At 45.1% G+C, this 71,699-nt stretch overlaps 3 protein-coding genes across 4 annotated transcripts; 2 read left to right on the top strand and 1 right to left on the bottom strand.

The window, feature by feature from the left end:
• The first annotated feature begins 15,516 nt into the window (after positions 1-15,516).
• On the top strand, positions 15,517-27,273 carry LOC117856939 (chaperone protein dnaJ 15). 2 transcript variants are annotated; one of them, XM_034739391.2, is made up of 12 exons: positions 15,517-15,830; positions 15,927-16,071; positions 17,452-17,575; positions 18,915-18,997; positions 19,083-19,194; positions 19,261-19,365; positions 19,476-19,526; positions 23,969-24,058; positions 24,137-24,245; positions 24,322-24,470; positions 24,563-24,616; positions 26,885-27,273. In XM_034739391.2, the coding sequence occupies exons 2-12, from the start codon at positions 15,941-15,943 to the stop codon at positions 27,101-27,103; spliced, it is 1,227 nt and encodes a 408-aa protein (XP_034595282.1). In that variant the 5' UTR covers positions 15,517-15,830; positions 15,927-15,940; the 3' UTR covers positions 27,104-27,273. The 2 variants fall into 2 exon arrangements, with proteins under 2 accessions (XP_034595282.1, XP_034595281.1); XM_034739390.2 differs by having other exon boundaries at positions 15,518-15,835.
• Positions 27,274-45,327: 18,054 nt separating this feature from the next.
• On the top strand, positions 45,328-48,485 carry LOC117857626 (AP-3 complex subunit delta). Its single transcript, XM_034740389.2, has one exon. The coding sequence runs from the start codon at positions 45,405-45,407 to the stop codon at positions 48,249-48,251; it is 2,847 nt and encodes a 948-aa protein (XP_034596280.1). The 5' UTR covers positions 45,328-45,404; the 3' UTR covers positions 48,252-48,485.
• Positions 48,486-50,901: 2,416 nt separating this feature from the next.
• On the bottom strand, positions 50,902-63,105 carry LOC117856311 (zinc finger BED domain-containing protein RICESLEEPER 2-like). The gene is made up of 6 exons (XM_034738704.2): positions 62,909-63,105; positions 54,420-54,597; positions 53,264-53,335; positions 53,100-53,162; positions 51,040-52,990; positions 50,902-50,963 (listed from the first exon to the last, which is right to left on the bottom strand). The coding sequence occupies exons 1-6, from the start codon at positions 63,103-63,105 to the stop codon at positions 50,902-50,904; spliced, it is 2,523 nt and encodes an 840-aa protein (XP_034594595.1).
• Between the last annotated feature and the right edge of the window lie 8,594 nt (positions 63,106-71,699).

Below are 71,699 nucleotides of genomic sequence, written 5' to 3'. Positions count from 1 at the left end.
GTAAATTCAGTTTAGTGGTTCAAAACATTTTAGACTCAATTCCTTGTATCATATTAATACTATATTATTTCAAGTGGGCTTAGGGAGATACAAGTCAATACAGTGCAAAGCAAAACACCTAAAAATAAGCTTTCGCAAAACCCTAATTCAAAAGCTTACATAGTGGTATTATTGGGTTGTAATGCTCTGAGGCTATCAAATTTAAATTTTTCTTTAATAATGTGTTTGTTCAAATGACATGATTTTTTGAGTAAAATGCGTGATTTTTTTATTAAAATTTAAGAAAATACATCCTTTCTATCTTTGCTATTCACTAGATTTTTTAGAATATAAAATTTTTGTTCACTAAGTTTATTAAAAACACGTGCGTCGTGCACTCTGCTAGTACTACTAATAATAAAAAATAGAAACAATTTCTTCCCTTTTGTTTTTGAAAGTTCCCAATAATTGTTAAGTCAAAGCAGTTAAGGGAAAGCGTGAGCAACACGCTGAAGGTTAACTCGCTCTTGCAGTGCACCAAGAACATGTCCCGTCAGTCTCAAAGATGATCTTGCCAGATCTGTCCCCCATGGTCCAAAACTCTTTGAAGATTGGTTTCTTACACTCAAAACAAAGATTGTCTAGCGTACAACGGTGAGTGTGATAGCTCCTTTGCCACCAGATCAGTAGATGGTTGTACGTAGAGGTGGCTAACGAGCCCGTTATGGCTCGTTTGATAATGAGCTAGCTCGTTTGAAAATCCAGTTTGGTTTGATTTGTTAGTAAAGTTTGAGCCCGCTCAGTTGGCTAACAAGCTGAATATTGTTCAACATTAATGGTAAGATCATATGAGATATTAACCAATGAATTGCTTACGGGAACAAGTAGCACAAGTTAACAATTAGAATGACATCCACGTTTGGAGACTCAAAATAGTCTTAATTAGTACCGTATTTGACTTAAAAGTTGAATAACAAGTTTATTTTAGCTAAATAATAATATCATTGTATTAATAAAATTAAAAGATTGATATTATTATAATTATCGAGTCTAATGAGTCAATCGAACATCTCACGAGCAGTTCACAAAGTAGCTCAAAGTTTGGCTTGGTTCGTTTAAGAGGTCGAGCCGAGCTAAGCTGAGCTGAAAGTATCAACGAGCTGACTCGACTCACGAGCCTCGAGCTTTTCTGTTGGTCCTAGTTGTGCAGGGATTGTAGGTTGTGATCGCTATCTTATCTTGCATTGAAGCGTCTCTTTGTCGTTCCTCTCTCTCCATTAATTGCTTACGTATTTATGGACAACACATTATTGCATTTGTATGTATCCCTAGCCTACTATTTTAGAGTTTTCAAAGGTAAGAAAGCCAAACAATTAACATTTTATGAGGTTTTAAATTAGGAAGAAATCCATTTTGGCCATTGAACTATTGTCGAGTTCGGTTTTCTCACTCCAACTCTAAAACCAGAAATAATCGATCCTTGTACGATCAAAATCATCCTCATTTAACTAAAGATGGCAATGAGCTCCACTTATTAGATGGTCAAGTAACCTTTTTAGTTCCATCTGACGCATCGTCTCTTCTCTCTATCAGCGAATCGAGCATCTGGCGAAGCCCTGGAGCAAGAGCAGTTGAGCAGGTGACAAATAAGAGGCGCAGGGCACGGGGAGGGCAAGGGCCACTAGTCCAGGGCTAGAACAGAAATCCTTAGTTGCCGCGGCGATTCCGTCCTATTGTTGATGCTCATTATTGACACAGTTTTAGTACTTTTTAACTAATGTTTTCATGCTTATTCTTATATTAACCCACCACTTGGCACTTGAAATAATCTCATTATTGCATATGTGTTATATTTTGGAGCATATTGTATTTTGGAAGGAAATACGACATAATCAAGGGGGTTTATATATAGATCTTAACGGATATTTGGACATGGGTAGTCAGGGAAGCCAGCACGAGGAAGGAGAGGACCAGAAGGACCAGGAAGAGCTCAGGCCGATCGGCCTGGGACCCTCTAGGCCGATCGGCCTAGCCATTCTAGGACCTGGTCGACCTTCTGTTTCTTCAGCGTGAAGTCTATGATGATCTCTTGGGTTTTTTCACCGATATTGACCCGGAGCCGCCGCCTATTGGAGACTATAAATACCCCTCATGGACTTCAAGGAGAGTTGGAGAAGAGAGGAAATCACCACAAAAACACCATCCACTGCCACCACAAGTAGGACATACGAAGAGAAGGTTGGATCCAGAGGTGGCCACACGAAGAGGAGGACCAGGGGAGGAGAAAACCCTCTAAGCCGATCGGTCTGGGTCTTCCCTGTTCTTGTTCGTCATCATCTTCTATCTAGTTGATCTATAGGGCGTCCATTACCCAAAAATTCGTTAACATGCGTAAGATCATGGGGTAATACCTCTATTTGTCCTCGGGGTTGTATGGAGATCTTGATTTGTAATTGCTGAACCTTTGATTAAGATCTGTTTTGTTATCAATCATGTCTTAATGATGCTCTTTCATGTAAAGGCTGGCCAGCGCTACTATGGGTTGCTTATTTGATTACCTAGAATAATCATCTTGACGTGTTCTTATGTTCCGATAGTTGAATACCCTTGTGTAGTGACAGTATTGCGAGTGGGAAAGTGTTGGGCATGGTTCAAAACCACTCACAATAACACCTAGATCTAATTTGTTCATGCATGGCGATTGCATCTACAAGTGATCCTAGATATCTAGGATAAGCGTTTAATCTATCTTGTTCACAACCTTTACTCTCTATCCATCTTAATGTAGATTGCTTAGTTCTTTTGTTACATAATCATATCGTTTATAAAAGAGTTTTCGGTTACATCGATTAGTGTTTAGTTAAGCGTACAAATTCCTTATTCCGTGGATTGATAAACCTTGGGGGAATCACTAAGGAAAAAACTACAACTGATCCATGCGCTTGTGGTTCACAATTTGGTATGCTAACTGAAGTCAACAAGATTTTCTAGCACTGTTGTCGGGAAACAAATCAGTTTTTGAAATGGACCCAAATTCCCATTTCTGAGAATTTAAGCCCCCGCACGGTGATAGTCCTAGGAAGGCTATCACGTACGAATCCCTATCTCAGATAGTATAAATCCATACCAACACAGAAATAGAAAGAGTCTCAGAGTACAAATATTATAAATAACATGAGTACGGGTACATCTTAGCGGCACATGCCGGTACAAGTCCATCAGGACTGAATCAAGAAAGGTAAAACATCTACGCAGCGGAAACAAAAGCTATGGTGAACTCCATCTCCAAAGGCGACTCGAGTGAAGAACGATCCCTAGTCTTCCTATCCGTCGTTGTCGAAGTCGTAGTCGGGCTCTGATCTTGAAAAGCCACCATCTACCCAACAAGTGGGTAGGCCATGTCAACTCCCAAAAGTAGCAAAACCAAGAAAACGGGGGAATTATACTATATGCATGAGTAAAACCTATATATGGTTGTAGGGGTTTATGCGGCAGCAGCAGCAGCAATCAAGGAAGCAGCAATGCAACATCACCTCCGGGGTCAACACCTCAAACAAGGAAGTCAGCACAAATCACCGGATCCTTCACCCAATGGTCCAGTACCCAAATACATTAGGCGATGTGAGAGCTCCCTTCCCTCACATCTCAATGGCAAATGCTGGTCTATCTTAAAAAGGGGAAGTAGAAGCATAAGAAAAGTCTAGTCGGAAGTAGCGGTAGTCAACAACACTATCCACAACCAGTGGACACGGACTATAGCTATAGCTTTATACACTCTGCAGAGGTTGTACAAATGTACCCACACGGATGGAGCCTGAACGGTAGCTAGCCGTCCAAACCCCACCTAACAGTCGGAGCTCTAGTAAGTGGATAGCTCTCTCCTATTTCCTCGAGTCTGGAATCGTCCTCAGCTACAGGGCACGCCGTCACCAGTGAGGACCTTGAAGCTATGAAACATACCCACGCTGGGATGCAGTCTGGTCAGAGCAGGCCAATGCCTCAAACTCCTTACACGATCCTCCAATCTACCTACAGGCAGAGCACTATCCACTACTAGTCGCGGACCAAACCCCACCCATAACGTAAAAGAGCGGTAAGTATGAAAAGTAGCTGTTGTGACTGGTGGTAAATTGACTCGGTCCTTAAGCAGCTGAGAGCGAGCACTCTACCAACAAGTATGTGCTGAAGCACCTGCAACGTACAAGTATGCCACCTGCTCCTCAGTAACAAACAAGGTACCCGCCACAGGTACGGGGTATAGAGAGAGTCCAGAAAGCTCTCTCCCGACAAGGCACTCCTTAGTACCAACCATGGCTCGCTCCCGCCAAGAACACATTAAGGATTCACACTCACCCAAAACACACGCGAGAGTGTTTAAGGAATCTCATCACCAAATCCATGGCAAATGCCCATCCATAACTCAAAAGCATATATATGGATATATGAGCAGTGGACTAGCTAGGGTCTGTAGCTAGTCCATAAAAGTAGGTAAACAAGAAAAATATAATATACAATTATCAAGGCATGGCTAAAATTATCGACTATGCAATCCATCATCATCAAGCAATATAAGTAAAGCAAGTAGCAACTAAGCATGCATAGGAGCTATATGATTGGGAGTGACATGACACCTTGTCCCTAGTTGATTGGGTCCTCTTCCACGTAGTCGGGATCTTGAAGGTCTTCCTGGTCGTAACTCGGGTCTGAACAAAATGAGATACAACGAAGCGTAAATTAAATGGCATTACATCTAGGCAAAAACTCCAAAAAGACCACATTTAGAAGATCCAAATAACAACAAACTAGCTACAAACAGCACAAGCTCGATTTTATGAATTTAATGCAACTAGTTTCATATTTTTCGGAGTTACAATGAATTAGTTATGAATTTTTAAAGATTAAAAGATTTATTTAATTATATAATAATTTCGAAAAACATTTATTAAAGGGGCCCACATGTCAGCACGGGATTGGTCCACATGGCAGCCCGAGGGGGTACCACGTGTCTGCTGACATCATGCTGACATCAGCGTTGACCTGGTCAACGCTCACTCGGTCAATGATCAACATGGGCCCCACTAGTGGGCTCGGCCGGCCACGTCAGCGCCACGTGGTGCCTACGTGGCAGCCGCGCGGGCTGCGGCGGCGGCGGCGCCGCGACACAGCGCGGCGCGTGAGCGGTGGCGAGCGCGCACGCAGGCGACGACGACACACGGGCAACACGGCAGGCGACGCACGACGAGCGGCACGGCTGTGGCCAGTGCCCAGCCAAAGGCAGGGCCTTTGGTCGCGGAGAGGGTGTACGCGTGCGCGTGGGCACGGGGCTTGCCCCGACCACAGCACAGCCGCGGCAGCACGCGAGGTCCTGGTGCTCCGAGCTGGCGGCAAGGAGGCGACGGCGAAGGCCTACTGCTATTGCTACTCTACCGAGGCGAAGCAAGAGAGAGGCGATGGTGGCGAGCGGCGGGCGAACGGCTTCGGTCGGTGGCGCTCCCGCGGACGACTCCGGCTTCTCCCCCACGGACGGCCTCCCTCTTTCTCCTCTTCTCCTCTCCTTCTCTTCCTTCTCCTCCTTCCCTTCTCCTCTTCTTCCTTCCTTTCCCGTGGCCCTCTACTTCTCTTCTCACTCCAGCGGGCGGACGGGCGGCTCCCGAGCTAGAAGGGGTGGCGAGGTTGGTAGGGGCACGGCTCCTTTTATAAGGCGGAGAAGATGGTGTGGGGCATAAATTCTCCCTGCCATCCATCCTCGGTGTCTGCGCCCGAGGATGGCATGGCGTCCATCCGTCGGCCCGCCTCTAGGGTTAGGGCACGTTGGCCCGAGTGCTCCAGGGGCATGGAGGGCATTTTCACTCCACAGAAGCATTCGGAAGGGGACACGGAGGCACCTCCCAGCCGGTCGTGCGTGCCGAAGCGGCGCTCCTGCCCGCCCGTGAACGCGCATGCACGGAGTGCGTGACTCGTACGGGCAGGAGGTGGACAAAGGTGAATAGGGGTTGGCAAGCGCGGGCGCAGGCGAGCTAGGCTGGGCGCAAGCACGAGCAGGCGAGCGGCCTGCTGGGCTGGCAAGGCGCGGGCGCGCGAGCGAGCATGAGCTGGGTCGGCAGCGACCTAGTGGCTGGAGCGAGCGTGCGGGGGCAGCGGCTGCATGGTCAACGAAGCGAGCGCTAGCGGGCTAGGCGAAGGGCAAGGCGGGCGCGTGCACAGCCTCCTGGGCTGGCAAGCCCTGCTGGGCTGGCAAGCGGGTGAGGTTAGCGGGCTAGGATACAGACACATTGAGCGATTCACGATGCTTTGCAACATGCTACAACAAGAAGGAATTCTACCAACTTGGTTCAGATGGAATCTGTTCCCATTTTCACTTGCAAGCGAAGCAAAACGATGGTATACAGAAGTTTCTTTCAATGCGAAGGGGAATTGGGAGACACTAATAACAAAGTTCTTTGGGAGATTTTTTCTCTGTGAGCAAAGTTCAAAACCTTCAGAAGGAAGTGATCATGTTCGTGCAAGGAGAATATGAAGGAATAGAACAAGCTTGGAATAAATTTAACAGACTACTCGAACAAGGACCTAAGCTTGAATTCTCAGGTGATGTGTTGTTGCATACATTTTATTTCTCACTAACTGAAAAATACCGGGAGTTTGTTCAAATATGTGCAGGAGGAGATCTTATGGAGAAAACACTCAGGGAGGCCACTTAATTGTTACATAAGATCAGCAGAGGAGCAGCCATAAATAGAGAATTGGATAGTTATCAATCTGGAGAGTAGGAGCAAGAAAATCAAGAACATAAGCTTGCTGGAATTTTCATGGAGCGCAAGAGCAAGAAAATCAAGAACATAAGCTTGCTGGAATTGTCAGAAAAGAACTCCAGGAGGATGCAAAAGAAGAACCTATGGTGCAAAAGGAAGAAGAACCAGCACACATAAAAGAGGAACCCACTTGGTGCATCAAATATGACAAACAAGAAACATCAGAAGCTCGAAGCTTGGGGAATGCAAAGCCCCTGTGGGAGTTTGAACAAATGGATTGGATTCCTATTAACTTCGATGAAATATTTGATAAGCATAGACCATATCCAAATCAAAAGGGGTCGGCTAGAGCTGTTGAGACATATTTTCCACCGAAGAGAAACACTGGCTATGTACTTGATAAGGAGACAACTAGAGAGATAATTTAAAAACTCTTTAGTGAAGAAGAAGTAGACCCAAACTATGTCACCGAGGTGAAGAGAATCATGGGAGAGAAGCTCGATGCATCACCATTTGCTAGACTGGGAAAAGTATACGCGATTGGGGCTGATCAAAGTGAACGAGAATCTTTGCCTGCACCACATATCAATTGCATGATTAATGGGGGGATCATCTACAAGGCGCTTTGGGATATTGGAGCACATGTAAGTGTTATGTCTTCGAAACTTTATCATGAGATTTATAGTAAAACTTTACAACTTGCTCCAACCCTGATAAAGTTAATCATGCGAGATGGTAGAACAACCAAACCTCTAGGTGTGCTTAGAGATCTAGAGCTATCTCGGGTAAAGTTATACCAACCGACTTCTTTGTTATTGATGCTTGTCATGATGAACATGATGATATTATCCTTGATAGACCTTTTCTTAACTTGGTTAATGATATGCTTGATGCTGGAAAGGGCAAAGTAATGATTAATTTTGATGGTGCCAAATAAACTTATAATTTTCTGCCTGCTTCTCAACAAATCCTACCTCTACTTCCTAACAACGAGGAAGCAGAAAGTGTATGCTTTGCTAAAAATTTTAGGGATCCTCTACTAAGAGCGATGGAAAACAACGAGGAATTGGGGGAGCAACTGAAGCGTTATCACCGCAATATGGAACTTTAGAAGCAGAAAAATTCAAAGACATTGGAGAATTAGAGCAACAAGAGCCTGGAGCACGGATGTTGAGCAGAAATCATTACCCAAGGGATTAAAATATGAATATCTGGGGAACAACAAGATGTATCTAGTTATTGTCAGTGACGAGTTGAGCAAAGAAGAAACTGAAAAGCTGCTGAATTTATTAAGAAAACATCAGAAAGTGATTGGATATACGATCAAAGACTTGAAAGGAATCAGTCTAGCCTTCTACACTCATTGAATACAATTTGAAGATCAATACAAACCAGTTGTGGAGAACCAGAGAAGATTGAGTCATGCTATGCGCGATGTAGTAAAGAAAGAGGTGATCAAATTGCTTAACGCTAGAATAATCTATCCAGTACCACATAGTGATTGGGTGAGCCCAGTGCATTGCATGCCAAAGAAAGGAGGATTGACTGTTGTGAAAAATGAAAAGAATGAGCTAATTCCCTAGATGACAGTGACAGGATGGAGGATGTGTATTGACTATCGGAAGATGAACAAGGAAACTAGGAAGGATCACTCCCTTTGTCTTTTATTGATGAAATGCTTGAAAGGTTAGCAAAGCACTCTCACTTTTGCTATCTTGATGGATATTCTGGGTTCTTTCAAATTCTTATACATCTGGATGATCAGCATAAGACCACGTTCACCTGTCCCTATGGAACTTTCGCTTATAGAAGAATACCTTTTGGTCTATGCAATGCGCCCACATCATTTCAACGCTGCATGATGGCTATATTCTCAGATTTTATTGAAAATATTATGGAGGTATTTATGGATGACTTCTCGGTACACGACACTAATTTCGATAATTGCTTGGAGAATCTTGATAAACTTCTTAAATGATGTGGAAAGGTTGATCTAGTCTTGAACCGAGAGAAGTGTCACTTTATGGTGAAACAAGGAATAGTGCTGGGGCATGTCATCTCAAAGAGGGGGATAGAAATTAATAAAGCAAAGATTGAAACTGTGGAAAAGTTACCTCCTCCAATAGATATCAAGTCATTAAGAAGCTTTCTCAGACATGCCGGATTCTACAAAAGATTTATTAAGAATTTCTCAAAGATAACAAAACCATTAACACAACTTCTGTAGAAAGACATGAGCTTCAAATTTAATGAAGACTATCTCCATGCTTTCAGAACTTTAAAGCAATCGCTTATCAGCGTGCCCATTATTTAACCTCCGGATTGGAATCTACCTTTTGAGATAATGTGCGATGCGAGTGATTATGCTGTTGGAGTAGTTCTTGGATAAAGAAAAGAAGAAAAGGCTCATGCAATTTACTATACCAGCAAGACTTTAAATGAGGCTCAAATAAATTATGCAACTACAGAAAACGAATTGCTTGTCGTAGTACTTGCTTTTGAAAAATTCAGATCATATATTGTATAAAGTGATTGTGTACATCGACCATGCTGCAATTAAATATCTTTTATCCAAGAAAGATACTAAACCATGTTTGATTTGTTGGATATTGTTACTACAAGAGTTTGATGTGGAAATCAGAGATAAAAGGGATTAGAAAATGTGATAGCTGATCACTTGTCAAGGATGTATCAACAAGATGATGGAAAGGAGCCTATTGAAGATCGAATGAGAGATGACCATTTATACAGAATACTTGACAAGGATGATTGGATGCATGGCATTATTAGAGCAATAAAAAGAAGATGGATATGAATAAAAGAAGAAAAGTTATTGCTGAAAGTAAGAAATACTATTGGTCTTTACCTTTTCTATATAGATATGGAGTAGATGGAGTATTGAGAAGATGCATTCGTAGATAACAAAGAGATGTGGTACTTAGAAAGTGCCATTCATCGGAATATGGAGGACACTATGGATACTTCAGAACTCAAGCAAAAGTATGAGCAGGTGGATTTTATTGGGCGAAGATGCATGAAGACGCAAAGAGGTTCGTTGCTACTTGCTCAGATGCCAAAGAACAGGAAATATTTCATCTAGAAACTCTATGCCCTTAAACTATAATTTGCAAGTGGATCTATTCGATGTTTGGGGTATAGACTTCATGGGACCATTCTAAAATTCACATGGGTACGAGCACATCCTGATTATGGTTGATTATGTGTCTAAATGGGTGGAAGTTATTCCATGTCGCAAGGCACCAACAGAGGAATCAATTCACATGATCAAGTTGATGATATTTCTTAGGTATGGAGTGCCTAGGATATTGATAAGCGACGGAGGATCGTATTTCACGGGAAAATATTTTGGCAAATGTTTGAAGAAATTGGGGCTTTAACATAGAGTGTTTATAGCTTATCATCCTCAAGCAAATGGCCAAGCAGAAACTTCAAATAAGCAGCTCAAAGATATATTGAAAAAAAACCGTAGTCAAAGGAGGGAAGGATTGGTCGAAGAAACTGGACGGACCACTATAGGCATACATGACAGCTCATAAAACACCTATAGGTATGACCCTGTATCAATTCGTCTATGGAAAAAACATGTCATCTTCTCGTTGAACTTGAACATAAAGCTTATTGGGTAATAAAAGAGATGAATCTTGATGTTGATGCTGCGAGAGTAAAAAGAAGGATTAAAATAAGTGAATTGGAAGAGATGAGGCTTAAAGCTTATCACAATGCAAACATTTACAAGGAAAGAATCAAGAGATGGTTCGATAAAAGGCTTCACAAGAAGGAATTCAAAGAAGGGGATAAAGTGTTATTGTTCAACTTCGGATTTAAACTCTTCGATAAGGGAAAATTGATGAGCAAGTGGGACGGACCATATGTGGTTCATTTTGTGTCACCTACCGAAGCAGTAATAATCATGGACATCAAGGGAGATCAATATATTGTGAATGGAAAGTGGCTAAAGGTATTCTTGGAACCTGACGTCGTGCCTATCAATTATGTTGACGTCTATATCATGGAGGAAGAATGGCCACGTCAAGCCTGATGACACTAAAATAGGTACCTTGTACATACTCTATCTTAAATTCTTTTATTTTCTTTTGAATTTTGTGTGGGACTTGAAAAATTAGATATATTTTTAAACATACGTACTGCCATGAAAAATTGGGAGATAGAGGGGCTAAAAACCCCCTGGGCCGATCGGCCCAGTTGCCCCAGGCCGATCGGCAAGGGAGGTTTTTGCCTCCAATTCGGTTCCTCCTTTCCCATCTTTGGTAACGATAGAATATGGAAGTGGATTTTTGCGGGAAGGGGTGAGGAAGTTTTTGGAAATGTGTGGATCCTTGATCAAGATTTCAAGAGTATATAATGAGGCCAATTGGAGCTCGAGTTTCGCGTCTACACAAGCAATTCAAATCCACCAAACTAGAAAAAAAAGTGCAATGGCGACATGCAAGAGCTCGGGAGATGAGAGAGGGCAGCAGTCGGTGAAGGAGGAGGCCAGGCCGATCGGCCTAACCTCCCCAAGCCGATCGGCAACACCCCCTCCTTTGGCCGCCGTCTTCGCCCTTCACATGGAAGCCAAGAGGTGCAAGTGGGGTCCCAAAACTTCCCCAAGAACCGCTCGTAACGCTCGCATCAGCGTTGGAGGCAAGGCGCCATCTGGAAAGCTCGCAGATCACAAGTTCATCATGCTCTCAAGTGATGATGAAGCAACCAAGAAGAAGAAGGAGGCCATCGTAGTTCCCACAAGGCGTTCAACAAGGCTCCTTAGGATCAAGCGCAAGAGCTATGTGGAGAAGATGCCCGAGTACTCGCCGGCTGACTATGGAGGTGATAGCAATTGGGAGGATGATAGGAGCCCCGGATTGTGGGGTGCTGCAAACCGTGACGACGAAGAAGATGACACCACGTACTGGGATTGGGATGAAGACAAGAAGGAGAGTAAGGAGCAAGATGGCCACCATCAAGACAAGGGCAAAGAAAAGGATCTAGGAGACGACGGATCAGAACCGGAGGAGCATGATCGTACATGTTGCACCACTTGCAAGAAGAACATCCATTACCTCTTCGACACCGTCGACGACATCATGCAAGCCTTGCAAGCTTTGTATCAGAAGGTAGAAGACAATTATCACCGTCAGGAGGATGACTTCAAGTTCTTGCAGAGGAACATGAGGAAGCTCTTTGGGATGTGTGGCAACATGAGGAAGAATAGAGCTCAAGGCGAAGGAAGCAGCAACCGTCCCATATGCAAGCGGTGTGGGCAGCGTCACTAGTGCGTTTACGAGTGTCTTTCCCTTTGTACTTCATGTGGTTATGATGAGGACGTCGTAGATTTTAAGCGTTCGGGGGGGATCGTCGCTCGTATGAGTTTTTGGATCTAGTTTGGTCGAGTTGAGTTGAGTTGAGTCGTGTGAGAGTCTAAATTAGTATTTTTATTTCAATCAAAAGTAGATAAAGTAGTAGTCTTCTTAAGCTTCTAGGAAGACTTAGGTCTAGATCACTACTTTAGTGTGTTTGTGAGAAGAAGCATGAATAAAATTCGTGGATCGTGCGAGTGTTTTTAGTGTCTACCTTGGCTTGCTTGTCTTTTATTTTGTCTTTGCAACTTTGGATCATGAGCATTGTCTTGAATTCTAAATCTTTGTTGTGGAGTTTAGTAATCGGTTTGTTTATGCAATACACATGCTTCATGATGATCTAGTACTTTGGTTTTGATTATACTTTATGAGTAAGGCTTCAATTGGAGGTGATTTAATATCTAAAACCTCTACAAAAACAAGATTAATCAAGATCTTTCAACCAGGTTGAGAGTTATTATTTATCCTACCTAATACTTAAAAAGATTTATTCGTACCACCATAAGAAAAAATTGACTCTTTGAATTGAGTTAGGATCACTCTCTCTTGGTTTGTTTTAATTCTGAGCATTGATCATACTCTGATTGCTAGCCTCATCAATATTCAGTAATGAGAGTGCTTCACTGGAACAATCATATTTTCTACTGAATTCTTAAACCCAAATCATAAATTTTCCAATTTTTATTACCTATTCCTTGAACATAACCCAATATATGCAGATCTATTCCATTTCTGGTCGAGTTTTATGAAAAGTAAGGAAAGATACAAGATAAGGAAGCGTCACCAGAAAGAAGAGCCAGTGGGGAGGAAAGGAGAGGCCAGGCCGATCGGCCTAGGGCTTCTTTGCCTTGGTTCGCATGAGAAAAATTGTGGAGAGCATTTGGAAGGATCTAAAAACTAATTTTTATGGTGTGGTGTTCAGAGGAGGTTCGGAGAAAAAGATGAAAAACAAAAGAAAGAAAGAAAGGAAAGAAAGAGAAAAATTATTGAGAAAAAGAAACAGAAATAATAAGTGAAAAGGAAGAAAGAAATAAAGGAGGAGTTTATTATCATGAAGATCAAGAAAAGTGCAAAGAAAGATGACCTTGTTTACGGAATGGATTTTCATTCCAATCATGTGCAACCCGACGACGAGGACATCGCTTGTGCCTCAGAGTCACTATTTTATTTGCCTTTGCATATGTTCACCATTCTATATCTTCTCACCCTTGAAAACCTCACATTATGTAGATATTCTTATGATCATTGGCTAGGAAGGAAGGCAACCATTAGAGAGTTTTCTTAATTTGATAATATAAGTGTTGATTCTAGCTAGCCATACCCAAGCTCCACCATATAATTGAGTGACCTTTGAGAGATGAGAGGTTGAAAGAAAATAGGATAGCCACCTTTTATTTAGTGACATGTGAGCACCTGGAAAAGAAATCTTGTTTCAATTTTTGTTGTAGGGAGATTGTTTTACAACGAAAGAAAAACCCTCTAAAGAAAGCTAGAAAGTAAGTGTAGTTGATTCTTGAAGTTACTTGGTTCTGAATAATAGCCGTGGGGGAATCTTTGCTTAGATAAATCTTTAAACACCCATACTTTGGTTATCTTTGCTGCTCCTCTAATCTTTTGTTTGAAGGCTTTGGTTATCTTTGCTGCTCCTCTAATCTTTTGTTTGAAGGCTAGGTACTTGACTCACTTGCTCAGATTTAGTTCAAGATCTTTGTTCAACCCTGTTGGAGAAGTTTATAGTCGCCTAACTTGCTCGAGGATGAGGAAGAGCTAAACGTGGGGGGATTGTTGATGCTCGTTATTGACACACTTTTAGTGCTATTTAACTAGTGTTTTCATGCTTATTATTATACTAACCCGCTACTTGGCACCTGAAATAACCCCATTATTGCATATGTGTTGTATTTTGGAGCATGTTGTATTTTGACAGGAAATACAACATAATCAAGGGGGTTTATATAAAGAACTTAATGAATATTTGGACGTGGGTCGTCGAGGGAAGCCAGCACGAGGAAGGAGAGGACCAAAAGGGCTAGGAAGGGCCTAGGCCGATCGGTCGAGACCCTCTGAGCTGATCGATCAGGCCCATTCCAGGACCCGATCAACCTCCCGTTTCTTCAACGTGAAGTCTACGATGATCTGTAGGGTTTTTTCACCAACATTGATCCGGAGCTACCACCTATTGGAGACTATAAATACCCCCTCTTGGACTTCAAGGAAGGAGAGTTGGAGAAAAGAGGAAATTACCACGAAAACACCATCCACCACCGCTACAAGTAGGAAATACGGAGAGAAGATTGGATTCAGAGGAGGCCACGCGAAGTGGAGCATTAGGGGAGGAGAAAACCCCCTATCTTATTCACAACCTTTACTTTCTATCCATCTTAATCTAGATTGCTTAGTTCTTTTTTAGCATAATCATATCCTATATAAAGAGTTTTCGGTTACATCGATTAGTGCTTAGTTATGTGTGCAAATTTCTTGTTCTGTGGATTGATAAATCTTGGGGGAATCTCTAAAGGAAAAGCTACAACTGATCCGTGTGCTTGCAGTTTACGCGTGCTAACTGCCGTCAATACTTACCATGAATGGAGCCCTCCATGCCGCCTCTATGTGCTCTATCCGTTATTCTAGGGTGCAGATCACGTGTTGCCAAGCCTCGATGCATCTTCTTTAAGCTCATTTTGTGCTCCACTGTGCGACTACCTTGCCAGTTCTACATCTTCCCAAGTCGTCGTCATCACTGCACGCATCTGGCTAACCTACCTCACTGGTGACATCTCCCACCCTCTTATGGCCGCCCCACACCTCTACGGGGCCCTAAGCCTCGACACAATCATAATGAGATCGAGATGCTTTCGATGGACAAATATAGGGAACGAGAGGATGGATGCACGGAAGAAGAAGATGAATGAATATGGGCTCGTACATAGGAGCCACTATATTTTATCATTTATTTGCTAAATAAGAATGTATTCTTAATTATTTTTTGCTAACACAACCGAACCTTGTCAACGAGGATGGCTAACGGGTAGCCTCCACTGCCATTTGTCTTCCAAGTGAGTGAAACCACCTTTGATAATGGCGAAATCTGTCTAATTTTGATGGTTGGGTAGTCAAAACTATCTGCTTATAGAGTTGGAGGACTAAAATCGGACTCCTGCTGATGTAGAAATCTTTAACTGAACTGCTTAAGATAAATCTCTCAAAAAAATTTCCAAAACTACTTCAAAATATTTCTAAATATGATTCCATTTTTATATTTTAGTAATTTCGTTATTTTATAGATTTCGCCTAGATCCCTTTCTTAACAACCGTTGGGGGTTCGGCTCGCGCAAAAATCACTACGGAGTTCTGTTGAGGGCGTCACGGGGTTCCAGCTGAAGTTTTCATCGTAAAGAAAACGGCCCCCCAATTCCATGCTGGACGAAATCTTGGACCCCGGATCGGCAAAGAAAAAGAGTTCTTTCAAAGGAGTCCTCGCTCCTCAAAGCTGCGTGCTCGCCTCGCTCGCCTTCCCCTTCCTCGGAGGAAGAGGAGCACCGAATCCAAGGTCGAGGCGAAGGAAGGCCCAAACAAAACCAGAAAATATTTTCGAAATTCCCCCTTTGCAGCAAGTTGCGGCTCGTGCTCTTGCTCCCCCGAGGCCTCTCAGCCCTTTCTGCCCCCGTCGCCGTCTCGCCCACCCCGGGAGGAGGCGGTGAGATCTGCCCGCGCCAGCGCCGAGGTGAGGTGAGCTCATTCCTCACCCCGACCTCATGTCGATTTGGGCAGAGGCCGAGTGTTTCCGTTTGTGACGGCTTGGTATTCCATCTGTTGTTAGGGTTTTAGTCCGGGATGGCGTCGTCGGGGAAGATGGAGGGGCCATCGGCGCCGGCGGTGCGCCGGGACCCCTATGAGGTGCTCAGCGTGCCCAGGGACTCCTCCGACCAGGAGATCAAGTCCGCCTACCGCAAGCTCGCACTCAAGTCGGTGCCCCCTTCTCCTCCATGCTCTTGTTCATCCTGATATACTATTTTGATTTCTGCCGCGGAAGAGAGGAAAAACAAGATGCCACTCCCTTAGTTTAGCAGAATGCGTTATCTGAGTTTGTTTGCATTGCAGCAGGGGAACTCACGTGGCTTGTATATGCAAATACCATCGGGACACTAGATATGTCATATTAGCATATGCTGCACTTGTACTTGATTCTTGGTATCCGGAAATGGACTCTTGATCTTGAAGTCCTGAACAATGAATGAATTAGCTCAGATTTGGTAGCTGTCAACTAGGCAAGTCAATTTGTCGGCTACAATGTTGGAAAATTCTATTCTCTCATTATTCTAAATTCTTTTCATCCAGCTGTTAGCAATTCTGAAATGAAGTTACATTTCTCTGGAAATAATACTCATGTGAGGTACACTCAAATGATGATAGTGTAGCTCCCGTCTGCTTCTTGATGAGAAAGTAGTGGAAAATATAACAATGACATTCTTCCAAGTCAATACAAAGAACTTTCTTCGGGCTTCAGATGTATATGTTTCATAGCATTCAATAATGCATTTTTATTGTGTTGAATAGGTTCCATATCATTTGAAAGACCCTCCTCTAATAATCTGTGTTTGTTTCAGTTGAAAACCACCGTGTTGTTTCCAGTAAATGTTAGTATTATACTTTTATCTGTCTTTGTAAATGAATATTCCTGAAAAGTCGTGTGCACTAGTTGAGGTTTTGCTTTTCCTAAATCATTGTAGAACCTACAACATGAAAAGAATTGCAAGGAAAAAGCAATAACACTACGCACAGTTCGATAAAAATCAGTGCAAATATCTTGTTTCCATTCAAGGTCCTAAACCTTAGTAACAGCTACTCTTTTGGTATTCAAGCTGTGTTGACATTATATTGCAGTACACTTGTAACTGATGTTTTCTTATTAAATTATGGATTTATATATGTATACTCGTGTACATTGCAGACAATAGCAATCATCCTACTAACTACATAGTGACTAGAAAAAAAACTGTACGTAGCAGCAGAAATTGAGCTTCTATTTTCATATGACCTGTTTCTAGAGCAGTAACTCTATCATATTGGAGGAAGGTATTCATGTCCGTTGGAATAGTGTCTGGTCTGCATTGCCTGCAAGATTTTTAATGTTACTGTCCTTTTGTGGCAAAATGATTATTCTTTAGTTATGAGGTATTTCTACGGTAACTTAAAATATAAGATACTGTCATACGGTTGCATCCAGCTCATTATGAAATAATTTCTGCTGTTTGTGTAGATTTCATTATGCCTGTACTCTACAATGTTGATGAGATCCTGCCGTACTGTAGAATGATCATAATAAGCCTTATCATTGTTGATAGGTACCATCCTGACAAGAATGCAAGCAACCCAGAAGCGTCAGAACTCTTCAAAGAAGTTGCATATTCTTATAGCATCTTGTCGGATCCTGAGAAAAGGAGGCAATATGATACTGCTGGTTTTGAGGTGCTGTTTTATCTTGTTGAATCTACCATACCATACTACAATTATTTTTTATTCTCTCCTATGCTTCTGCATTTTCTCACATTCTGGGATCTATCTGATCAAAATTGCTAGATGCTAAACCCTTTGTTTTACTGTTGTTTTAACCCAAGTGTGTCAAAATTTCTAACATTTACTTAACAATGATTATTTTGTTTGTTAGATATACTCCTGCATCTTAGGGTGCTGGAACTCTTTAATCATCTTTTAATATATTTTTAGTTTCAGCCATGTTTTGTTAGGAGGAATATGCTTTTGTATAAAATTATGACTTTTTGTGGTTCATTAATGATTCTTTGTGTAAGTGAATCAGTTGCTCTTCTGTTGAGGCTTGTCTTTTTACGTGGCACAATGTTAGCACAGGGCGATGTGGCTATTATCTATTTAGGTGTAATTACTAGGTTCATAATGAGAAATGTTAGCTCCAATTCATGGCAATTGAACTGTTGTCTCTAATAAATCCATTTTTTCCTTGATTATGACATTCTATATTTCACTGGAGGTGTTGGAATAGTGTAAGTTGGAAGGAAAACCAAGCAGATATCGTCAGCAATTGTCATGTATAGCTGTTTGTGGGCTAGTCCGACGAGAAAGCCCTCTTGCTATTTTTCTAGCCTTGTAGTTCTCACCAAAGGGAGGATAAGAGTGAGGGCAAATTGGGCAACAGAAGAGCACCGCAGGTGCTCCACTGTTGCCATTTGGTAGATGGAAAGGAGATGGAGACAAGGTGCGGAGTAATAAATATGAAAGAAAAGGCTGAAGATTAATGGAGAGTGTAGGGAGGAGAGTAAGTAGGTACTGGTTGGGCCATGAGCTCTGTATGTCGTTCACTGTTGGGGTAAGATTTTGGAGTACTGGATTACTTGAATATGACATGTCCTGTCTTAAATATAATCCTGTTACAATATTTTTATTTAGTGGGATAATCTTTGATTGAGAGCCATCTTACTGTACCAACAATGGAAAATTGGTACTTAGGCAGCTTGGTACCATTACCTGACCAAATACCATTTACCATTTATGGATAAATTATGCATCGGTAACGATTGTTCCAAGTTGCTTGGAGACTGAATCTTTCTTAAACTAGTAATTCAGGCCATAAGCGATGCGTTAAGTTGAAATTATGGCATCTTGATGTACCACTAGACATGATAATTGACATTGGTGCTTGTTATTTTGGTGACATGTAAATTCAATATGTGATGATATGTAAATTTTCTATGTGATTCCTACGTGACATCTTGCCTAAATCTTGTTGGAAGATCAAGTTATGCATGAGATACTTTTGCTACATTTTTATCAGGCATTAGAAAATGAAGGGATGGATATGGAGATTGATTTGTCCAATCTTGGAACTGTCAACACAATGTTTGCAGCACTTTTTAGGTAACTGTAGAATCAATTAAAATTATTTCTAGAAGTAATTTAAAACCTCCATTTTCACTTTTCTAATAAATTTTATGACTTATAGCAAGCTTGGTGTTCCTATCAAGACCACAATATCTCCCACCGTGCTGGAAGAGGCTATGAATGGCACAGTTACAGTGAGACCACTCCCTGTTGGAACATCAGCTACCGGAAAGGTGAATGCTACCATCCTTGTGGTAATATTTATAATATGATTGCTAACTTATATCTTGTATCTATAGGTTGATAAGCAATGTGCTCATTTTTTTGGTGTAACAATAAGTGAAGAACAAGCTCATTCTGGAATAGTAGTCAGAGTCACTTCACCTGCACAAAGTAAATTTAAGGTATGAGGTGGATTTTTCTTTATAAAATTCATTTGCTCTGGAACTAGAGCCTTTCTATGTTGCTTTCTTTTGTGTTTCCTTCAATTTTCTCATTTGTTTAATATATACAGCTTCTATACTTCGAGCAAGAAGTTAATGGAGGTTATGGTCTCGCTTTGCAGGTAATTTCTAAGTGTGCTACTGTGTTGTTAATATGCTCTGTTGTTAATATTCATAGCCTCTTCCAGCATTTGTTTAATATATAGCTTTTTAGAGAACTTGCAATTGGTATCATTGTTAGTGTTACCCAAGTGATTTTGATATGTTTAAATGCATTAAAGAAAATGCTACATAGCCTGTCATCTTCAAGCCAGCTAAACTAATCCTGTCATTAAATTACCACTGGGCACATCATTTGTATTCCTCTAGATATGTTGTTATATGCCAACTTTCTGAATTCTAGCTGGTATTCTGTTATGATACCTGTTTTTGATACTGAGACACATGTAATCCTTAATCTAATTGACATGGATCTAGCTTAAGAACAAAAATCAACATTTTCTCTCTTGAAAGGCAACTGAATGTATAATGGATAACTATTTTACTTAGCTTATATGTCTTCATTCATGGACAGGTCATATGGTCTATTTGTTTTGCCTTTGTTTTAGAGTTTTGGGATCTTTTGTTTCATTCCATTTCCATTTCTTATGTGCTGGATGTTGCGGGGAAAGTGCGATTAGAGAAATTATTTGCTTAGTGTCGGATTTAGTGACCGGCAGTCCACTAGGGGGTTATCTAGGTGGTAGATTTGTAGGCGGGGGAGATTGTGAGACCAAGAACTCGAATGGTAACACAGGGGCGCAAGGTTTAGACAGGTTCGGGCCTCTGGAGAGTTATACCCTACATCCTGTGTTTTGGTGGATTGTATTGCTGATCGCAGGTGCGAAGAGTTGATCTGAGGTGGGATGAGTTACCCTCGGGGGGTGTCTCTAGCCGTCTTATATAGGCTGACGACCTAGGGTTACAATCAGATAGGGTCTAATCCTAGTCGGTTGTTACATGGAAAGCAATTTGAGTCGGTTTACAACAAATATCCCGTGATATCCAGGCAGAATCCGTTCACCCAACCTCCGAACTTGTGCTCCACGTATCTTTATGCCTTGGTCCGCATGGCATGGTCGGGCAGGCCCAATTGCCTGGTCGGTGGGGACCCTTGAGTACCCTTATCCCTCCAGCCCCCTGAGCGATGTGGAGTCGAACAGGAACCTGACGGATGCACAACGAAGCTTGTAATGTACTCGGCTGAAGGTGCGGTGTCGTCATAGTGATGGAGAGGCTGCATAGTGCTCAAAAAAGGAAGAAAAATTGAAGCTTCCACATGCGTATGACCAAATGCGCATGGCTATGCGACTGCCGAGCTTCGGGATGTCTGGCATCCTGTAGATCGAAGGGAAGTACATGGAGGGCGTCGCAAGGCGCACTCCATATGGAGTAGCCCCCCGAGCATTGAAGCGATTAAAGTAATCGGTCCAATGGTCAAGGATCAGTTGTATTGTTTCCGTCGTAAAAGGGATCCAAATATCGCGCCCAGCCCCCGAGCATAAGGACTGGCGGTGTCATAGAGGCACACTGATCTGAAATAGGCGCCTAGCCCCGGCACGCCGACCTGAAGTAGGCGCCCAGCCCCCGAGCGCAAGGACTGGCGGAGCCACGGAGGCACGCCGACATGAAATAGGCGCCTAGCCCTCGAGAGTGAGGACTGGCGGAGCCACGGAGTCACTGTTAGAGTATAAGTGAATTGCCCACATTTCCCTGTCAGCTTAAGCTTTTGGGATGAACTGGTTGGTGCATGCAACTCAATTTAGTATCAGAGCCAGAGGTCTCGAGTTTGAATCCTAGTGGGCGCGATTATATTGCAGCCTACTCCAATTTCCATATGCGACGTGAGGGAGCCTGCACGTGAGGGAGAGTGTTACAGTATAAGTGAATTGCCCACCTTTCCCTATCAGGTTAAGCTTTTGGGTTGAACTGGTTGGTGCATGCAACTCAATAGGCACGTCGAGTCGCCTCCCACCCCGAGCCAGAGAAGTCGGCCGGGCAATGGGAGGCACGCCGAGTCATATGTGGCACCCAGCCCTTGAGCTTGGGAGCTAGTCAAGCCACGGAAGCACGCCGAGTCGCCTCCTGCCTTGAGCCAAAGAGGTCGCCGGGCAACTGGAGGCACGCCGAGTCGTCTGTGGCACCTAGCCCCTAAGCTTGAGATCTGGACGAGCCGCGGAAGCATGCCAAGTCACCTCCCGCACCCAGCCCCCAAACCTCGGAGGTTGGCTGGGTTGCAAGAGGCACGCCGAGTAGTTTCGGAGCTGTAAAAGGACAATACAAAGATTATGTTGCATAATGTAGAACATTTAATAATTGAATAACTTAGGGTTTTATTCTGCGTAAAAGTAAGTTCTTGTGCGTTTTGCTCTTGTAGGCCATGTAATTTCCTCGAGTAGTTAGCCCGTTACGTTTAAGCACCTGACCCTGCCGGGGTGTTGCCGAGAGCGGGCTTGAGCATGCTTAGCAGGAAGCGATGCATGAGGGCCAGGCTTCACGGATTAAGGCGTGTGCTACTCGAGTACATTAGCAATCGTTAAGAGAGATGGACAAGCCACAAAGCAGTCGGAACTGTGCGGAAAAGCAAGAACGTGCGTTGGGCACTCATAGGGCACAACCCCCTGACTGCCTGTGTAGTGGACGGACCACGGTGTATGGTGTGACCAGGGTGGTTGGCGAAAGTCACAGAGACAAAGGAGCCAAGGTGTACGGAGGTATACGGAAGCCATAAAATATTTAATTGAAAATAGGACTTAGCTTGATTTGTGGCCGAGTTGGAGATCAGCCTGTCGTCCTCGCGCTTGGGCTTTAGAAGCCCCCGAGCGCCATTTGGTCGTCATGGTCAGCAGACTATTGTCGATGAGGCTGATCAATCGGAACTCACAGCTGACTATATATCTCTGGGTTAGGTCCTAGTGGGCGAAGGTGTCATCGTCGTTGATGTGTTGGCATGGCGATGCCTGGCAATGTTGCTGATTTTTGCTTTGAAGTCATTCCGTGCCATGCATGCACACGGCTCCACTACAACGGCATGAAGCGGTGAAGGGCCTAGGCCAACATCCATATTCGCTCGGTGCATATCTCGCGTTAGAGGAAAAACCGATTAAAGTAATCATGTTGACCATGGAAAACAAAGAAACATGGTCAGATATATAGAAAGAAAATTATAAAAAGAAATAACAGGATCCTTCCCGTATGCATGTAAAACATGCACGCTAATCTGCTCGGCGCACATGCCAGTGGCAACCAGGACAAGGCAGGCTCCTTCCTCCCGCGCGTAGTGGCCAGGGCCGGCGGTGTACGTGTGCCCCTTGATGTTAGCGTCGCTCGCAGGTGGAAGAGGCTCCGGCTCCTCTGCACCTTGCTTTGTGTGCAGCACGTGTACGACTAATCCGCCTTGTATGTAGGCTGCCAGTAACGATTAGATCATGACAGCGACCTAGCTTCGCGCGCGTAGTGGCCTGGTTGCAAATGGATGTCGCTAGTGATTATGCCATCAAGATCGCTAAGAGGATCTCGCGATCTGGTTGGATGGCGTGGGTGGGTGGGCGAGCGCGAGGAAGTCCTTCATACTCTCGGAGAAGATGACGCCGGGGCAAGATGCCATTGAGCTCGCTGGGGAGGATTTCACAATCACCCCTACCTGGTGCGCCAACTGTCGGATTCAGTGACTGACAGTCCACCAAGGGGTTACCCAGGTGGTAGATTTGTAGGTGGGGGATATCGTGAGACCAAGAACTCGAATGGTAACACAGGAGCGAAAGGTTTAGACAGGTTCGGGTCTCCGGAGAGTAATACCCTACGTCTTGTGTTCTGGTGGATCGTATTGCAGGTGCGAAGAGTTGATCTGAGGTGGGATGAGTTACTCTCGGGGGGTGTCCCTAGCCGCCTTATATAGGCTGACGACCTAGGGTTACAATCGGATAGGATCTAATCCTAGTCGGTTGTTACATGGAAAGCAATCTTAGTTGGTTTACAACAAGTATCCCGTGATATTTAGGCAGAATCCGTTCGCTTGGCCTCCAGACTTGTGTTCCACGTATCTTTATGCCTTGACCCGCACGGCATAGTTGGGTGGGCCCACTTGTCCGGGCCGACCAGTATCCTAGGCAGTGGGGACCCGTGGGTACCCTTATCCCTCACTTAGTGAGGTAGGTGAAGGGTGTTTTTGGCCTTCTGGGAGATCTTTTCAATGTACATTGTACTCCCTCTGGTTTTAGATGTATGACATTAGGGCAACTTCAGAACTAATTAAGTTGTCCTAACGTCACATCATTGGAAATCGGAGGCAGTACATTGTTTCTAAAGGAAGTGATGTGCTGCTCCTAATTTTGCATTAGTATTTCTAAGATCATGGTGTGGTTATGTAGTACAAATGGATAATGGAATAGCTGATATTTGCTCAGTTAGTCTCCAATTCTGCGTTCTGTGTATGCTCATGGTACATTTCAGATAAGAGTTTAGAGAAGACATGCATCCAGAGGTCTAGTTTAATATTATCTTCAGTTTTCCCTTTGACCTTCAGGAAGATAGTCAGAAGACTGGCAAGGTGACATCTGCAGGCATGTATTTCTTGCATTTCCAGGTTTACCGTATGGACTCAACAGTGAATGCGGTATGTAATTCTATTGTCCGTTGTTAGTTTTTCTGTGTATTGTAACTGATTTTGATATTTTGTTTCTTACAACTGCAGTTGGCAATGGCCAAAGATCCTGAGGCTGCCTTCTTTAAAAGATTGGAAGGTCTTCAACCTTGCGAAGTGTCGGCTCTCAAACCTGGAACTCATATATTTGCTGTATATGGTCTGCATTCTTGCCGTCTCCCTTTGTATTGTGATATCATTCCTTTTCACTGAGCCATCCTAATTGATTTGTGTAGGTGATAATTTTTTCAAGCCAGCTAGCTATATGATTGAAGCAATGTGTGCAAAAAGTTACGAAGACACAACAGAGAGGCTGAAGGAAATAGAATCTAAAATTCTAGCAAAGAGAAATGATCTGCGTCAATTTGAAACTGAGTACAGAAAAGTCAGTAACTATGTTTTCGTTTTGTTATCAGTCATATTTTTAGGCTGTTTCTCCATTTGAATAATGATTTGATTGAATAATATGGCTTTCAGGCTTTGGCACGATTTCAAGAAGTCACCAACAGATATACGCAAGAGAGAGAAGCGGTATGCATATTGCCCCCTCCTTCCTGTACAAACGGTCTGTGGACATTGTGATGAGTCGAGGACAAGTACTGCTGTCCTTAAAAAAATTGGTCTAATATAGTCACACCACCTGTGGAAGACGTCCAGACTACATCTGGTTATAAGAGTAATGTAGGTGATTATGCCATCGCTATAGCTTAGGGGTCTCGGCGATAAACTGTAGGGGTAAATCACACTAAAACATAGCTAAGCCTCTGTAGTGAGAGCACAGATAGGTAGAGCTAATATAGCTCCTTCTACAGCTCAAACTTTACTTGAAAGTGTTTAGCAAACGTGCCACCTCCTTCAGGCATTTCGACTTAATTGTGCACAGAAACTCAGAAATAATATCCCCTTGTCCTTGCTGTGATGGATAGTGTTCTACCCTTTGTGTTCTGGTTCAAACCTGTGTATATATGATTCTTGTAGGTATTATAATATTGCACTCTGATAAAAAAATATGAAAAGATATTATGCCGTTTCACTCTGATAAAATTTAGAAAACTAATTGTTCTGTATGAGATCAATTGTGTAGAATAGTTTCCATGGCATATATTTTTAATCATGATTTATAGAATGCATAAGTATAGTTACATGTACATTTCTGTTTAACAACTTGTCTGATTGAAATGAGTCTCTGGATGCAGTAACATATTGACTTAATAAACTCACAGTAAAGCCATGCGTCATTGCATTATATTATACCTATTATTGCCAGCTCTTTCAAGGGCATATCATTCTATAATGAGGTGTATAGCGTGGATGTTTGCAACAATCATGTGTTTTCCTTTCTTTTTGGATATATCTTGCCATGTGTGCTAGTTTTGTGATTTGGATGTGCACAAGAAATTGCATCATGTGCAGTGGCGGACCCAGAAACGGAGCAAATGGGGGATGGGGCTAAATAATAGCTCATGTTCAATATGAGCTCTCAAGTGACTGACTGCATTTAAAACATCTCACCACAAGATGTTGAGACGCCCAGGATTAAACCTTAGCACAAGTTGAATTAAACAATTAACTTAGTAAATAAAGCCTTGAAGCCTTCCCTTCCGAACTCATACAGGCATGTACCAAGAGTCAAGCCTCACTGCTTATTCGAACAAGTAACAGAATTCACAAGAGAAGTATGTGCTAGTTCAATCAGAAATAATTTATGGTATTGTACTATACCAGTATTGATCACAACTTAGATTAACAAGAGCAGATCACTCTAAAGTCTAAACACATTGTAGCATAACAGGAAGCATCAATTAAAAGGCTAGGCCAAAACTACAACTGCAATTTTCCAATTAACAGCTACTGGCCTTAGCAAAATTTGATGTTGTAAGCTATCTGAGGAGAATGTCAAAGTACTTAAAAAATGAACAATCATTTGAAGCTGTTAAGAAGCTGGAGCAAGGCACGGCAAGTTTGCCGCTGTCCCAGAAATCTGCTTGTGGTGTGGTCTCACTGAAGACAGAGATACGATGCCCCTCCCCTCCCATGAACCAGCCTCATCGGAAACCGGCAAGCTCACTGTTGACTCGCTGCATATGCTGGTCACCTGTGCCTGCACAGGCTGCAGCCAGAACACTGCGTACCTGCTGGACCACTGGGGGCCGCCGGCTGCCGGGCATCTCGGTGGATGGCCAGGATGGGGGCTGTGGGGCAGGTTGGGAGGATCTGCGGATGGCATTGGGAATTGGGAGGGTGCCGCAGGATGCAACTCGAAAAAGATGAAGCAGTGAGGCTGTTGTGCTGCCTATGCGCCTGGGGCTGGTGGGCTGAAATTACATAGGGGTACTCTTACTTGGGCTGGACCCGGGGTGCAGCCCCTCAGCCCGGGCCCTGGATCCGCCCCCTATTATGTGCATTTCTGTTACTTCTGTCATTCTCATTGTTGATGTACCTGCAAGGGACCTAGTCTCATGCTGTGTTCAAATCTGGCCATTCACTGGAGTTAAAATGAGGCTTGCATGGTCAATCATGCATGCTTGCACATGACTGAATAAGACCACATGAATTTCTAAATAATAATTATCGGGAGTTAATTTGTTAAATCTTATTAGATGTGCAGTTGCTTATGAACTTGTATTAATTTAGTGATACCTGAATATGAATAGACATAGACATAGACATAGACATTAGGCTGTCCGACTGACATTTTGCCAGAACATTTCACTAGACATGAGTGGCAAATTAAGCTCTTTCTGATCATTAATCTGAAGAACTGTTTGAAAATGTTGCTAAAGAGTTGCATATCTGCAGGTTGATGATATGCTGCGAGAGAGGGATAATATCCATTGCTCATTCACAACTGAACGAACTTTGGTAAACCCTGTTGGTGCTGGTAGCAGCAGCAGTAGGTATACAACAGAGCATAGCATCCCTGAGAGCCCCGAGAATGGTAGCGTAGATGGCAGAGACAAATCTGGCAAAAAAAAGTGGTTTAATCTCAACCTTAATAGATCTGACAAGAAAGCTTGAAGGGTCTTTTGCTGGAAATGGCATGTGTTTTCACTTTGTTGTACATTTCGGAAACACTATTGTATTCATGCCTTATGAGCTGTTTGGTTACCAATTCTTTGGGAGTTTTGTAGCATATAGGAGTTTTGGGTACAGCATTTTAATATCATGTATTCTCATCTTTAAGTCCATCCATTATCCCATGTCTCCCCGTTCTTTTGCAAAGTTGCATTGGTGTTAAGCGTCCGAATCTGTGTATCCGCCTGCCAAGTTACTGGCAGTTACCTCCTTCAGCATTTTCTTTTCAAATGCTACACCTTTATAACTATGTCAATAAGAAATTAAATAAAGTCTAGTAGTAAAGTTATCAGGAAAGAGACTGCTGTAGAACAAGCTGCCACTGCTTTTGTTGTGGCCACTGATCTTGTAGCTCATGGGCTGGTGCAGTGATGGCCACCGATCTTGTACTCTATCTGTCACAAATTGTAGATTATTTTTATTTTTCTATGCGCATAATTTTTGTTATGCACTAGATATAGCTCCGTCACAAATTGTAGGTTATTTTCATTTTTCTATGCGCATAATTTTTGTTATGCACTAGATATAGCATATGTTTATCTGCATAATAATATAAAATTTAGAAAAATTAAAACTATCTAAATTTGGAACGGGAGGAGTAACTCATAAGGGTTAGTGTCTCGGAAGTACCATGATGGCCATCCAACTTGTTGCAGACTTCTGTTCTTGCAGTCCGTAGCTGTAGGGTGTAAACGGTGCGAATATTTTCCACCATCTGAATTCGATTGGGAGTCATTTTTCGGATGTTAAATACCAATTCAGATAGTTTTGTCGGATGTCATTTTAATACTATTAGTATTAGATGTTAAAAGAAACGCAATATCGTTCAATCGAAAGAACTTTTGAACTGTCAAATCGACGGAAGAGGGCCACATGACGATTGGGAGCCGTATTTCGGATGTCAGGTTTGAATATAAGAATTGCAGAATCTGCATGACTATCCGAATGGATTGTAACGAACTTGGTTTAATCAACCTGGAAACCCAACAAATCGCACAAACCCAGTAAACAACAGCTCTTCTCTAGGTCCCGAAACCAGTGTTCCTTCAAAATTTTGGAGCTGCGGGAGAGCCAGAGACTGGATGGTGGACCTAAAATCAGATCCCACAGATCTCTCGAGTTAGACGCGCCAGAGCCCGCGTGCGCCCCGCTTCAGAGCTTCTCCGCCGCGTGGCTCAACCTCCCTGACGAGCGCCACCTCGCCCAGTCGCCGGCCGCGACAAGATAGATCAGCGCGCCTTCTTCCCAATCACGCGCGGAAGCCCCTGCAGCCCTTTCTGCCTCGCCTCGTCTCGCTCGCACCCTCGCCGGCCGCGCCAAGGTGCCCTGTCGCCGCTGCGACAGCGGATTTGCCGCTGCCGCGCCACACCGCCTCACCTCCTGCACCCATCATCTCGTCCAGATCCCCGCCCGCGCGCCCCGATGTCTTCCGGCTTTTTCGTCTCCCCCACAGTTGCACTGCCCACGCGCGCGCCCCACGACGTTACCGCCCTCGCCAACCCCGGCTCTGGCAGAGACAACTCCTTTTTCCACCTCACCAGTAACGTGCCCCGGCAAAGCCGCTGATCTGCGCTTGCTAGCATCGCCGCTCGCCCTGTCACCTCATCTGCAGCGACCTCACCTATCGTGCCCTTCCTTCCTTCCTGTCACACGCTAGTCGAGCCGCCGCACCCAATCCGCCGCCCAATCGCCGCCACGGCAGAGCACTCCATCCCTTTCGACCTGATCTTCGCGCTGCTCAAACTCTCTCTCTTCCGCGCAACTATAAAAGGGAGTACCAGAGCCCCTACCGGAGTTTCCTTCGCCATCGCTGCCTCGCCGCACCTTGCTCTGCTCGCACTTGAGCGCTGCCGCTTAAGCTCTTAAGGAACTTCCCCTCTCTGCTCAAAACCACTTTTCCCAACCCCCCCTAGCCACCTGTTTCCTCCGCACGGTGCTAGAGCTTTCTTGTTGTCCACAAGAAGCACTGCCGCCGCCGGAGCACCGTCGAACCTCGCCGCCGTCCAAGCCTTAGCGCCTTAGTCCTTCCACCTAAGTCTGTTCCTTCCCGACCCCAAGACTTCACCAGTAGGCCTAAAGGTAAGCTGCTGACCCCTTTCCGATTCGCCCGACCCCTTTTTCCGTCCCGCCCGACCCTGTCTGTTTCGCCGACCCTTGTCCGCTTCGCCCGAGGGCTCGGCTATATCTTTTTCTTTGACCCGAGGGTATCTGTGTAAAATTTTAGGGACTTCTCTGTGTTAAGTCTGAGGTCCCCGGTACAGTTATTCCTTAGGTCTGAGGGTCAGATCATAAGTTTCTCACAACCCGACCCTTTGTCCTGTTCTCCATCAATTGAAGCTTGGACTTCCACACCTTTTCCTGTAGCCTTGCTACAAGTTTTTGAGCGAAATCTTGCAAGTGTTGTTGAAATAACCGACTAAATGTTTAACCCCTGCATTTGCACTTCCTTGTAGAGCTGAATCTTGCCGACGGCACAAACAAGCTGTATTCAGTGCCAGAAGACGGAGCAATAGCTGAGCCGCCGACCGCAGGAACTGAAGCAGAACCCGTGGAAGACCAGTTTGCCTCCACCCCGCTCGAAGGCAAGCCCCGAAGCATGACCCCAACTTACTAAACTTGCACATGCCTTCCTTCGTATGTATGTGCATTTACATTATACGAGTTGTTTGAAACCATAGATGCATGACTTAGTTCCCTTGATCTGAACACTAGTTTGATAAGTCCGAGTAGTTGCAACGCTTAATAGGACTTGGTAAAAGTCGATTGATTTCCTATCACTCACGAGTTATAGGAGTTGATTGTTCTCCTTCTGGTTACAACTATAAGGACGGTGGACGAGGCAGGGCCTGGTGAACTCTTTTGGTAGTCGGTGGATCGCTCCGTTTGTCTACTTGAATCTGATTAAGGTCTGACAGTGGTGGTGTTCGTGATCAAGTGTTTGAAAGTACTAATCTCATACCCAGTATGGGATGGGGAAGCCTAGTACCTGATTAAACATGGACGTGAGCGGTTCGATCCACTGTCTCTGGAATAGAGTTTCCTCTGCGGCCGCATGTGGTGGCAAGTGTGGTCGCAGAACGGCAGAGGCCAGGTCTGCGGAACATTGCACCAAGAGAAGTGGGCCCGACACGGGTCAGGGGATTGATGGGGATGACCGACACAGGAAGCGACCCTCAGTGGTGCGCGGATGTCGTGAGATTAGGTTCACCAAGCATGGTTAAGGAAACTCGAATCGATTTGTCTGCCTCTTACAGTTTGAGATTGCTCGATCGCTATGCTACACTGAGTAAAGATGAACATGATGATGATATGAATTTGATGCTTGAGTTATACATATATTGGTTGGAACTGTGCTTGCTTAGCATAAGTTGCAAAAATAGGCTCGTTAATGAACTTAGAATCGGAGCTAAAATATTGAAAGTAAGGACCTACTGTAATCGTTTTTGGCAAAACAAACCCCTCAGCCAAAGAGCCTTGCATGTCTAGGAGTGGTGGAGTAGTTTTTCCCACCGATCGGTTATGTCTTGTTGAGCTTAGAAGCTCAGGCTTGTTGTGGCATCTCTTTTTAGGTGAAGTTGAAGCTTCTGAGTGTGCTGCTGTTGGCACTTGGCCGCCCCAGCTTCCTCCTGGGTGGACGGTCGAGTGCGATCTCTCCTCGGATGGTGAGGAGAGGGATCATTGATGTCTTGATCGGCCTCATCAGGGACATCCGATCCCGGCTCTAGCTTCCGCTATTTTATCTTTCTACTGCTTTTGAATCTTGTAAAAACTCTGATTTTTGAACCAGTGTGTAATAAATCGTTGAACGGTTTGATTGATCTGTTGTATTCTTTGGAACCACTCACCTTCGTGTGAGCTATGCTAACTCGGTCCTGTCTAAGTGGTTTTATCGGATGAAATCCGACGGATCGTCGAATTAACTTGATTAAAGCATGTGATTCGCGTGTTAGGCGACTTAACCGTGCTTTAGCTAAGTTAATCCGAGGTGCTCCGCCACAGCTGGTACCAGAGCTGGTTTAGCAGGACAGAGAACACAATAGGTCCTAAAACACTTCCTTTTTAAATAAAATTTGCAAGAAGGGTGTTGAAAAATCTCGTACGATCGTTAAGGATGACCTTAGTACGAGAGGCCCTAGGGGATTTTGGGGTTATTTTTAGGTGGCTATTACTTATTGGTTATTTTGCTAACCTCCAGCACTTCGCCATATGTATCATACGTGTGCCGAGTTCCACATCGCGAGTATGCGAGGGTTGATAGGGAGTTCTATTCAAAGGACCCTATCATCGCGGTTGTTTCGCTCACGTTTATCATACGTGCGCAGGTTCCGCATGTTAACTCATGTGAAGGGTGGTATGGTTTGATTCCAACAAGCCTATCATCACGGTTGTTCGCCCATGTCTATTATACGTGCGCAGATTCCGCATCGCGAGCATCCGAAGGGTTATATGGTTCTATTCAAAGGGGACCTATTTCCACGGTTGTTGTGCTGTCCATGCAGCGTTAAACGCATGGGTACCGTTTCTATAGCGAACGGTAATGCTTGGGGACGCTTTCGTGAGTGCTGGCACGAAAGGTTCATGTGGTTGTGTTTTCTGCAGGTACACTAACCGCGTTCGCTTAGGGAAATGATGCTAGAAACCGACTAGCTACTATAGGGAGCGACGTACTTGTTTCCCTGCCACCGGCACTAACAGCGTAAAACCAATGCTTTTGGCAGTTATTTTGGTTGAGAGGACGAGGTAAGTCGTGCATGCGTCATGAACTAAAATCTGTGAAACCTCCTCCCTAAAACAACCTTGCCTTGGTTTAAGGCTCTTCTTCGCTTTAAGGAGTTCTAGCTACCTTTTCAGTTTGCAATATGGTTAGAAATCCGAGTGCTTTTCCCTGCCCGATCTGTTCTCCTTGGGGCTTCTATCTCACGCTTGTTTCAGTTCTTGGTTCCAGATGGCTGCTCCCGGACATGTGTTTCGCAGCACTAATGGCACTTCCCACTCCACATGCCTACACTTAGAGGGCTTTCCTGCTATTTTGTGGGATACCTTGAGGTGGTTTGGGTACTAGTCACCGCCTCTTTACGCGGGGCGGGAGTACCAGGAGCACGGAGTGCAGCGGTGCAACGTGCAAGTGGTTGTACCTCCACCCCCTGTACAGCCCGAGTGGCCCCAGCTCGAGGTCTCGATCTACGGTCACACCCTTGAGGACACTTGGGAGTCAGCTGCCTTACAGGCTCTCACCCAGTTTTGCCGGCTACACCCGTTTGAGGTCCTTTTGGACCCGATCGGTTTGTTTCCCGCCAGGGATCGGCTAGACCCGGCTTTGCTTGACCGCGTCAACAACATGGAGGTGTTGGCAGCCTCACACTCGTTGGTCACCTTCTCTACCACAACGAGGTGCATGTCAGCCTTGTACCGACTGATTGAGCTTCAAGGACGGGCTATGGCTGTCTTGGCTCAGATAGCTGTAGACACCCAGGAGCATTTCAACACCGCCAAGAGAGACTTGGTGGAAAAATCGTATCAGCTTATCCAAAGGAGCATACAGGTCTCCGACATGCAGGCCAGGATTTCCGAGCTCGAAGAAGAAGTGACGGACATGGAGCATGACATGACTCAGCTTGCTGAAGAGAAGTTGGAGGTTGAGATGGAGCTCGCGGTTGCTAATGCACACTTGGATGAGCACCACGCCAAGCTCGATGCCATCCATGCTTTGGAAATGCAGCTGGATGAGCAAATTGCCCCGGAGGAGGAGAAAGACCCTGAGGAGGTAGTGGGAGTCTCTAGTATGGACATTGAAGATGGCGACGCCCCTTCTCCGACGCATAGTGTTCCCTCAGTAGGCAACCTAGATGACTTTTAGGTTGAAGGCTGTAGGAAGCTAATCTTTTGTTGTACTCCTCGGCAACCTAAATTTTGGGTTGCAATGTAATGAGTTAGCCTTGAGTTGAGTACTCCCTCTATGTTAAAGGACCAGCAATGTAAGGATCTTGGTAAAATCAGTTCTTTTTTGGGACACGCCTTGGATGCCAAAGTTGTGTGAGTTTTTGTGCTGTGACCGCACGTAGGTTTCTGTTCCTTTGGGCCTGTCCCAAAGCGTGGCCGACCCAGGGTCACGAGGTCGGATGCGCCCGACACCTCGCGGCAGGTCCCCGCCTCGCCCGACCCCTTGTTGCACGGTTCCGCTTCGCCCGACCCGAACACTTAAGATCGGACATAGTGGGACCCACCGGCTAAGGTTTTGACTCGCCCGAGGTTGTGTGCAGACCAGCCGATGAGAACACGGATCTTGTGGACCCCACTGAGCGTGGATCAAAACACCTTTGCGTTCGGTTAGCAAAAATAAGACGACCGTGCAGAAACGAGCTAGTTGTTAACTAAGATGGCAAAGAGAGATGTGCACCTCCTTAATAAAAGATATGTTATTGTGTTGCACTATCGGCAAGAGTCGCATTTAAGGATTCAGCACATAAGTTCCCGGATGATTGGAATACTTCTGGGATTATGTAACTAATGGAACACTGACTCTTGTAGATGGCGCATCGCACCCGTTCCGGCTCTGTGCCCAGTGGCAGTGAGCAGAGGCAGGATCTTCCCCCGCCTCCGCCCCCGCCTTCGCTGGAGGCAATCTTAGCGTCTCAAACTGAGCTGTTGAGGCACATTGCCCAAGGACAACAGCAACAGCCCCATGGAGGGAGGGCTCATCAGCAACCTTAGGTTGCTCGCTATGAAGACTTTTTGGGCATGCAGCCCCTGACCTTCCATAAGACAGAGGACCCTCTCGACGCCGACACATGGGTTCGCACGATCGAATCAAAATTTGAACTCCTCACCGCCCTGTGCCCCGACCAGAACAAGTCCCGGTTTGCAGCTCAACAACTGCGTGGTTCCGCCCGGCTTTGGTGGGACCACTACCACACCATGTTGTCGACCGACCATGTTGTCAGCTGGAACGAGTTCAAGACCGCCTTCAGAGGGCACCATATTCCAGAAGGCCTCCTAGAGCGTAAACTCAACGAGTTCCTGGCTCTTACCCAGGGAAGCCGCGACGTTCTGCACTACGCGCAGGCCTTCAACCACCTGGCCGCTACGCCGGCTATCACGCGGATACCGACAAGACGAAGAGGGATAGGTTCCGCAGAGGTTTAAGCCTGGAGCTCAAGGAGAGGTTGAACCTTATCAAGGTGGATACCTATAATGAGCTGGTAAATCTGGCCATCTCTCGAGTGGACTGTATGCAGGCCCACAAGGCCGACCAGAAGCGGAAGGCCTCAATGGCATTGCCGAGCCCGCCCGCTCGGAGATTCAGAATGGTTCCCCCTCAGGTGCCCCACAGGCCACAGCAGTTGGGACGATGGGTTGCTCGCCCTCCACCACTGGTAGCACCTCGATTACCCGGTTTCCACCCGTAGGCACCACGGCCGACCTCTTCGCCGCCACCGCGCCTGTGAATGGTAACCGTTGCTTCACTTGCGGCAACGAAGGGCATGTTGTCAAGGACTGCCCCAGAAATAAGAATCAGCGGCCCGGTTAAAACCCCACATCCAATAGGAGAAGGAAGCCCAAGGTGCAGGTTCGCCAGGGTCGGCTCAACTACACCAGCCTAACCGAGCTCCCCGAAGGTGCGCCGGTGATGACGGGTACCTTCCTTGTCCATAATCAAACTGTTATTGTTTTGTTTGATTTAGGAGCATCCCATAGCTTCATCAGAAATAAGACTGGTGAGAGATGTAAACTGAGCGTTGGTCACACAAAAGGGTCATATATGATCTCCACCCCGGGAGGGAAAATAGCTTCAGACAAGATAGTTAACCTTGTTCCTATCAAGTTAGGCCAGATTCTTTTTAGGGAAAATCTCATCATCCTTGATCTAGAAGGAATAGATATCATCTTGGGGATGGATTGGATGACCCGACATCAGGTGGTTCTGGACGTATCTGCCCGAGCTATCCACATAAACTCACCTTTGCATGGCAACTCTACCCTACACTTGAACCACCCTGAGTACGCAAATCCTTGTGCGTATCCTGTAACAGAAGCCCAGATAGAAGACCTTCCTGTTATCCGTGAGTACCTCGATGTGTTTCCGGATGACTTGTCTGGCATGCCACCAGATAGGGATATCGAGTTTGCCATTGAACTACAGCCAGGCACTGTCCCAATATCAAAAAGACCTTATCGGATGCCACCCGCCGAGCTGGCCGAGTTGAAAACCCAATTGCATGACCTGTTGGAGAAAGGCTTTATCCGACCCAACACTTCACCCTGGGGTTGCCCAGCCCTGTTTGTGAAGAAGAAGGATGAAAGTCTACGCATGTGTGTGGACTACCGACCCCTCAATGCGGTGACTATCAAGAACAAGTATCCTCTTCCGCGCATTGATGTTCTGTTTGACCAGTTAGCTGGAGCTAGAGTGTTCTCCAAGATTGATCTTCGTTCCGGTTACCACCAAATCAAGATCAGACCCTGTGCATTCCCAAAACTGCCTTCTCCACAAGATATGGACTCTACGAGTACCTGGTTATGTCCTTTGGACTCACCAATGCACCCGCTTATTTCATGTATCTCATGAATTTGGTGTTCATGCCCGAGCTGGACAAGTTCGTAGTGGCGTTCATTAATGATATTCTGGTATACTTGAAGAACAAAGAAGAACATACCGAGCATCTTCATGTGGTTCTTCAGCGGTTGAGGGATCATCAGCTTTATGCCAAGTTCTCCAAGTGTGAATTCTGGTTAGAGAATGTCAAATTTTTGAGACACAATCTCTCGGAACGGCATAGCAGTGGACCCCAGCAAGGTACAGGAGGTCATGAACTGGAGGCCACCCACTTCGGTTTAGCAGATCCGCAGTTTTCTTGGGCTAGCAGGCTACTATCGGCGTTTCATTCTGGATTTCTCAAAAATAGCTAAGCCGATAACTGAGCTACTAAAAAAGGAAGTCAAGTTTGTGTGGAGCCACAAGTGCGAAGAAACTTTCCATACCTCGAAACGTTTGCTGACTTCTACCCCAGTTTTAGCTCAACCCGACCCTTCCAGGTCATTTGACGTGTATTGTGACGCCTCTGGCACTGGACTTGGGTGTGTTCTTATGCAAGACAACCGAGTCATTGCCTATGCCTCGCGGGCGTTGCGACCTCATGATATGAACTATCCGACCCATGATCTTGAGTTAGCAGCAGTGATTCATGCCTTAAAGATATGGAGACACTATTTGATGGGCACCCACTGTAACATCTACACCGATCACAAGAGCCTCAAGTACATCTTCACTCAAGCCAACCTCAACATGCACCAAAGAAGATGTACAAGATACTATGGAGCAACCACACGAAGGAGGAAGCAACCTGGGACTAAATGTTCAACCCATGCATTTGCACTTCCGTGTAGAGCTGAATCTCGCCGACGGCACATACGAGCTACATCCGGTGCCAGAAGATGGAGCAGTAGCTGAGCTACCGACCGTAGGAACTGAAGCAGAACCCGTGGAAGACCAGTTTGCCTCCACCCCGCTCGAAGGCAAGCCCCGGAGCATGACCCCAACTTTCTAAACTTGCACATGCCTTCCTTCGTATGTATGTGCATTTACATTATAGGAGTTGTTTGAAAAACCATAGATGCATGACTTAGTTCCCTTGATCTGAACACTAGTCTGATAAGTCCGAGTAGTTGCAACGCTTAATAGGACTCGGTAAAAGTCGAGTGATTTCCTATCACTCACGAGTTATAGGAGTTGATTGTTCTCCTTCTGGTTACAACTATAAGGACGGTGGACGAGGCAGGGCCTGGTGAACTCTTTTGGTGGTCGGTGGATCGCCCCGTCTGTCTACTTGAATCTGATTAAGGTCTGATAGTGGTGGTGTTCGTGATCAAGTGTTTGAAAGTACTAATCTCATACCCAGTATGGGATGGGGAAGCCTAGTACCTGATTGAACACAAGTCTTTTCTGCGCACTTTGTCCTCACTCGTGCACACCCGGGAAGAACTTCCCAGTCGGTCACCCATCCCGAAATTGCTCCGGGCTAAGCACGCTTAACCCCGGAGTTCTTTGAGGATGAGCTTCCGGAAAAGAAGTTGCAACTTATTGGTATGAGTATTCTATCAATCCTATTAAGCCTTGGGCTAGGATGTCACATACTCACCTCCTTAGAAGACCGACGCCCTTGTCGGTCAACCCCAAGCGAGGAACGTCCCCTCTTGGCCACGTCCGTGTGTCCGGTGCCAGTGCATGTGCCATGCTGTGTTACCACTCTGGGCCCATACCAGCCATGCACACCATGCCTGCGCAACTACGACCGCACGCGCCCGTGAAACCGCGAGAGTCGGCTCTGATACCAACTGTGGCATCCCACCCCCCGGGGCCGAGCCCGCTTACACCTGGCAGCTCCCTAGGATATCAAGAATTCCCTCACAGACCAACACAAGTCTTTTCTGCGCACTTTGTCTTCACTCGTGCGCACCCGGGAAGAACTACCCAGTCGGCCACCCATCCCGAAATTGCTCCGGGCCAAGCACGCTTAACCCCGGAGTTCTTTGAGGATGAGCTTCCGGAAAAGAAGTTGCAACTTGTTGGTATGAGTATTCTATCAATCCTATTACGCCTTGGGCTAGGATGTCACAGCGACCCTCGGTGGTGCGCGGATGTCATGAGATTAGGTTCACCATGCATGGTTAAGGAAACTCGAATCGATTCATCTGCCTCTCACAGTTTGAAACTGCTTGATCGCTATGCTACACTGAGTAAAGATGAACATGATGATGATATGAATTTGATGCTTGAGTTATACACATATTGGTTGGAACTGTGCTTGCTTAGCATAAGTTGCAAAAATAGGCTGGTTAATGAACTTAGAATCGGAGCTAAAATACTGAAAGTAAGGACCTACTGTAGTCGTTTTTGGCAAAACAAACCCCTCAGCCAAAGAGCCTTGCATGTCTAGGAGTGGTGGAGTAGTTTTTCCCACCGGTCGGTTAAGTCTTCTTGAGCTTAGAAGCTCAGCCTTGTTGTGGCATCTCTTTTCAGGTGAAGTTGAAGCTTCTGAGTGTGCTGTTGTTGGCACTTGGCCGCCCCAGCTTCCTCCTGGGTGGATGGTCGAGTGGGATCCCTCCTCGGACGGCGAGGAGAGGGATCATTGATGTCCTGATTGGCCTCATCAGGGATATCCGACCCCGGCGCTAGCTTCCGCTATTTTATCTTTCTGCTGCTTTTGAATCTTGTAAAAACTCTGTTTTTCGAACCAGTGTGTAATAAATCATTGAACGGTTTGATTGATCTGTTGTATTCTCTGGAACCACTCACCTTCGTGTGAGCTATGCTAACTCGGTCCTGTCTAAGTGGTTTTATCGGATGAAATCCGACGGATCGTCGAATTAACTTGATTAAAGCATGTGATTCGCGTGTTAGACGACTTAACCGTGCTTTAGCTAAGTTAATCCGAGGTGCTCCACCACATGGATAGTTGGATTGAATACCCACCGATAATGCTCTTATTAACCCGGTCGTCCGATGGCCGGTGGAAGTATCAGATGTGGGTCCAGAAGGGGGCTGGCGATCATGGAGGAGACGGCAGCCTGAATGCGGGAGATGGTAGCAGGGGCGATGTTGGAGGCACCATCGACATTCCCAAAGCTGGTGGATGCCGTCCCTGCAGCGGCGGTAGCTCTCCCGCCACTCCTGCTTCATTCTCATCGATGGCAATGGAATGACTAAAGAAGCAGCATGTTTCCGGATAGGTGAAGACACTTCTCGACAGCCATGTTGCAATAGGTGACCCATGTTGTTGTACTAGAATTTTTTTTGGATGTTGCAAAAATGCTATCTATGTTGCAAATGTAGTTGTATGATTGAATTTTTGAGATTTATCAACGTTGCAATGTCTGGCTTTTAATGCATCATCTGTTGATAATTTTTTCCATAATGTTGCTTGAAACATGTGTGATGTTTCGGTGGGAATTTTTCTCGTAGAATAGGATGCTTACATTGAGCTATATTTCTACATATTTTTAAATGTTGCAATCATAAATTTTTTATGTTGCAGATATTTTATTTTAATGTTGCAATGGAGCCTCCAATAACAAAATTCATATCGAACATTCGGGCACTAGGAGCGCCAAAATACCCATAATCCCAACTAATGGTTTAAGGTAGAGAATATTTATTGTTTTCATTTCATTATAAGTTCAAATAAGGAACTGGGTTTAAATTCTAACTTCAATAAAATATTTAATAAATCTACGATAAATATAAAAATAATATAAATTTGTGAAGTTAATGTATCTTTATGCTTATAAAAGTGAATTTGTGAAAAATTAGGGGTTTGTGTTTTTTGAAGCCCAACTTAACTAAAACACAAAATATCACATCACACTAGTAGAGAAATAGGCTTTTAGTCCCGGTTTAGGCAAATTTAACCGGGAACCAAGAATCGAATTTAATTTATCGAGAACCGAACCGAACTAACCGGGAACCGAAATTTTGGTTCCCTATTCGGTTCCCAGTTCCTAGGAACCGAACTTTATTGGTTAATTCAGTTCCGGACCTCGGTTAACCGAAATAACCGAGGTACCGAGGAGGCCCAGTAAGGCCCATCAGCCCAGCTTGAGAGCCTTACCCTGAGTAACCCTAGGCACTCGCTCACTCAAAAACTTCCCACCCGGCACCCGCGCCTCCTAGCCTTCCCACCCGCGCCGCCTCCCCAGTCCCCCCCCTCGGCACCCCAACCGCACCGGCTCCGCCGCCTCCCCAGCACCGGCATCGCCTTCCCAGTCCCACCCGCACCGGTGCCACCACCTCTCCACCTGCACCAGTGCGGCCTCCTCCCCACCCGCACCAGCGTCGCTGCCTCCCCAGCATAGGCGCTGCCACCTCCTCACCCGCACCAGCGCCACCTCCTCCCCACCCGCACCGACACCGCCTCCTCACCCGCACCGACGCCGCCTCCTCACCCGCATCGGCGCCGCTGCCTCCCCACCCGCACCGACGTCGCCCTGCCCTGATTGCCAACGTCTACCTCCTCACCCTTGGCCTACTCAGGGAGATCGATCCGGTTCCCAGCCTCCAGTCCCAGGTGAGGTCTTTGGTTGATCCGTGGTTCGGTCGCAAAGCAGGTCCGTTGGCAAAGCAGGTCTTGGAGCAATAGCTGTTTTCTTGGAACAAAGTCGGTTAGTTCGGTCGGAACCAAAATCGAACCGAACTAACCGAAACCGAAATCGGTCGGTACCGATTTTTTTGAAGAACCGACCGGTACCGATTTTCCTAGGAACCGAGCACTGAAGAATCAAAGAACCGATCGGTTCGGTAAAACCGAATGCCCAGGCCTAGTCCCTGTTGGAAACGCGCAAAGAGCTCGAATTTCTAACCGGGACTAACAAAATTGGGTCCCCATCTTTAGTCCCCGTCGTGCGTGGGATTCGAACCTATGACCTCAAGCCTCGCGCAATCCTTCCTTACCATCTCACCTACATAAAACATGTGATGGGGTTAAACATACTTTCTTTTTGAAGTAACCCGTGGAAACCCCTTTAGTCCTGGTTTGTAACACAATGTTACAAATCCGGACTAAAGGTGAGGCAAGTAGAGGATCTATTGGAGTTTGTTTATTTGATTTGACCCTCTAAACTTGGAGTAGGGGGCTATTTAGAGGGTCTGTTGGAATTGTCGTTGTTTTATACCCGACAACCTACCGAGGGGTATCCCGATTCCCGAGGTAGTAGATTGGTTGGTGGGGGGTCGTTGGACCTGGAACTTAATGGTAAAAACGAGGACACAAGACACGGATTTATACAGGTTCAGGCTACAAAAATAGCTTAATACCCTACATCCTGTTTGGGTGGAGTATATTGTGCCCTGCGCTTGGGTGTTATTTTGCCTTGGTTTAGACTTGAGGTGGTTCTTAGGATGTGCCGATCTAGGTACCTCTGCCCTCCTTTATATACTCCAGGGGTGGGATTACTAGTTAGTTACAAGGTAAGAGTTCTAGTAGGATTATAAGGTATGAGTCATAGTAGGATTACAGGGGAATCCTAGTAGGAGTCCGTCTTCCTCCTTCCTTGTGGGTAGGGATCTATCCCCGACAAGCCCCCGAGCACTTCGTAGTCGAGTGCCACAACCCTTGAGTACTTTTCAGATCCTCACCGACTAGTTTTGATGCTCTTTGAGTGCTTTGTCTGTTTAAATCTTCAAAGTGCTTCAAGGATGTCACGAGGCTGTGATGTGCTCAAGCCCTTGATCATCTTAATTTTGTAATCTTCATCTTTCGAAATGTGATATGGAGGGCGGTGAAAGTCGTACTCCATATGGAGTAGCCCCCGAGCCTTAGGTTGAATCGAAGAATAAGGTTGAGGGTTAATAAAATCTTGAATCTTATCCTTTCATCTTGAAAAAATCAATTGTTAGGTGTATCAGTCCCCGAGCCTTGGAATAATTAAATAGTCGATCCGAGGGTCTTTAGCGAGCTTAATCTTCATGCAAGTCATCATCCGAGTAGTTTTGCGGCATTTAGCCCCCGAGCTTTGGAGCCAGGACAGCCATAGGAGCCACGTCGAATAGTTATTGACGCTTAGTCCCAAGCTTGGAAGCGAGCTAAGCCATTGGAGATATTCCGAGTAGTTATTGATGCTTAGCCCCTGAGTTTGAGAGCTAGCGGAGCCATTGGAGGTATGCTGAGCATTCTGGAGAGTTATTGCCGAAGCTTGACCTGTAAAAAGATATGCATACATTATGTACCATATTGTAGAATTTTAAAGATACTACTGAAATTTATTCAGTGAATGTAAATGTTTCATGTCGTGCTCCTGTTTTGGCCATATTTCTCATGAGTAATTAGCCTGTTACGTTTAGACTCTTAGTCCCTATTTAGCCGTTTTTCACTGCGTGTGAGATCTTTGCCTCATGTACGCGTACTGGCATTGCCGATGCACATATGAGATCTTTAACTCGTGTACGTGTGCTAGCATTTAGGCATGAAAGAAGATCCGAGGCTTTCACGGATTAAGGCGTGTTCTGCTCGGGTAGATTAACAACCGCTAAGAGGAGACAACTAAAATAAGTAGTCGACATTGCGACAAAAAAACTGCACGATTACACGTAAAGTAGTCGTTGAGACTTTTCTGCCTTTTGGCAAGGAGAGCGTGTATTTCCGCGCAAAGAATTGGTGCGTTCATAGGGTGTAGCCGCTGTGAGCCTACAGCACTCAATGCATCAAACCCGTGGCTATAGCCTTCGTAATTGGACGTACCAAGCTCATGGTGCCCTGAAACTCAGTGCACCAAACCCATGGCTATAGCCTCCATAATTCGATATATGAAGCCCGTGGCTGTCGGTCAACATACCCTAGGAGCAGTCAGTGAAGTGTAGCTCAGGAGGTAATTCCCATCGAGAGGCGTACACAAATATGTAGTCGACGCATTGGCCAATCACGCTGAAAACTAGCTTGATTCGTAGGCAATGGCCGATGAAGCCGTGGCGGTCGTTGATGTAGCCATGACAATTGTTGATGAAGTCAACTTGTCGAAGTCAATTCCAACTAGTTGTTGATGATGTGATGTCCGTCCCGAATTAGTTTCTAGTCAAGAAGAGTAGTTGAAGTAGTCGTCCACGAGTCTATGCGGCCGGATGATCGAAGGTCTTCGTTGGAGTCTTTGAGTGTACGTAGGTGCATCCACCAAATTGATTTTCAGCTTGCCTCGGTACGCTTGCTTTGCTTCGAAACAGAGGCCCTGTTTGGTTACGCTTATTTTTAGCACGTGTCACATCGAATGTTTAGATACTAATTAGGAGTATTAAACGATAGACTATTTACAAAACCCATTACATAAGTGGAGGCTAAACGGCGAGACGAATGTATTAAACCTAATTAAGCCTAATTAATCCATCATTAGCAAATATTTACTGTAGCAACACATTGTCAAATCATGGACTAATTAGGCTTAATAGATTCGTCTCGCCGTTTAGCCTCCACTTATGTAATTGGTTTTGTAAATAGTCTACGTTTAATACTTCTAATTATTATCTAAACATTCGATGTGACGGGTGCTAAAAATAAGCAGGAGAAATCAAACCAGACCAGAATATGCTTTTTCCCCTTAGGGATTGTTGCTGGACTTCGCTTGGATTTCCAATTGTGAGAATCAAACAACGATCTTGATTCATCCAACGGCAGTACCAACCTGACGCAGCTTTTTTAGATGGGAACGTCAGCGCTTCAATCTTTGACTCGGAAAAGAACTCGGCAAATCAAGACGGTTCCGTCTGGACAGCTGCGACATGCTGAGGGATGACACGGACTCGAATTGCTAGTCGGAGCGTCTTCAATTCTTCTTGGATTCGACGCACATATGCGTGTGCCTAGAACCATCGACCTTGATGGTATTTCTTGATGATGAGGTCAAACTCAGCTGATGATCACTCCTACCTGACGTCAGATGTCAGTATTTTATACCCGGCAGCCTATCGAGGGGTATCCCGAGATAGTAGATTAGTTGGTGGGGGATCGCCGGATCTGGAATGGATGGTAAAAGCGAGAACACAAAACTCGGATCTATACAGGTTCGCACTGCCAGAGTAGCGTAATACCCTACATTTTGTTTAGGTAGAGTATATTGCGCCCTACGTTTGGGTGTTGTTTTGCCTTCATTTAGGCTTGAGGTGGTTCTTAGGATGTGCTGATCTAGGTACCCCTACCATTCTTTATATACTTCAGGGGGTTAGTCAGTTACAAGGTAGGAGTTCTAGTAGGATTACAAGGTATAAGTCATAGTAGAATTACAGGGGAATACTAATAGGAGTCCATCTTTCTCTTTGCAGGTACTGGGAATCTATCCCGACAGAAATTGCTCTTATTTTATAACCATGTGCGTGCCGTACTGCGTCCATGGGGCATGGCAAGTTTACGGGCGACCTTAAGGAGCCCTCTTACAGACGATCTCCGATAGTGACAGCTTCTGCCGCGTCATTCCTTTTTAGGAATCTATTGAACCACTACCCTGCGCACAACTCACCAGTTTAGCTCCCCCACCACGTACTCGATGCACCCACTTCAATTTTGAGACAAAAATTGTAACGAAATAATTTGGAAATAAAATTTTAAAAAAATTAGGGGAAAGAAAGTCAGAACAAACTATTCAAACAAAAGATCTGGGAAAAAATATTTGAAGGAAAAGTAAAATCAAACTTTATGCATCAAAATTTTCAAAAAAATAAGAGAACATAATTTTTAAGCAAAAATTTAAATTAAAAAAATTAGAGAACAAAATTTTCTGAATGAAAAAGTTTTGAAGCAAAAATTTAAATTGAAAGTTATCCAAAATTTTTTGGAGCGTTCAGGAACAAAGTTTTTGAAACAAAAATCTCGCGAAAAATTGGAATTTTTTAACAAAAAGTTATACAAAACTTTTGGGGGAAAAAATGCCAGGGGTGGGCGGAGCCTCACTAACGCACCCGCCGTTGCTCCCTAGTGGCGCAGCGGTTGCAGGCGGCTGCCGGCGGCCGTCACCGTAGTCGCTCATCACGGCCCCACTGCCGTTGCGCCGTTGGGAGCGCTAGGCTTGGCCCGGCTCGGCCGCCCGCCTCCACACGCCACCGGGAGCGCTGGGCTCAGCCCCACGCGCCGCTAGGAGCGCGTCGCGGCCACGCCACGGCTCCCACGCAGGAGTGCTTTCAGGCCTCTGCCCGCCTCCCGTGGGAGCTTGTCGTCGGGCAGCGGCTCCTACCGGTGCAAGGAGGTCACCCCGAGCACCGTCGCTCCCACGGAGCGGCACTGGCGAGCAACGCGCCGGATGGGACGCCACCCGTGTCGGGCACTCACCGGCCCGCCAGATTTGAGAGAGGAAGGACGGGTGAGGAGGAGGAGGAGGAGCACTCGAGGAGGAGTGGATCTCGCCATCTCGGAAGAAGAAAAAAAAGGGAAAAGGAATGAAAAAATGGAAGTGGTAGAGTGATAAGGCTCGTGGGGACTCGACCGCTCACAAGCGTGCGTACAGCCACCTGCAAAATCAGCATTACGGCGTCCATACTAGTATAAACAAACGAACATAGAGTTGATATTTGAAATTTGATTCATGATCCAGACTCGTTTTGATCTGAAAAGAAAAATGTTGGCACCTGACATGTGAACCCGTCTGGATGCTTTCCAACCCAAACAGCAACCCGGCCGCGCCTGCCTACCATCTCGGCCGCGCCGGCACGTTCCCCAGACCCCAGTTACCCCCAAAACCACACGGATCCAGCCTCTTTACCCTTCCGCCACAGCCGATGGCATCCGCCCCGCCGGCGCCGGCGCCGGCGCACACAGCGGGGCCGTCGCTGGTGGACACCCTCTTCCAGCGCTCCCTGGACGACCTTGTCAAGTCCCTCCGCTCCGACCCGTCGGCCGCCGGCGAGTCCGCCGCCGTCGCCCGCGCGCTCTCCGAGATCCACCGTGAGATCCGCGCCCCCGACGCCGCCACCAAGGCCGTCGCGCTGCAGAAGCTCACCTACCTCTCCTCGCTCCACTTCGCCCCCGTCGCCTCCCACCCGCTCGCCTTCCCCGCCATCGAGCTCCTTGCCTCGCCGAGCCTCCCCCACAAGCGCCTCGCCTACCTCGCGGCCTCGCTCTCACTCCACCCGGCCTCGCTCTCCCTGCTCCCGCTCGCCACGCACCAGCTCCACAAGGATCTCTCCCCCTCCGCCTCCGCCGCGGCCGCCCACCGGCACGTCTCCGCGCTCGCGCTCCAGCTCCTTGGCTCCCCCGCCGCGGCCGCCGCGCCGGACCTAGCCGTTCACCTCGCGCACGACCTCGTGCCACACCTTTCCCGCGGCAGCCCCCGCGCCATCGCAGCCGCCGCGCGTGTCATAGCCGGCGCGCCGTCCGCGGCCGTGCCGGTCCTCTTCAAGCCGCTGGCAGCGTGTCTCGCCTCCCCTGATCCGCGGGCGTCGACGGCGGCTGCGGCAGCGTTCTGTGACCTAGCGGCGCCGCCTGCTGACGCGGCCCCTTTCCTGCCGCTGGCGCCCGACCTCTACACCCTGCTCACCACTTCCCGCTCCAACTGGGCGCTCATCAAGGTGCTCAAGCTGTTTGCACGGCTGGCTCCTCTAGAGTCCCGCCTGGCAGCTCGAATTGTCGACCCAGTCTGCCAGCTCCTGACCCGCTCTGCAGCCATGTCACTGACCTTTGAGTGCATCCGTACAGTGCTCACTGCGCTGCCAGCACACGACGCTGCTGTTCGCCTTGCCATTGGAAAAGCGAAGGAGTTCCTTGCTGCTGCTGATGATCCCAACCTCCGGTACCTTGGGCTTCTGGCGCTTGGGATGCTTGGCCCTGCATATGCAACGGCAGTGAATGATTGCCGGGATGTTATTGCACAGTCACTGGGTGATGCTGACTCGAACATTCGCCGGGAGGCATTGCACCTCATGATGGGGATGGTTGATGAAAACAACATAATGGACATTGCAAGTATGCTGGTCAGTCATGCTGCTAAGTCAGACCCAGAGTTTGCAAATGACATTCTCGGGGTTGTTCTAGCAGCATGTGGGCGTAATGTGTATGAGCTGGTGGCGGACTTTGATTGGTATGCTTTACTCCTTACAGATATGGCAAGGAGCTTGCATTGTGCCCAGGGAGATGAGATTGGTCGGCAGCTTGTTGATGTGGGACTGAGGGTGCAAGATGCACGGTCAGAGCTTGTCCGTGCAGCTCGAACACTCCTGATTGACCCTGCTTTGCTTGGCAACCACTTCCTCTGCCCTGTTCTTTCAGCTGCTGCATGGATTTCTGGTGAGTATGCGGAGCTCACGAAGGATCCTGTCGAGCTTGTTGAAGCACTCCTGCAACCAAGGACCAGCCTCCTGCCTATGTCAGTGAGAGCAGTCTACGTCCATGCAGTGTTTAAGGTGCTTACGTTCTGTTTGAGTGTATATGTTGAGAAATTGGGTGATTCAAACAAGGAAGTGGATGTAGTGTTTGATGGGTTGGCTATTGATCAAACTGCTAGTGGGGAAAGCAAGGTTACACTTGGGTCTGCTGAAGAGCAAGATATTAGGGCAAGCGCAGTGCGAAAGGACCCATTTTCACATGAATCTATGCTTTACATGATTAACTTGATTGAAACAACAGTTGGTCCGCTTGTTGAGTGCAATGAAGTAGAAGTCCAGGAGAGAGCACACAACCTGATTGGTTTTGTCCATTTGGTAAGAGATATTCAAGAGTTAAACCAAAAGAAGGTTGCTGATGATGACAAGCAAAGCAGGGTAAAGGAGCTTGTCAAAACTATGCGGACAGTATTTTGTCAAGAACTTGGTCCTGTTTCTGTGACTGCACAGATGAAAGTAGCCTCCCCAGATGGTCTTGACCTGAATGAGAATCTTGCTGAACTCGCTGACGTTGTGAGTGAAGATGATACTACTCCTTCAACTTCAATCTTTTTCTATCCTCGCAGCCGTGATTCTGTAGAGACTAGAGATGAGCCTGCAGTGTCAATTGGTTCATCTTCTCTTTCTGAGCATCGCAAAAGGCATGGGATCTTTTATCTCCCAACAGGAAATACTGAGGACGAGCAAAGTGATTATCCCCATGTCAATGATACTCTACCATCTTGTAGCAATGCAACTGTTTATGGTGATAATTCCAAGACCATTGAGCCTGTATTTGCTGGGAAAAAGTCTAAGTCCTCTAAGTCCAGACCAAAAGTAGTTAAATTGGATGGTGAGGACTTCCTCAGTTCTATGATGGCTACTGCAAATGCTCTGAAAGAAGACCCCTTGTCTGGTGCTCTACGTGGTGTGCTCTTGGGTAGAGATGCTAAGGCATCATCTTCACAGAAGGCTTTAGATGTAAACTCTGAAGCAATTCCAAACTTAATGGGCACTAACGAATCTAGCTCTCAGCAGATAGAGTATTTAGGAAGCCATCCTACATCAAGTTCTAGAACAAGTATGAGACAGAACCATGATAAGGAGAAAGGTACAAATCCTCCTGAAAGTGACGCCAAACAATCGAGAAAGCACAGGAGCTCTGGTAGAAGTGGACATCGTCAAGGAAAACATAAGCATAGAGAAAGATCTAGTACTCAGCCTGATATTGTACCTCAAGCTCCAGTAATCCAAGATTTCCTTCTATAGCGGCTGAGAGACTCTCATTTGGTACATTTTCAGTTAATGAATGCATGTTGATTTTTTTCCTTCACATTCTGTGCACTTTCATTTTTTTCCTCTTCTGACCTGTGGTGCTGTTTAGTTTTTGTTCAGTTTTCTGGTGTGGTATTTTTCATTGTTCTATCATGTATATCTTCTTGGTCATAGCACTTGATGTTCTTCGATAGCTTCATTGAAATATAGTTCATACTTCATACTGCAGAGAGCCACAGTATTTATTTATTCTCCTATCTACCTCTCAAAATTGTGGAAGTCATGCAAACTAATTTTGCGCCAAGCTAAAAGGCCATGTAAACTTCAAATACACTATTCACATAAGCTTAACAACATGTTATATCAATGCACATCAATCAATAGATCTATTTCAAATTGACTTGGTGAATATGCGGGGATTATTTTGTGCAGAATTTGAATTGAAACACTCATATTTCTTGCAGCTGCTAAGTAAGATGGAGTGAGTCACCCTTATTACCCAATTGAAATGGGGAAATACTGAAATCGGGTTTCTTAAAGATTGGTTGCTCCCCAACGCACGAGAGCGTTTCATGCGTACGGCGAGCCTTTCGCGCGTAGCCACGTCGCCTCCTGAGGCGCAAGAGCTCGCGAGAACGCAACGCTTCGCGAATCGCGATCCAACCCGGGCAGCAGGTTGTGGCCCGCACCTTATCTCTTCCACTCCTCTGATCTTTTCCGTGCCTCTCTATCACCCTGTCGGATGACTCGGACCGGCACCCCTCTCTTTCCCTTTCATCTCTCTCCCAATCTCCGCCACGAGCAGTGCGGGCAGCATGCTGCGCGATCTCGAGCGACGGCGGGCGGCGATGCACGGAAGAGGCCCACCGGTTTGCGACGGCGTGCCCAGCCCACGATATACCGTCTTCTCATCCGAAACGCTAGGCCATGGCTTAGCGTGGCACCTCCTCGTGCTCCCTCGTGGTCCATGGCTGTGCCGCCGCCCTCTCCTGCTCCTCTACCCTCGCGCCTCCGCGCTGCCATCCTACTTCTCGCTGCCCATTGCTGCTGCGTCCCCACAGATGCGCTCCACGAAATTGATGGAGGTGGGCTAGCTACGGCGTCCGCGGGCGGCCGACGTCCACAGCCGGTGCTTCGCGCACTCGATGGGAGGCGTGAGCCCAAGCCTTGGAGAAGTCTCAGCAAACCAGGGCTGAGATGGGTCTCGACGCTGCCACCACTCAACCTGTTAATTGGGTTGGAACCCAAACTGTAACCCCACCAATCCATTCTCACAAATATATAAATTTAACCTACTCCAAATTAAACTTCCACCTTCACACACCATACCACCCCAAACTTTTCAGTGCATAAGTTATACAAACTGCTTGCCAAATATGGTTACAACCCAATAAGAATCCATTAGATAGCTACTAGTAGTCAAACAAGTTGCAAAGACCTATATTACATATATATATACAGGTTGTTCACGTTTGTGCTTGGTTGCTCCCTGGTTGCATATCCTTTTAAAATGTACAACTGCAGTGGCACTGGAAAGAAACAACAGGAAAGAAACAACAGTTCAGTTACAGCATTTCAGGCTACAGATATTTCCAGATGCATTGTGGCAGAGAAACTGCCAAGAAAAACCCCGGGTTACAATAGACGCAGGCATGTGGCAATGCATAGGCTAGTAATTAACTGGTTCCACATTCAGAAATTTTCAGAATTAACTGCCGGTCCATTTTAGAGTCATCTCAAGACTAATGTTTACATCTGATCCACCACAATATATCCAGTGTGAGCTGATCAATGGCGCACCAGCCGGTGATACATCCGAATGTCATTGACCTGAAAAGAAAATGACGAGTGTCAAAGATTGTACAATGATGCTAAAATCGTGTCATCTTGGTTCATTTTGTGAGTATAGATAAAATCGTGCAAGAACTATTTGCTTTCTTAAACTGGATTAGGCACGTGTTACATGCTTACAGCTAGATTTGCACTGTCATAAGTAGGATAACAGGAAAAAAAATAGCAAATGATGCAGTATATCAACTACATCCCCAAGGCTAGTACATTCCAAAGGCACTAGCATTCTTGCAATATGAGCAGATACATCAAAAATAACTTGTTTACAGATGCAATCAACATTACTCCATGCCAAAACGAAAAGTAATTTGGGACGGAGGGAGTACCTCAGTATTGCTTGCAGGACCAGCTGAAAATGCATCTTGTGATAGTATCACAGACAAATGACTTGCAATAGTGGGAAAGACTTCTTCTAGTACGGCACTAGCTGAAGATTTGAATTTGCAGATTATTTGGTTTACCAATACAAGAAATTCCACCATATCTTTAGCCTGTATGAAAATAACAATGATATGAACACTGAATATGATGCAAGATAGAATTACTGTAAGATGATAAAAAAAAGAGAGTCAGGACAAACTTGAAGTATTCAAAGGTTAAGAGGTTAGGATCAATGGATTATACATTTTTAGTTATATTAACTGACTCTAACAGTATATACAACTGAAATACTTCAAAGAAATAAGGTTTTCTGCTAACATGGTAATACAAAAGTTAAAGCATTTAAAAGAGAAACCTCTATGCAACAGCATCCAAGAACCTGTGGTATTCTTCAAGAATTCAGTCCATTTCACTAGTCTGATGGAGTGACAAAGGTGACCATTTCACTAGTCTGATCTTCACTAATTTGTTGACCTACAATATAATGAGCATATAGTAAGTAAATGAACATGGAAATATGCACACATGCCAAAATAGAAGGAGGGTATACCTTCATTGTCTGCATCTTTTTCCTTGAATAACCAGTCTTTCCCACACACAAGGGCTTCTAACATCTCTGGAGTTAGTGAGCTTCTTGACTCCCCAAGAATCCTACCTCCAAGACTAAAGGCTGATTCAGAAGAAACGGTACTAAGAGGAATGGCGAGGAAATCACGTGCCATAACTGATAAGATCGGGAACTTCTCAGCATGTGCCTTCCACCAAGCCAAAATGTCAAAGTTTTCAATGTCTTCCATACAATCTTCTTCAAAGTAGATGTCAAATTCAGATTTTGGTGGACGAGTCTTTCTTCGACTTGACTTGAAGTTTGCAAATTCTGATCCTAGCTGCCTTTTCGTAAGCACCGGTGAGCCCACACAAATGCTGCCCTCACTTGAATATGTAACAGAGTATGCATTAACTCTCCTCAAGCGTTGCTCATACTCCAGGAAGTATTTTTTCACCCAAACTAGAGCAGCATCAACACTTGAATCAATCTGATCTATATTGCTACAAATCTTCTGGTAGAAGAACTCTGCATATTCTGCTTTTCCCCTCGGATCTAACATTGTTGCAATAACAATTCCAAGGTTGACATCATAATCCTTTTTATTTCTGCGAGGAATAGGCTGGTTTGACTCATCAAAATCTCTACCCCAATACTTTTCAAACTTGATCCTCATGGCTGCAGCCAGGTCTTGTAGTGCCACACTTGTCTGCCAAGAAGGGTTATCCAAGGCATCCCGAATTGAAACAATTAAAGGCAAGAACATGTATGAAGTTGGTTTCCTATGAGCCGATATTGCTTTTGTAGCCTCTTCAAAAGTTTTAAGAAACTTACAGATTGAATCAGCTGTGCTCCATTCTTGTTCATTTGGAGGAATTTCTGCATGTTGATTTGCATAGCTATTCAGGACGGTCTTGTACTTGATTGCTTCTGCAACCATCTTGAAGGTGGAATTCCAACGGTTGGGTATGTCAAGAGCAATACCATGTTTTATTGGAAGACCATTCACCACTGCAATTTCATTAAAAGCTTGCATTCTTGAGGGCGAAGAGACAATGTGCTTCAAGAGCTCCCGAATCTTCTTTATCCCCTCATGAATAATTTTCATCCCATCTTGAACCAAAATATTCAGGATATGCGCACAACATCTCACATGCAAATGTGCACCCTCAAGCATCAACTCATACTTGTGAGTATCTACCAACAGGTCACATGCAGTGTTGTTGTTACTAGCATTGTCCACTGTGAGAGTAAACAATTTGTTTCGTATGCCCCGCTCAGTCAAGCAGCTAACAAGTGCTTCTTCGATAGCAAACCCTGAGTGTGGATATTTGACCTCTTTGAAACTTATTATCTTCTTCTTGATCTTGAAGTCAGGAGTGATATAGTGAGCTGTTACAACCATGTAGCCTAAATTTTGGATTGATGTCCACAAATCCGATGTCAAGCACACATTGGAGTCTAGGCTTTCAAGTTCATTCTGAATATCTTGCTTCATTCTCTGGTACTTCTTTAGACAATCATGGCGAACAGTTTGTCGTCCCACAACACTTAGAGTTGGCTGCATGGACTGAACCCATGGTTCGAAGTATGGATCCTCAAACTTGTTAAATGGGATTTCAGCATGTATGACAAACTCTATCATACGCTCACGACTAAACTGAGGGTCAAACACAAAGTTCTCTATGGGCTTCTTTAAGGTTGCTATGAATCTGTTCCTCTCGGCTTCCCCAATTGCATGACAATATTGAGAAATGTGGGTTCTAAGGCTACTAGTTCCAGATTTGGTGCTTAACTGCATTCGACAATACTTGCAAACAACTCTAAAACAATTATTCACTTCCACAAGATTCTGCTCAAAATGTTCCCACACCTTGGACCTTTTTGCACGTATTTGAGTTGAATTAGAGTCATCAGAGCTTTCCGATGTGTTAAGAGACATGTTGAAGAATCCCTAACAAAGGATGAGATCTAGCAGCCGTTAGAACTGAAATTAAGCATATAAGAGTAAGGTCCATCAAATGTTATTCCATTCTAAAACAATCTCCTATAAAGCAGATCACCAGCAAAGGCTCCAGCAAATGACACCAGCAGATCACTACAGAATAAACTTCTAAAACAATCTCCTATAAAGCAGGCAAAGATCATCACACACATTAGGATTTTCGGTATTTAGCTATGGTCCTGGAATAACACGGAGAACTAACAATCTGAACTATTTTGATACACAAGTGTCAGGTATGCCACTGAGCACGGTGACTACAATAACTGGATTTAGACTGGAATTCTCTTGTGACTGCTGAAAGCAACAAAAAAGAAATCATACTACTTGGTAAATTCCATTGATTAGTTTAAATGTTGGCAATATGGATCGCCTAAGCTCAGTGAAAACTACACAGAAGTTGCAAAACAGCACAATCCAGCATTGGCCATTCCAAACATTTATTCATTCAAACACTTTGACCATAATTTATTATTCATATTACATGATACAGTTAAAAGTACAAGGAATAGCTCTATCCACTTCGACCTATAATTAGAAGAGCGACCCTATGAACAGGGTGACCAAGCAAACATTTCTCCATGTTGCTAGGAGCTACTGCTACGTCGCTCATTGTTCGCCTGAAACAATTGACAGCCACATCTCCAAGGTCTTATTCGAGGAGGTCATTTAGGAAAGATCAGGGTGTTACATGAGTGCTGTACTCTAGGACAATTGGCAATGGTTCAGTAACATATCTTAGATTTTCAGCAGTAATCCAACCAAACTAAGCAATAGGACTATAGGAAGCTGAACCAAACTACTCCGTATTAAACTAGCAAGTAGCAATGGCCTGCCAATTTGCAGCTTAATTATGTTTGGAAAATGAGTTAATTATATCCAAAATATAGCAGTTGCGCCAACGAAAGACTGGAGCAGGTCAGCAGAACTTCTGAAATCCTGCAGCCTCTGCTTGACATAAAGGAAAGCACATCACTTTTCCACTGATGCAAAGTGAAATCACAAGATAATTGTGGAATAATTGACCAGTTTCGTATAATAAACTTAGCTACAAAAGCTGCACAATTTCTAGAGCCAAGATTAGCTACAGACAATAATTCTAACAGAATAGGACCAGGGGGGTGAATCATTTTCTAGAGACTACACATTGATGGGAAGGGAGGGGAATAGGCAGGCATACTGGACCAACATTGATCGGTCACAGAAGTGAAGTCAGCCTTCACATTGATCGGTGGATTAGCATACTGGACCAACGTTGCAAAAAGATCGAATTTAGTAGGTAAAATCATGGTCAGATCCGAATACAAATACCATACGTTAGGGGTTTGGGTGTTTGATTTCGCGCAGCAGGATGGGAAGGGAGGGGAATAGGCAGGCATACCCCTGTCGGATTTTCGTCGCCGGCGAAGCGCCCTGTCGTCGCCCTGAACCGGATCGCCGTCCACCCACCGGCGAGCACGCCGACGGTGTTCCTCTCCGGCGGGTCGACGAGGTTGTACTTGGCGGGGTCCTTGGCCGGGTCGAAGTTGCCGACACCCCTGCCGCCGCCGCCGACGCCCCTGCCGGGTCCTTGGCCGGGATCTCGGGATGGGGAGGGAGCGAGGCGAGACGGCGGTGGTGGCGGCGGGATCTCGGGATGGGGAGGGAGGGAGGCGAGGCGGAGGTGGCGGCGGTGGGATCTCGGGAGAGGGAGGCTGGAGGCGGTCAGGCGGAGGCGGAGGCCGGCGGATCTTTTAGCAGTTGGAACCCACGGGTTCAACCCATTAGAACTCCAATAATAACTATCCCTCACCACACCACACCAAACTGCTAGGGAGGTGGAGCCCAAACCAAGTGAATTTGTTAGCAGTGTTGGCCCATTAGCACCCAAGCTAAGGAAGCCCAAAGTAAAATCCAAACTGTTAAAGTTATTTCAGCCCAAACCATTTGCAGGGTGGGCCACCACCGCCAGCACACACCCCGCAGTCTCCCTAGGTAAGCCACTCCCCTCTTTGCTACTTGGTGGATCTGGATACATGATAATATCATATATCTTAATGTTTTTTTTGTCTCAGATTGATTCAGTTCAGATTGGAGAAGGCTCGAAATCACATGTGAGTGTGGAATGTTAAAGAAAGTTAAAATGTATGTTCCTCCAAGATGTTTAATGTTTGTTTGATTAGGTGCACTAGAATGCACCCAGTTTAGGATCTAGCTTGGATATTTGTGTTGAGTTTAACCCATTCAATTGACAACTCAGGTGTATTCAACTTGAGGGTAAACCTTGCTTTATGATTCATAATCTGAAATGGAATTGGCACTATCTATATATGATTTCCTTTGCATCAGTGGGATTTATCTTCCCTTTCTCCTTTTGGTTCTGCTGTCTTTGAACTGATAGTTTTTTCTTGAATGAAATTAACTGATATACATCCTCTCTGAATTTCCCCCGTGCGCCCATGTCTTAAAGTTGACTAGGATAGTAGATAATCTTCTGCTTCCCTTTTTTCCAAGAGGTAAGTTCGGTCTCCCTGCTTGGTACGGTTTTACTTATGCCAAGTTTATGTGCTTCCTGAATGCCCTTATGTGTTTTGCTTTGCTGTCCTGAAGGCCCTGGGTAGTAGGTTAACCTGTTGTCTTATTTATTTTTGTGATTCTTCTTTGCTTCTCTTCTTATGTTCCATACGAAGTCTCACTAATAAGTCCTTTGCATGACGTTATTACAGTACCAAGTGACATGCTTCAGATGTTTTATCCCTTTACAGGTCAGGCAAGGACACATCACGCCAATTTTTGCCTCTACCAGTTGTGCCCACCCTTATGTGCATGTTTGATTGCCTGCTGATCGGAGTCTGACATTTAAGGTATTTAGGCCATCTGTGTAAATTGGATAAGCTGCAAAGACTCAAATGACATGGAAAACTGGAAGCCCTGTATTGTGTTTGTGTATGCCCACATGTTTGTTTGTTTCAGCCGAGTATTTCAGTAATTTTAGAAAAAGGTATAGGACAGGATGTTCTGTGAATTGTCAAAATGTTTGCTTAAGAATTTTCAGTAGATATGGGTACTTATTGCACCTCACTCACTGACTGAACCCTCATGCTTGATCTTGCATGTATCTGATAGTTGATATGTGCTGAAGACCTCATGCATATATCTGATAGTTGATATGTGCCGAAGAGGAGTAAATAGTTGATGGTGATGGTTTTTAAGCTAGGAGTCTGGGACAGCCACCAAGTGTTTGAACTTTGCCTCATGCGGACTTAATCTGAAACTATAAGGTTCTGTTTTTGAAGTTCAGCTTACTAAAATATAAATTTAGAATGCAAGGTTAAGCAATCATGCAAACTTCTGCTTCTGTAATGTTTCTTTGCTGCTTTTGTTATTGAAGAACTGTCGGAACATGACTCCTGTTTTACATATACTCTGCACCCATGTTTCTTTGGTTGCATCTTCTGGAGTGTGATATGAGCTGACTGAGCAGAAGACCATTCTCAAAGACAAGTTGACTTGTGATTTGATGTTTATTTTTGCAGGTGAGGTGCATGTACATCAAGAGCACCATGGGGAAGCCAAACAGAGTGTATTAAGTGTCTGTGGCTGAGACATATGCAACCACCTGTCATACTATTCGGAAGTTATATTGTCTATGTATGTAAGCAACAGAGAAGTGATCTGCTTTCCTTTGGTTGTGTTTTTTAGTTTTCACCGTCCACCAGAACTGAAAGATCAGTGTGTAGGTTGTGCAGCTGCTTGTCGTTGTCTATGTTATATTTTTCCACTAAGGGCCACGCCCGAATTTCATTACTAGAACAGCAATGAAATTACAGAGTTTTGATCATTTTAAGAACCGAAAATGTCATCAGCTAACAACTGCAAAAGAGGCCTCCAGTAGAGGGGCACACAGCATATTCCAGATTGTTCCCATGTTCAGTTAGGGACATCTTTTCCATTTGAAAGTGCACATGATGTGAGTAGGTCCCGCAATTGCCTTAACTGAGTTTGCGCTCTTTCATCTAACCATCGTGTGAAGGTTAGTCTCCATCCTCTCGACGTCATATTTGCTACACTCCTGTTTATTCATTACAGATAGCAAACAATTCCTGAAATTTATCTTTAAGGGAGATGGACCCGCACCAAGGGTCCTTCCAAAAGTCAGTATCTAACCTATTGCGGCTTTTAACTACTCTTCCCTTCAAATATGTATCTTTAACTTTTAAAGATCATTCCACACGGAGGAATTAGTTGGTTTATGTTTTAATTGTGATATCCCCCTCCAGTCATGTACTTCTTGACAATCTCTTGCCACAAACTTCCCTCATTTCAAGTTTCCACCACCATCTTCATAAAAGGCTAGTTCATCTTTCTTAGATGTTTTATGCCCAAACCACCTTTCTTTTTAGGACCGGTAATTTTAACCCACTTTACTAGATGATATTTCCTCTTTGTTCCCTCACCTTGCTAGAAAAATCTTTTCCTGATTTTATCCATTCTTTTTATGATTGTTTTTGGTAGAAGGTGCATGAACATACAATAGATTGGGATACTGCTGAAGCAAGCATTTATCAGGGTTACTCCCCCCTAATGGATAAGGAGCTACCTTCCCACTCATCTAATCTTTTTTTAATTTCTCATCCAACAAAAGCCAATCAATGATGTGAAGTCTAGACCTAGATACAGGAACTCCAAGGTATTTAATGGGCCATATTCCTATAGCACAATTTAGCATTTCAGAGTATGCTAATGTTTTTTTTCATCCCGCGAGATCATAATGACTTCACTTTTATTGAAATTAATTTTAAGATATGACATCTTTTCATATATGTATAAAAGTAACTTCGTATTCTCTGCTATTTCTTCATTATCTTGCATACACAAAATTGTGTCATGTGCATATTGAAGGATTGCCATTCCATTGGGGACATATTCCGGGACCAGACCTTTTATCAATCTATTTTCTTGTGCTTGATGAATCATTTTAGCCAGAGTATCTGCTGCTAGGTTGAAGAGAAGGGGAGACATAGGGTCCCTTTGTCTTACCCCTTTGCTACTTTTAAAGTATCCTTCCACCAAGTCATTTGCTTTCACACTTAAAGTCCCGCTTGTCACTACCTCCTTGATCCATTTGCACCAGGTCTCACAAAAACCTCCTTGTTCTGGGCATTCAAAAAGGAAGTCCCAACTTATCTTGTCATACGCTTTTTCAAAATCTAATTTTAGTATTAATCCATCCTTTATTTTACTTTTTGTATCATGCAATATCTCATGTAGGCTCGTAACCGCATCCATATTTCTCCCTTTTATAAAAGTTGTTTGGTATCTATTAATTATTTTGCCCATGCAATTTTCAAACCTTAACATAAGTGTTTTGATTATAATTTTATAGCTTACAGTAACACTACAAGAAATGTGTTGATCTGTAATGGAAATTTTATGACATATTTGTTCTTGTCATAGATCTATGATGTTTCTGGCTGAAAACATCATAAAGTTTCACATCTGAACAAATTTAGTGATAAAGTTACAGAACGTCATAAAAGTTGCCACCCAAGCCAGAAAGAAAACGCCACTTGCTGTTTCATGGTGGTTTTGTGACGATATAAGGTCCACGAAAATATCATAAACCAATCAGGATCCCACATGTAAGTTTAAGCTGATAAATAGGATGGTAAAATAAAATGAAAAGCGTGCTCCTCCTGTGGGTTGAACCTGTTACCGATCGAATGGGAATTCATTACCGCAACCGGGTCCCACATGTAAGTTTCAACCGAGTCCCGCATATAAGTTTCAGGTGAGTTGGTGGCAGAAGTTTTGGTAAGTTATGTTAGTTTGAGATGAAAAAAGGGAAGGAAAATTAAAAAGAATGAGTGTCTATAGCAAAGCTCGAACCTGTGACCTCTTGATTGTGCTAAGACAACACTACCACTGAGACATGAACTATGTATATTTTTTTAGATAGGATAAATTTTATACATCTTGCTTCTAATAAGTATGGTCCACAGTTGCAGGCCCAAGCATCGGCTAGATATTTCATTTCTCGACACGGCGTACGCTACCGCAAGAGACCGAGGAAAAATCAGAAAAATACCAAATCACTTTTGTTGGAATCCTTGTTCTGTCTAGTTTCTTACAAAAGTAAGTTTGCTCATGTTACTATTGTAAATAATATCTTACGGTTTTATCCCTTGTTTAGGCCTTTTAAATCATAGTAAATAGAAGAAAAGTGCTAAATAGATAAATCCAACTCTGTGGTGAATGTGGCCTATAGGCAACTTCCTTTCTACCGTAATCCATGCCGTGCATTGTTCGTGTTCACGTCTGGTTGAAACTAAACTCCTGCATGTGCATGTCATGTAGAAGATAATCTCGCCAACAGAACCTACGAGCTCCACCCTGCACCGGAGGAAGAACCTGCTACGGAACTTCATCATTTGAAGGGCGAGCCCGAGCTAGATCAAGACCCCGAGGAACCGCTGACCTTTCCTGAAGGCAAGCCCCGGTGCATGCTTCCCTGTTTTTAAACTATGCAATATGTTGATGCTTATGATTGTGCATTTACGTTTATAGGAGTTGAATGACACCTTAGATCCATGAACTTAGCACCCTTCTGATCTAAACGCTAGCATGATAAGTCACGTAGATGCAATGCTTAATAGGGCACGGTAAAAGTCAAGTGATTTCCTGTCACTCGTGAGTTATAGGAGTTGTTTGTTTACTTATGTTACAACCATAAGGACGATGGGCAGGGCAGGGCCTTGTGAACTATTTTGGTGGTCGGTGGATTGCCCCGTCTGTCTAAATGAAAATGGACTAAGGTCGAAATGTGTCAGCGTTCGTGATCAAGTGTTTGAAAGTACTAATCTCATACCTAGTATGGGATAGGGAAGCCTAGTACCTGATTGAACTAGGGTGTGGCTTATACTCCTGCTGTCCCTAGAACGAGGTTCCCATGGTGCATCATGTGGGTGCAAGTGCGGTCACAGTGCAGCAAGAGGCCGGGACTGTGGAGCATTGCATGCCAAGGAAAGTTTGGCCCTGACACATGCCTGGGGATCGATGGGGATGGCTGACAAATGAAGCGACCCTTTGTGGTGTGCGGATGTCGTGAGATTAGGTTCGCCATGCATGGTTAATAAATTCGAATTGATTCGTCTGCCTCTTACAGTTTGAGACTGCTTGATCGCTATTCTGTACTGAGTAAAGATGGAACATGATGATGACTTTAATCTTGATGCTTGTTCTTTAATTGTTTGGAAACTATGCTTACTTAGTATAAGTTGCTAATCTAGACTGGTTAAAGAACGTAGAACTTGAGCTAAAGTATTGAAAGTAAGGATTGACTATAGACGCTTTTGGTAAAGCAAACCCAAAGCCAAAAAGCCTTGCATGTCTAGGTTTTGGTGGCAGTAGTTATCACCTATCGGGTCAGTCTTGCTGAGTATTAGTTGCTCAGCCTTGTTGTGGCTTAACTTTTCAGGTGGTGTTAATAGTTTGGCTGCTGGCACCACTTGGCCTACCCAGCTCCCTCCGGGTTGGACAGTCGAGTGGGATCCCTCCTCGGACGGTGAGGGTAGGGATTATTGATGTCATGATCGGCTTCATCATGATATCGTGTATCGTCGTTTAGCTTTCGCTTGTTTGCCTCATCTGGTTGAACCTTGCAAACTTGTTTAAATTTCGAAAACTCTGATGTAATAAATATTGAACTATGTTAATGTGATGGGAATGTTGTAACCTCTGTGCTACTCACCTTCGTGTGAGCAATGCTTCTCGATCCTGTGTAAGTGGTTTATCAGATGAAATCCGACGGATGACCGAGTTAACTTGCTTAAAGTGCATGATCGCGTGTCAGGCGACTTAAGTGCATTTTAGCCAAGTTAGTTTGGGCAGTTCTGCCACAGAGTGGTGGCTCCTAGCAGTGATGGAAGGAGGAGGAGGTATGGCAGGTCAGTCCCTGGTATGTGCCGCTACTTTCCCCTATCATCCTAGGGAAGGGGATTTTTGGATTTGGGGATCTGGGTTGAAGAGACTAGATTCTGATTTCGTCGTACCCTTAGATTTGTATTCCGATTGGTGTTAGAAGTTGATAGGCTATAGTTTATGAAGTGCAAAGCTAAAGATTGATTTCAAGTTACGATGACTTTGGTGATGAAGTTAGTTTATAATTTGATAGGTTCTTGTATTTTATTAGCTTCTAGATGAACTTGCAGTCACTGATAGCACTAGATCGCCGTCGTCTGATGTTATCGTTGTGCATCTTGAAAACAACTGCGAGCACGGGTATGCTCTCCATGTGGGGTATGACTGGACATTTGATAACCCTGGGCGCCAGTATGCATCCTGCTGCAAGGTAAATGATAACTTATTTCAATTCTAATAAACCTTGCTTGTACTCTTGATGTTAGTGTTGTAAATGGCGAATTGTATCAACGTAATTGGTGTCTGCAGCCTGAAGGGGTTAAATGCGTGGCGTTTAAGTGGGTTGATCCTCAATGGGATGCTAGGACTAAAGGTATTCTGGTGAAGCTGATGAAGATGAAGGAAAAAACTAAAGAAGAATAGAGAATTGCTAGGAAGGAGCTCAATGACACAATCTATGAGCTGGAGAAGGTGAAACGGTACTTTGGGGAGACCACCCTTAAGCTGATGAACACTAGGATGAAAATTAGACACAATGCATTGATACCTCAGCTAAAAATGGGAAATGGTAATAAGAATTTAAAGATGAAAATGAAGCAAGGATGTGGAAGGAAGAATGCGCAAGGCTAACATGGAGCTTCAAGAGACTGCCGCTGAGCTGCAGAAGCTGAAGGGACACCTAAACCGGGCCAAGCAATTGATGCAGCAGATTATTAACGATTATAGCTATTAATGATTATTATGAAACTTGTAATAATGAATGGCTATGACATGCCATCTTATGAAACTTGTTGCTACTGTGATATTTGCTCCTTGTTGCTGTTGTGTCCTTTGTAGTGATGAATGGCTATGACATGCCATCTCATTATGCCGCTTTTGTTTAATCTACTTTTAATTTGATTCTAGCATATTTACCATTCAGAATTCAGATACGCTGCATAATTAAGGAACACTAATAATATAGATATTGGTACTATATATACAAACGTGTGGTCTGATGATACAACGGGCAGCACAATTATTACAAAATGAAAGATCATTGATCTACTCATAGATAGGCAACAACCATATTCCTCGCGACCAAATCGAGTTCCCAGGAACCTGTGTAATGCACATTACAGGATCATTGTTGACGCCTGCCACATGTCCTAGTCCCTGCTGGTAGAGCTAGTATTGCGACTCTTCATCATGCCGATCAGCTCCTAGGAAGTAAATGTGATTTCTCTTCAGGTTAGGCAAGCTCTTCTACAACAATGCACTTGCTAGGTCCAAATAGGATGATCTTATTCTAGAACTCTGGAGCTGTCTCCCAGGGAATAGGCTGCCAAATGTCACCGGCAAATGAATGCAGAGTAAATTCCACCACCACAACATCTCTCATTGATGTCCCAGCTGCAGGAGCTGTGCATCCTCTTCTCCCGAACAATAAAAAACGATTGGTCTTGACCTAGAAGTATAGAAGAGTTGCTTATGCTAAGAACCCATGGTAACCGGAGTCCAATGGCTCGAGGAGGTGCTGAAAGATGATGCCCCAAGTAGATCCACATGTGTTTAGGAGAACTGTGCTAGAAATCTTCCGAGGGAATTGTAGTCCAGTCGGATTAAATTCCCAAATGCTAGATGCATACGGGCAATGACCCTAGCGCTGGAGTAGATTTTAGGGGCCACAAATTGGTTAACACAAGAAATGACTCTGCACCAGTAGGTGTTTCCAAGCCCAAAATACAAGCATCGAGAGAACCCATATGGCACCATGCTGGAAGTCGAGGAAGGATAATGTGCTCCCGATAAGATAAAGGATTCAGCAGGAACGCGATGCTCTCATCTCTGTCATCTACGGCAACAAAGCATCCAGATCCGCCAGAACCAATCAGCTTATGCCTTTTCCCAGCTAATCCTGGAAATGAGACCTCAAAAAGCTTGTAATCCACGACGGATGCGAATGTCATGGCTCCAGATTCACCGATATGTTTGGATTTCAGAATCCAAGGGTCAAATGGGCGTACCTCGCCTAAACAAGCGCAATTCCAACTCTTATAGACTGCTTTGAACCTAATAAAATCTTTTGCATCACTGATCTTATTGGCGATGCTCACAACAAGATCTGGCATAAGATTTGCCCAGGAAGGACCCATGTTTGAGGAGAGATTGACTGGACAATCAAAGAAGAAAGTAGAGGGAGAACAATGGAGGACTCGTAATAGATAGAGAAGGGGAAAGTTATGGATGAGACAGAGATTGCATTTTCAAGACAGAGTAATGATGAGGGAGTGAAACCAGTTAGCAAAGTTCCAGTGTATAGATGTTTTGTAGAAAGGAACTTCCTGAGTACCAATACTAACAACTGCATCTGTCTGTTCATGTTGACCGAATCATCTTGTTTAACTACTATTTAACAGTCCAGACCTTCCAGTGTATGTATCACTTGTTTAAATGCTATGGCCTATATGTATTTGAAATGACATTATGTATTTGAATCCGTGGAATAAAATTATGTATTTCTATCACTAATGAAGCCACACCTCTAAAGAAACTGTGAAATGAAATTAATGTATTGGAAATTGTGCAATGATGTGGCACTCATGGAGAGATTGGAGGACCGCTTTATGATTTGACATTACTTTGCGGGGGCTAGTTGTCAATAAGGGCAGCATCATATTATATTATTATTCCATTCTCTTCCCTTGTTGAGTAAGCTACTTTTTCATTCTTGCAACCACTAAAAAAACCCCAGTCTGGTAGCGTGCCTCTTCCTCTCCCCATGGTGCCATCGTCTCCTAGAGCAACGACGTATGTCACATCCTCTGATAAAGAGGAGAAAGCTCCAGGGCTGATGGATTCGGAGTCGAGCGATTTGTTGTCTCCTCAAGCGACAGTGGACATATCCTCTGATGATTCGGAGTTGGTGGAACAAATCGAAATCACCGACCAGGTGCCTCTCCGATGTCGCACCATCCGCAATTTAGCCAGAGGTGGCCGTGGTCAGGGGCGCAGAAGCACCGCCACTCCCTGGGGCACCACCGTCCTCATGCGCGGAGCTCAATGAGGCAGGAAGGGATCGCCACTATCCTCGTCGGTCGGCGGCAGTCGATCTCTACCATCCTCATTGAGCAGCAGCCATGGACCTCCATCATGGTCCTCGATCGGCGGCCATGGAGCAGCGCCATCATCCGCGGGTGGCAGCAATGGAGGGACTGCCTCATCTGCGGGTGGCAGGCAAGGAGGTTTGCGATCTTGCACGGACGATGTCAATGGAGGGATGGCCTCATCGTCGGGCAGCTGCATCAAGGCCCCAGGCACACCATCAACCAAGAAGTGTTGCCTCGATTAGTGTTACTAGTAGAAAAAGCAGTAGTAGTAGCACTGGTAGTAGTAGAAGAAGAAGAAGAAGAATTAGTGGTGGAAGTAGAAGAAGAATTAGTGGTGGAAGAAGAAGAAGAATTAGTGGTAGAAGAATAAGAAGAATTAGTAGTAGTAGTAGAAGAAGAATAAGAATTAGTGGTAGTAGTAGAAGAAGAAGAATTAGTGGTAGTAGTCGTAGTGGTAATGTAACATCCGCAAAAAATTACCACCTAAAATCACCCATTAAAAATCACTTTCAAAATCTTTTTATCGTTGAGCTCCCGAAAATCCAAACTCTTCCCGGCGATTTCGCCGTCCCGGCACCCAAGCCGACACCATCATTTTATCTTCTCCCGTGATTCTCGCCGTGTGCCGGTCAATAGACCGCCGCGCATGCCCCGACCGCGTGCCGTAATCGCTGCCGGCACCCCCCTTCGTTTTCTCTTTTGCCCCCTTTTTCCTTAATTTTTCCTTTTTCTCTCTCTCCCTCTCTTTCTTTTTCCTTCTCCTTCCTCCTTCTTCTTCCTTCTTCCTTCTTCTCTTTCCTTATCCTCCCATCTTCCTGGCACCTAGCACCATTAATCCAAGCGCCGCCCCCCCGGCCTCTCCGGCCCCTGGAGCTCGGCCCTTGGCGCCCGGCCACCCCGAGCCCCGTGCCTGCGCCCCGACGCCGGCCTCACCCGGTCCGGCCCCGCCGGCCCTGCCATGGCATCGCCTCCTCCCCAGCACCCGTGCCCCATCGCCGGCACCACTCCCCTCCACCGCGGTTGCTCAGCTCCGCCCCGGCCCCCGCGCCATCATTGCGCCGGCCGCGGCACCACCGGCCGCGCCTACCTTCCGCGACGCTCCGTCCAGGCCCTACCGCCGGCGCCTTCCCCGCCGCCTATAAAAGCCGCCGGCCTTGCCTCGTCGTCCCACCACCACTCCACCGAGCAGCCGCCCTCCTCCCTGCGCCCAGCCACCGCCGCCGCCAGTGCGCCGCCGCCGTGCCGTGCGTCGCCCCCAACCTCTTGCCAGACGCCCCTTCCCCGGTGCCGCCATCCACGGTAAAGGAGCCAAAATGGGATCCTCTTCCCTTCCTCCACCTCCTCCGCCCCACGGCTCGCCGCCGATGAGGCCGGCCGGCCGGCTGCCGTCGACCCTCCACCCCTCCTCAACCTCCTGACCGGCCCAAGAAAGAAGAAGGGAAAATTCCCCAAAATTCTGATCTAACCCCCACCTTTCCCCAATTTACAAATAAGCCCTTCCACCACTCTCATACCCCTTTTCGCAGATCTGCCCTCCCACTCCCAAAAATATTTACAAATAGGTCCCTGGTTCCTCGCAAATCAGTCCTAAACCTCCTTTTTAAGCCCCTAATTCATGTTTAACTCGTCATTTCATGCACCAAATTTCCTCCAATTAATCCCAAATTCGACCACGTCATCCTCCAGTATACTTCCGCTGATCCATATCCAAATTTCCCAAAAATACTCTTTCTACCTATTTTCCGTTCGCGTTTTCTGTTCGGAGCTCAACGGGTAAAAACCGATTTTCTTTTATTTATTTGTGTGCCCGTTTGTGTGTGCCGTAGATGGCGGAGTACCCGAGGAGGAGCACGAGGAGGAGTTTGACCGCGAGCCCAAGCCCGAGGACCAGCAGCACGAGCTGGAACTCCCAAAAGGCTTTGAAGACGGAAAGTCCAATCTCACCCTTTGATGCATATTCAATACCTAGTTTTTAAAATGCATATTGTTTTATTGCAAGACATGGTTGGATAGCCACCTCTTGATTGTTATGATTATTCCTTGTTGTCCTATGTTTATATCTAAATATGACTCGCTCTGTTTAGATGATAACTACTGCTAGAATGCTTAGGAATTCGTTACTCAACTTCAATCATGATTACAATGACTTATTTGGAGAATAAATGCGTCAGTGTGTTCAAATGGGAAAATGGGTTTCCGGGTTCAAAGGCAAGGAATGTGTAGATGAGATGGATGGGTGTTTCTTGTGTGAAATGCCAGGATGTTGTGCTCGTACGTTAGTGGTTGAGCAAAGTCGGGAGATATCCATCTTGTCATGGTTAAGGACCGAGTTGATGTGTCATCTTGCCTAATTCAACCATCGTGCAACCACTCGACCGTTGTATGGGCAACGGCTTAACATAAATCCCACTACCTAAACTGATAGTCTTCAGGCGTGCTGGTGAGCAATGGGAGCCCATGGAAAAGGAGTAAGATCTTGGTGACTTAGGTCCCGATTACGGCCTCATGGATGAGTCGTTAACCCCTTGGGTGCTTCTGTGTGGACTAGTCAGTCTTAGCTAAGGTGGGTAATGGCTTTGTTAGGATCCGCACCGGCACTAAGGTGATCGTGCTGCGGTACCCTACTTGTGGGAAAAGTGTACAACCTCTGCAGAGTTAAAACCTATTCGGGTAGCCGTGTCCACGGCATAGGACAAGTTACGGCTTGGTCACATAACTAGCACTTGGGAAGGGATGGTTTCGTGTGGTGTGTGTGTTGGATTTTGGAAGTGTCCGGCAGTTGTGCCATGAGCTATGGTGGACGGGGAGTCCGATAGCAATAAAATTTCGATCCTTTGTGTAGGATCAACCCCACTCAATGTTTAGGTTACTAAAGAAACTCTTTTGAAAATAAACCCGTGCATGTGTTGAAAATCTAGCTTTATTGCAAATGAACCTTGGCCTATCCTTGTTATATCTTGTGCATATACTTGTTTGTACCCCCCTCCGTGGATGGGGTTAGACTTGTTGAGTACTTTTGTACTCACCCTTTGATGCATACTTAATACCTAGTTTTTCAAATACAACCTATCGGTCTGTTTTATAAAATGCATATTGTTTTATTGCAAGACATGGTTGGATAGCCACCTCTTGATTGTTATGATTATTCCTTGTTGTCCTATGTTTATATCTAAATATGACTCGCTCTGTTTAGATGATAACTACTGCTAGAATGCTTAGGAATTCGTCCCTCAACTTCAATTATGATTATAATGGTTTATTTGGAGAATGAATGCGTGTGTGTGTTCAAATGGGAAAATGGGTTTCCGGGTTCAAAGAAAAGGAGTGTGTAGATGAGATGGATGGGTGTTTCTTGTGTGAAATGCCAGATTGTTGAGCTCGTACCTTAGTGGTTGAGCAAGATTGGGAGATATCCATCTTGTCATGATTAAGGACCGAGTTGATGTGTCATCTTGCCTAATTCAACCATCGTGCAACCACTCGACCGTTGTATAGGCAACAGCTTAGCATAAATCCCACTGGCTAAACTGATGGTCTTCAGGCGGGCTGGTGAGCAACGGGAGCCCATGGAAACGGAGTAAGATCTTGGTGACTTAGGTCCCGGTTATGGCATCGTGGATGAGCCGTTAACCCCTTGGGTGCTTCCGTGTGGACTAGTCAGTCTTAACTAAGTGGGTAATGGCTTTGTTAGGATCCGCACCGGCACTAAGGTGATCGTGCTGCGGTACCCTACTTGTGGGAAAAGTTTACAACCTCTGCAGAGTTGAAACCTATCCGGGTAGCCGTGTCCATGGCATTGGACGAGTTACAACTTGGTCACATAACTAGCACTTGGGAATGGGTGGTTTCATGGTGTGTGTGTTGGATTTTGGAAGTGTCCGGCAGTTGTGCCATGAGCTATGGCGGACAGGGAGTCCGATAGTAATAAAAATGTGATCCTTTGTGTAGGATCAACCCCACTCAATGTTTCGGTTACTAAAGAAAAGCTTTACAAAAACTCTCTTGAAAACAAACCCGTGCATGTGTTGAAAATCTAGCTTTATTGCAAATGAACCTTAGCCTATCCTTGTTATATCCTATGCATATACTTGATTGTATCCCCCTCCGTGGATGGGGTTTGACTTGTTGAGTACTTTTGTACTCACCCTTGCTTTGTTGCTACAGAGGAAGACCGGACTTCATCGCCGAGGAGTTTAAGTAGGAGGTTGTGTCCGTACCCAACGCTGCCTGTGGTGTTGGCCTTCACAAGATGCTTCTGCTGCCGTGTAGTCTCGAGTGCTGTCTTTTGGCAGTCGCTTGGTTAGCCGCTGTTATTTATTTGCTTCTTATCGCTACGTGGCTTTCACGCCCACTCCCTCGGGAGTTGTACGGTAACTGAATTATCTGTTGAATAAATGTGCTATCAGCCTCCTGGGACTAATGTTTGCAACACACACTACTAGATTTTAGGGCTATTGCCATGGCCATCAGCCCATCAACTCAAATTTCATTGCAACAGGGAGGGGTTATTGCAACGATTTTGAGTTTTTGTTGCAACCGGTAGGCGTTATTGCCACCATTTGAAAATTCGTTGCAATAGGTAGGCGATATTCCCACGTCTGTTTTTCGTTGCAATAATTAATTGTTTTCGTTGCAATATTGATGGGTTATTGCCACGAAATACGCAATGTTGCAAGGCTTTGACATTTTTGCAATGAATTTGTCACGTTGCCACATAGCCCAAGGCAACAATGGAATATCTGTTGCAATAGGTGGGTGTTGTCACAATGAGTGGAAGATGGTTGTGAGTTGCTGAACAAATTGCCACGGTTTTTTTGCGTTGTTATAAAGTTTTGTTTTGCGTTGCAATATGTAAGGGTTATTGCCACGAAATACGTAATGTTGCAAGTAGGAAGCAATATTGCAACGAATTTGTTACGTTGCCACATAGCCCATGGCAACAACAAGTAATTTGTTGCAATAGATTGGTGTTGTCGCCACGAGTTGAAAAATGGTTGCGAGTTTTACTTAATGGAAAAATTAAAAGATGCGCAATGAGGGAATCGAACCAAGGTCTCCGGAGTTGGGACTCGAGCACCTCACCACCACGCTACACAATAGTTGGGTGATGGATAGGAGCCGAAGTAAAAGAAATAAATTTTATGTGAGTTATAGAAATAAATTCTATAAAAATTCGTTGCAATAGGTAGGCAATGTTGCAAGGCTTTGACAGTTACTCCAGTAACCTCATTCAATCAGTAATTTATTACTGTAAATGTATTTGTCAGCTAGACCAATAGATTGATGAAATGTAACATGACAGATGGGGATCATAGTAAAGACATTGATCAAAATGAGGCTTATCAAGCAACGTTTTTCCACCATGCACACAGGCAGTTCAAAAGAACATGACAGATGGGGATCATGGCACTAGAGGTTATGTTACAGACGAAACTAAACACTTTGTGAACCAAGACCTACTTAATGTCTACCTTCTTCTTGCCAAGCCTCTTAACTGCTGCAACTAATGTTTTTGCCTTCTCTTTAGTTATGTCAAGCTTCTTGGCAAGGTCATGGCGCTCCCGCACCACTTTGTTGTACTTTTCGTTGGCATGATTCGCGTACTTCTTGAAAGCAGATTTCAACTCATCAAAATCAGTCTGCAATACATCAAACAGTTAAATAAAATTAGTCTGCAATACATTCTGACATTCAATGTTCAGATTATTTTAATGTTCAATGACTAATGTTTCTGGGGTTTATGCATCATCGACAATCAGACATAGATACATAGGTAAAAACATAGACATTCCCCTGTTCACATTCCTATCATGTTTTTTTGAAGAAACAGTCATTCCTGTCATGTTCAATGACTATCTTAACCATCTTTGAATTGTAGTACAAATGAGGGATACATAGATAAAAACGTATAAGAAAGTAAGAACATTACGATTTCATCGATGCACTGCTCGCACATGTGGTCAATATCGTCATCCGTCTTTGTGTCGGACTCAGTTTCGTAGTCGGAGTCGACAGTTATCTTCACCTGAAAAGATTTCCCCAGGGTCAACCCCCTTGAAACCGACCGCGTGGTAGGCCGCCTATTGACGCCGCTGTGTAATTGTTGACGACGTGAGGAAGAAGCGTCGCCACGGTGGCCCCGAACTCTTGCGGTGCGGGCCTTCGACGGTGTCTCCAACTTTATAAGCTTGTTGCCCCGGGCAAAATGACCCCTAGCGTCGCGATGGTACTCCCTCATTGACCCGGGCGGTGCGGATGGGGAGCGGCGGGGACTTGGGAGGGGACCGGATCTAGGGGGAGGTGTGCGAATCTTGGCGGAGGATGACTGGAGGATGGGGAGGAGGTTTGGGCTCGACGAGAGGAGGCGGACTGCACGAGGACGGGAGGGGAGGCGTCAGAGGAAAAACGATTGGGTTGGGCTTTAGTTTTTTCATGGTGCTGGGCTTTGCTTAATCTTATTACCCTGGTCATTGCATTCGTGCCTAATATTTGGCGTCACTACCGTTGTCGTTGCCCTAGGGTAATTACAGGGTGGCGACGGCACTAGGGTCTTGTTGCGACGGCACCAGGAACTGGGTGCGACGGCAGTAGGGCGGCGATGGCAGCAGGGTCTGGTTGCGAAGGCACCAGGTCTGGTTGCGGCGGCAGCAGGGCGGCGACGGCCGGACGTCGGACGATGTGGAGGTAATTATATATAGATGGAGAAAGCAGCAGGGACTTATTAGCGTACTCAAATGAGCAACTAACTGTATATGCAGGACTTTAATGTCGCATAATGTTGATCAGAGTTGGATGCGGCTGCCACAAGTATCAGATCAGTGGCAAAAAGGATTGAAGAAATTTATGGAGACTAGATTTGCAGGCACTTGTAAAGGAGATACGACACCATGTCCATGTACAAGATGCTGTTCCATGTCATACAGAACAGTTGAGGAAATTAGAAATCATTTGCTTTTTAGGGGATTTTCTGAATGTTTCATCCAAAGGGAAGGAGAAGAAAAGGATTCATATGCGAGCATCACTGAAGGAGTTGGCAATGATGGTGAATCAGGGGATGGTCCGTCGATGAATGATTTGGTTTCCTCACTAATCAGTGGTGCAATACGTGGTGAAATCCGAACTGAAGAGCCAAATGAAAGCGCTAAGAAATTCTTTAAGTTATTAACTGAGGCACAGAAAGAACTATATCCAGGTTGCAAGGAGGCTACTAAGGTCTCATTCATTGTCAGGCTATTTCAGATTAAGTGCATGTTTGGTCTCAGTAACAGCGCTCTGGAGGCTGTGCTTCAGCTATTCTCGCTTGTGCTCCCTGAAGCTCATTGTGTTCTAGATAGTTTGGATAAAGTGTAAAGGGTAGTTCGTGATCTTGGGCTGGACTACGAAAAGATACATGCATGTATCAATGATTGTGTTTTATTTAGAAAACAATATGCTGACTTGGATAAATGTCCAAC

This window comes from Setaria viridis, chromosome 5 (assembly GCF_005286985.2).
Source record: "Setaria viridis chromosome 5, Setaria_viridis_v4.0, whole genome shotgun sequence".
Lineage (NCBI taxonomy): Eukaryota > Viridiplantae > Streptophyta > Magnoliopsida > Poales > Poaceae > Setaria > Setaria viridis.
This window is presented reverse-complemented; position numbering and strand designations above follow the sequence as displayed.

Coding starts and splice junctions, on each gene's coding strand:
- LOC117856939 (XM_034739391.2), top strand. CDS start 15,941: ATGGCGTCGTCGGGGAAGATGGAGGGGCCATCGGCGCCGGCGGTGCGC. Junction 19,195..19,260: donor GAACATCAGCTACCGGAAAG/GTGAATGCTACC, acceptor TTGTATCTATAG/GTTGATAAGCAATGTGCTCA. Junction 24,059..24,136: donor TGGACTCAACAGTGAATGCG/GTATGTAATTCT, acceptor TTACAACTGCAG/TTGGCAATGGCCAAAGATCC.
- LOC117856311 (XM_034738704.2), bottom strand. CDS start 63,105: ATGACATTCGCATCCGTCGTGGATTACAAGCTTTTTGAGGTCTCATTT. Junction 53,336..54,419: donor GCGACGAAAATCCGACAGGG/GTATGCCTGCCT, acceptor TGTTGCTTTCAG/CAGTCACAAGAGAATTCCAG. Junction 52,991..53,099: donor ATTTGCTGGAGCCTTTGCTG/GTGATCTGCTTT, acceptor ATCCTTTGTTAG/GGATTCTTCAACATGTCTCT.
- LOC117857626 (XM_034740389.2), top strand. CDS start 45,405: ATGGCATCCGCCCCGCCGGCGCCGGCGCCGGCGCACACAGCGGGGCCG.